This window comes from Furipterus horrens, unplaced genomic scaffold (assembly GCF_987537825.1).
Source record: "Furipterus horrens unplaced genomic scaffold, mFurHor1.1.pri manual_scaffold_3, whole genome shotgun sequence".
NCBI classification, from domain to species: Eukaryota; Metazoa; Chordata; class Mammalia; order Chiroptera; family Furipteridae; genus Furipterus; species Furipterus horrens.
Window position 1 is genome coordinate 62,657,048 of NW_028327173.1, and position 72,089 is coordinate 62,729,136.

At 39.8% G+C, this 72,089-nt stretch overlaps 2 long non-coding RNA genes across 3 annotated transcripts; one reads left to right on the forward strand and one right to left on the reverse strand.

The window, feature by feature from the left end:
- Positions 1–19,082: 19,082 nt before the first annotated feature.
- On the reverse strand, positions 19,083–49,683 carry LOC150015164 (uncharacterized). Of its 2 annotated transcripts, XR_016509965.1 has the most exons (5): positions 49,524–49,683; positions 45,052–45,205; positions 23,749–23,853; positions 20,931–21,001; positions 19,083–19,204 (listed from the first exon to the last, which is right to left on the reverse strand). It is a non-coding gene; the product is annotated as an uncharacterized LOC150015164 (long non-coding RNA). The 2 variants fall into 2 exon arrangements; XR_016509966.1 differs by lacking the exons at positions 19,083–19,204; positions 20,931–21,001; positions 23,749–23,853 and adding an exon at positions 42,064–42,715.
- LOC150015165 (uncharacterized) lies at positions 49,392–53,054 on the forward strand. The gene is made up of 4 exons (XR_016509967.1): positions 49,392–50,064; positions 50,826–50,886; positions 51,268–51,371; positions 52,335–53,054. It is a non-coding gene; the product is annotated as an uncharacterized LOC150015165 (long non-coding RNA).
- Positions 53,055–72,089: the final 19,035 nt, after the last annotated feature.

A 72,089-nucleotide genomic window follows, 5' to 3' on the forward strand; every position in this document is an offset into this window, starting at 1 on the left:
CCTGCATTTTAGAAAATGTTTTGAGCTTCAGATAGAATTTAGTTAGAGACTAGCTCTGGTCTCTTGGATAGAGGTCTACATCTCTGAAATAAATGAAAAGAACAAGAATGTGGACCTCTGTGCATGTTGCAGTGAGTTTGATTGGAGAACCAAGACCACCTACATGATTTGTCACACCTAGGACAGAATGAAAATGTAGGGCCCCTTGTTCAAAATTTAATAAGAATTTCAAGTTGGTGACAGCAGAGCATTCATCCAAGCATGGGATCCTTCTAAGGATTATGTCCTGTGCAACTGCACATGTGACATGCCGAGGAAGCCAGTCTGTAGAGAGCTTTATCTGGTGATTGCTGCTGGCAGTCACGATGGGAAAATGCAGAAATAGCCAGAGTGGTCTGCTGATGAGTGACTGTCTCAAAGTGTAGACAAGTCACAAGCTGCAGTGGTGACTGAGTTTAAGTGCTATTAGAGATAAAAGAGTATAGACATGAAAGGTGAAGAAAAGAAAGAAGATTAACAATGTGACTTTACACTTTGCCAGCCAACATTCAGCCCGGAGTCATACCCGGAGACCACAGAGTGTCAATTTTTATGTAGTAGCATTTCTTTCTTTTTAATAGCCACAGTTGCTGACCTACAGTTAGCAGCAAGAACTTCCTTAAATATTAGTAGGTATGCTCTATGAATGATGGTGTGATAGAGCCTTAGAAATTCAAAAGAAAAATAAAACATCATGGCTATCAAAGATTTCTTTGGCTTTCAGTTAAGCATAATTCCCTTCTAGTTTAGCCTATTAACTGGTTGAGCAAAGAAAATAATATGCCTTATAATCCTGTCTAACCTCCCTCAGAGGGCCATTGTGAGGATCACTTGCAGTAAGACATGCACTAGGACCTGAAAAACTCTAACCTCCACTACAACTGGAGGCAGTGCTGTTCAACAGAGAACATTCTGAACCCACAATATAAAGACCTGAATACACTACCAGTTTCATAACCTACTACCTTTGACCTTGAAACAACTCTGATCCCCTCTGAGCCTGTTTCCTCTCCCGTAAAATAGAGATAATACTGTTCTATTTAACTCAAAGTAGCATAATGTGCATTGAGATTTTATTAAACTGTTAAGTGTTGCACAAATTTAAGACATTATCATAAAAAGTGCTTGGCCTTGTATAAAGGTCACCTCTGAAGCTAAGGAATTGAAACTCAGAGCCACAAAACTCCAGTCTCTCGGAGATTAACAACAGAAGATGAAGCTGTATTTCAAGCCTATGTAAGAAAAGATGTATGCCCATGATTACAGAGGTAATGGCAACATAAATAAAGCATTTCCTTTGGTGTTTTTGTTTATCGTCCTGTTTGATCCATATGGTCATCTACACTTTATCTGCAGTAGTACAGGCAAAAGGGAAAGGAAACCGTACATGGGAAAGCCAGCCAAGCAACCAGTGATTTTCCCATGGTGCCTCACCTAGGTTAGATCTTGTCAAGTAGAATATGAAGTTTTTTTCTGCTCCCTGGCAAATAAGCTGGACTGCAATCCCCCAGAAGTGTTTTTAGATGTAATATTTACCCTCAATGATACTTTAAGGCCTCTCTTCACATTCCACCCACCGAAGCCTCACTCCCTCTGCAGTGTAACTCTCATCAACCCTCCCTCTGTACCCACACTCAGTCACTCACAAGGAGCAGCTATGATACAGACTGAGAACAAAATAGCCAGAGTGTAAGGGGCTGGAAATTTAATGGGAAGAACAAAGAAGCTTCAAATCAACAGAAAAGATGTGATAAGATACTTATGAAACTGGTTTCAGTTTTTCAAGAAGGGTTCACAATAAAGGAAGTTTGGGATTATCTGTTCATCTCTGCTTTCAGCCTTAGATGAAAAAGAAGAGAATGATTAACAGCTGCCTAATTCATGGGATAAGAAACCAGGCCAAATGTGGTGGCAAGGTCTTTGCTATAGATTCATGTATTTTTACCAGAGTGGCATCTGGATGTGTATCTCTCTTAAGAACATGGTTGAGTCTGTGGATTTAAATTTTGGTTATCACCTTTTAGAAAAACAAGACTACTGGTATCAGCCAAAAAGATCATTTCAAGTTTAAGTTCTAAACCTTTTAAGGAACAAAATGATACCTACAACCAGATCTGCGTCTATTGCCTGGAGAATTCCAGGCCTGCTGGCTGTGCTGGTCTTTACCACAGAGAAGGTGGAGTTGAAATTTCAGAAGTCATTAAAGAGGAAGCCCTGACATTCTTTTGACAATGAACAAAGCCTGTCACTTGACAGCAGCCAGAGAAAATGTACACTTACATTTGAAAATCTATGATCAGTGGGAAATACCTGACTTGGCAGCAATCAAACCTCTGCTTGGTACGCTTCATCTGCAGCTCCGTGGTCAGTCACGGACCTCTCACTCCTGTACCCGAAGCAGAGGCCTGCCCCTGTGTGTTCACCCAACATTGCAGTTGTTTGTTTTCGTGGCTGGTGGTCTATTCCAGGTTCTCCAAGGGCAAGAGCTGATTCTGGCTCATTACTGTCTTTCCAGGGAAACGGCTGATGCATAGGAGATCTAAACAATGTTAAGCAAAAGAGAGCTGGAATGGCCAGGAGACCTCATCAAAGGAAGTACAGATACCAAATTATAGGTCTGGTGCTGTTGTTCTGTCTATGAGAGAACATGGAGTGTCACGTTCAGTCTTGGATACCATATTTTAGAGCCTTGGGAAACTACAATTTGTTCACTGCTGGTGATCAAGACAGGCAGTGGAGAGAGAAAATGCATGGCAGAATCTGAAAACCATGGCAAATAAGGAACAAATGAAAGAACTGGGAATGATTAACTTGACTAAAAGAAGATGAAGGGAAGAAGACCTGGTTCCTCTCCTTAAATATTTGAAAAGCTGTCAAGTGGAAAATGTAGTTAGATTTGTTCTGTATTACCCCACAGGGAAAATTAAGGTCAATAATTAAAATGTAGGTTTTTAGCTCACCAATAGAAAGAGCATTCTTAAACTATATATGTACAGAACTCATCAACAATAATGGACAAAGAGTAGATTTTCTACCTTTGAAGTTTTGAAAGGAAAATGGTATATTTAGGGCACGAGGATCCCTTCCAAGGCAGAGTTTCTAATTCTCTACACAGTAAATGCAAATACTGCTGGATCCGTAGATGTGAATTGCACTAGGGAATGTGTGATGTTAGCTTCTTTCCTGGGCACTGGCTTTAACAGGTGGAAGAGTGCAGGAGACAGCATGGAGCTCCTGAGGCAGGAGCCAAAGAAGATTAGCAGTTTTAAAGATGAATTTTCATGGCACTGTTTTGATTCCTCCTTCTCTTAGTCATAGAAGTAAGGAGGGCAGTTATTTTTGTTGTTGTTGTTTCTGTTTTAAAAAGGACCAAAAAGTTATTTGGAATCTGAGGGAAATGCACATCTTGAAAGTTAATATTCAAAAAAGCTGCAATCACACATCTGCTTTCTTGTTTGGTTTACAATTGAGGGAATGGGAACAGAGGACCCCATGAAATTGAATGACACTTCACATTGATAAGCATTTCGAAACAATATGGTTGCAATTTGAGGAACACATTATACTCTCAAGCTGCATAAAGAAAGAGCAAAGAATATACCCTTTAATGTTTAACTTTAATAATGATCCTACTCGTTAGAAATACAGCATTTCACACTGAAAGCCTGAGTTTCAGTCCAGTAATATAAGACACGGTTTGTAAAAATGAGAATTGAGTTTAACTATGTCCTTGTTTTATTTCCCATTTATCATGTGAGTTCCTTCTAAATATGACTGTCTTACTTCAGTAATTTGCATAGTTACTGAAATATTGAATGGGAACCCAAATAACAAATTCCTGATAATATCATTTCAGCTTTGCTGTGACATTATTTTGAAAGCGACAAAAATTGATACTTAATTAAGAATAAAAGAATATAAGCTAATTATGTTGCCTTTGAGTCTTCAAAATATAAAAAGGTTTATTTTGAGCAGAACAATGGATTTTTGTGCTCAGATGCCGAACAGCTTGAAAACCAAAGAAACAACTGGTTAGTTCTATAACATCTTAGAGTAACAATAAGTCTGGTTTTGACAGAGGAGGAGCCAGGTGAAGTTTTGTTTTTGTTTTTTAATTGAATCAAGATCCTTGAAGAGAGATGAGAGAGCTCTTCTATGAAGATCTAAAAATACCTGTACAGATGTATTTCGATTTTTCAAACAGCACCCTATCAAATTAGCTTGACAGTCTCTGGTCCCAGTCAGGAAATCCTGATGCCTTGTTTGAGTTCAGAGCTTCGGCAAGTGCAAACATTTCACTCAGCTCAATCTTCAAAAACATGGGTGAGATAGAAAATGTGGATATGGATAAAAAGCTACAAGCTATTATTCGGCTATCGGACATTGTTCAAAGAGCCAAGTCGTAAATGCTCCTCTTTGAAATGGAGGCTGCTGAAAGACAACAAGGCTTATTGACAAAATAAATCCCATAGTCTGTCTTGGGTGAACAGATAAACAGGGGTCTGACTGATTAAGTGTCTTTCCTAACATTGCAGAGAAGACAGCAGAACAATAGCAGAGGCAAAGACTACACCTTTTTCTCCTGCTTCTGTCATCTTCTTATTAATCATTTTCGACTGAAAGCTTGGTAACAGCAACCCTGCCTAAAATATTGCTTCTTTCTCTAAGATGACATCCTAGAAACTGAGAAGTGGCTAGTTATCATTCTGCTGGCTCTTTATTTTAGTTGTTATTTGAATAAATCTGTGACTTTCACAAGAAAGGAACGTCATGGCTGAAGAATGAAACATAAAATATAAAGTTTTATATTTCAGCCCTCGCCAGGTAGCTCAACTAGTTAGAGCACTGTCCTGTACACCAAAAGGTTTCGGGTTTGATCCTTGTCCAGGGTACATACCTAGGTTGCGTGTTTGATCCTTGGAAGACCATCTCTCTCTCTCTCTTTCTCTCCTCTCCCTTTCTCTCTCTCTCTCACACACATACACACACAACAATAAAATCATATCCTCAAGTGAGGATTTTTTAAAAGTTTTGTATTTCACATAGAATCTTGGCAGAATGTTATTTTTTTCTAGTAATTAACCAAGTTACATTGATTCTCTGAGAAGAAAGATGTCAGTGTTGTTTCACACACTGGCCCCACTCCCCTCCCAGATGAAGCATCTTATTTGTCTGTTGTTGGATCAAAAGATGTTCCCCACAGCCGTTAGGAATCTTTTGCCCGGGTAAAAGAATAAGGCATATTTCATGGGAGCTATTAATATGGGCTGTAAGCCTGTCGTGAGGCACAAGGCCAACAGCTGGATGGAGACGGCAGATTCTGGGCCAGCTGAAACTCTGCTTTCAAGTTTTGCATGTTTGCACACACGCATAAACACATACACACGTGCGAGCACACACACACAACCAGCTTGGGAATGTTAAAAAGCTCCAGATTTAGTTTTTAATATAAACTAAAATGTTTAATGTGGCCTAAAGGTTTGGCAGAACCCAGCGAGCCTGTTCCCTCTTACCACAGGCTGGAGGCATCTGGCCCAGGCCTAAAAGTCGCCGGCCCTCCACGGGCATGAGGGGCTGGGGAGAACATGCCTTGCTCCTCAGCTGGCTGATGGAGAAAGGAAACGACTTAGGCCATTACAGCCTCTGAGTAATTATCTATTCAAACACAGAATTTTTAAGAAAAAGAAAAAAAAAGCCCAGAGCACATAGTGAATCAAAGACAAAACCAAGATCAAGACCTATATATCCTAATCAGGGCCAGATGAAGGTCATCAGAAATTCTAGTAAACTGTAAAAAGATTATGGTGACAGCCACATATGTGATTCAATATAAAAACAGTAAGGAAACTATAATGAAGCACTGTGATGTTCTTATTTTTCCCATGAAGATTAATCTGGAGTCTTTTTCTGGAAATATTTTCTATCAATTGCCTTCAGAAATGTTTTTTCTTGTCATTAGATTCCCCTGCCTTGCTGATACTCTGAGCCTACTATCCTGCTTATAGGGAACCCAGCTCCTCTCCGACTCCAGGCCTGAGCATTTCCACACTGCTCCCACCCTCCTCATCCATCACCCTTGAGTCATGGACCACTGGGCTGGCAGGGCCTGTCCTCTAGCCTGTATCCATGGGATGCCCAGTTTTGCCTTGAAAGCTCCAGTGAGAACAACACATTATCTCCCAGGATACTCTGTTTTATTTCTGGATAATGGCTTTGATTATTGGAAAATTCTCTCCAGTTTTAATTTGAAATCTATCTTGCTATATATCCTCTACTTAGTATCACTGGACCTTGAGGTTCATGTATAGAACTTTATATTCATCTTATTGAATTTTGTTTACTTTTAAAATCACAAAGATAGTTGTAAATATTACCATATTTATTATCCACCCCAAGTTTGATTCAGCCACCAGTACTATAACTAATCAAGAGTCACTAGATTTTATTTAATAAGACAGATAATACACATTTTAAAATTTGAGTTCATATGGTCACTGAAGCAACAACTCAGTTCTGCCCTTGTGATGCAAAAGCAGTCATAGACAATATGAAAAAGGGATGGGCAAGTGGCTTTGTTCCCATACAACTTTATTTATAAGAATAGACAGCGGGAAGGATTTGGAAAACAGGCCTTAATTTGCTGACCCCTGATATATTCAATTCTACTGTGAATATTTATCCCGTTGAGATAGGTGGAAGCAATATAAGAGCTGTTGAATTTTGCTTTTCCTTTGTTATCTATCAACATTTTACTCTTTTCCCATCTCTTCTCTTCTTCACTTTTTGCATTTCCTCATTTCTTCTCACAGTTATTTTGGTTCCTATGTAGTTAGTCCATCATTCCTTTTCAATACTAACACTTATTCCCTATGGACCATATTGCTGTTCATCATCAAATGAGATGTTCATTTGAATTGTCAAAAATATATACCTTATACATAGCAATTTGTTAACACTTGCCTTTCTTTTTAACTGAGCAAGACACCACTGGCGTCCTTCCTTTTGGTTGTAAAGATCTATCCAGACTCCCTTTCTTGACATGGCCATAACACCTCCTTTGTGGCCTTTGTGGACTATCAAAGACATTTACATGACTGTGATCTATGAACAGGAAACGTATTTAGCACAAATACGTGAGCTCTGTCCACAGATAACACTCCATGGTTCTCTCCTGTTTCATTATGTCTTATGAGCAGAGGTATTAATGGCTTTTTGGTTGGACTATCCAAGGATTTTTTGTACTGATAATGTCTCTGTTGAGGGCAAAATTTGCATAGGGTAGATCTGTTCATAGCATAGACTATTATAAAGGATTAGGGTTTCCCAAGCTCAGTAACATAACACACTGTGTGTAGAGGTGTCACTTAGCTCTTGTCATATCACACTATGGCAAATAGAGCTTAGGAACCAGGATAAATGCTAATACTTTGGCTACTGCTATTTCTGTAAGCAATAAACTGTTCTTTCACTCTGACGCAGGGGTCTAATGTCTCCTACTAGTATCCATGAAACTGTGGCACGCTAACTTGGTAGCTTTCAAACAAGGTAGAATCTCAGAGCCTTCACTGTTCTTGACATATTACACCTCCCTGAGAAGGGACAAATACGGGAAGTAAGATTAACTAGAAATTAATGTATGATATAGCAGAGCAGAGCTATGCAAGATTACCTTGAAAGACAATGGCTAATCTCAAGCTGTAACTTCACCACTTTCTAACCACTCAAGAATGAAAGTGGTAAGGGTGGTACTATAAGAATAACTTTGAATTTTCTCTACTTAAAAAAGAAAGGCAAATCATTTTCACATTTCAGTGCTATAACTATTGTATTATTAGTAACAATTTACTTGCAATATTGTCCTGGCTGGTTTGGCTCAGTGGATTGAGCGTCGGCCTGCGAGCTAAGTGTCGCTGGTTCGATCTTCCAGTCAGGGCACATCAGAGAAGGAAAACTCTGACTCCAAAAAACCTCCGCTGCCTTGCGGCATACCTCTTCAGGGGAAAGGCTAAGGGAGTAAACCCCGACAGAAAATCCGGAGCCGGAGTCCCTAAGGCGGTTTGACGTTGTAGTCAACACCGGCAACTCCTGCGGCGCACCTGAAGCCAAGCTGTATTGACTCCGTCTTTCCCTTGGACCCTTCAGCTGCGAAGAGAGGGGGGGTCTGCTGCATGGGCAACAGCAGACCCTCCATATCACCCTGCCCAGGCTCTGTAGCTTCAGCTTCACTGGAGAGGACACTCCAGCGTCATCGCAAGATGTCGATTTAACACGGGAGGAGACAGATACCGTGTCGCACCCGAGTCGGACTGCACAGCCATTCTCGGCGGTGCAGATAGACTCTTAAGAAGCTACACCATCGTCTCTCGAGACAGACGGCTGCCGACTTGCAATATACCTTTCAACCATGTCACAGCTCCAAGGCCAAGAAGAATTGACATAGAATATATTTGGCTGAGTATGGGTAGTTTTAACAGGCACTGAATCAACACAGAGAGAAAATTCTGTGTATTCTAAAGCAATAGGATATAAATAAGATGAGGCAACTTGCTCCCACCCCTTCTGTTATTCTCTCAATAGATATTGAACTACTCTCTGTGTAAAGAACAACTGTGTTTAGCACGAGAATGGGAAGTGGGGAGAAATGATAAGAAAAACTCTATTAAGGAGTTCATCATTAGAGAACCAAAAAGCACATAATAGTATTAGGGAGTGGAATAAACCCAAAGTGCTGTTAGTTTGACTTGATTCATTCATGTGTACAAGCAGAGGATCTAGGGAAAGATTTCAGCATGAGAAAAAGGCAGGTGAGAGTTACATGGGGTTAAAAGGAAATGGTTCTAGATGAACTGAGTTTCTGAAGCAGTGTTCTGAAACGATGGAAAGACATAAATTTTAAAAGGAAAGCAAATGAAATTTTAGCAGCACGATTTTTGACTGGTGGCAGACAGGTGAAAGTGAGAGTCAGAAAGCAGCACAGTCTGAGCAAAAGACAACTAAGTGAAGGATAAGGTGGCCTGGGCCTAAGTCCAGTTCTGTTAGTAGCTAACTGTCTGACTCAGTCCATCTCAGCCTATCTTTATCTGAAAATAAGGGAGGGGATTTAAGAGGTCTTTCCAAAAACACTCTGTAATTTTGTAATTCGCTTTTTGGGAAGTAAGAAGCCAGTTAATTTGACAACCCAGAGTCCTAATGCTGACTTATAATGAAAATTATATTGAAAAGATGGGCTAAGCAATTGGCAGTAGGTGAAGATACTCATATTGAACTTAAGGATCAATAGGGAGACACTGATGGTCCTTGAACAAAAATGACAAGATTAAAGAATCTGTGGGATGCAATCAAAGAAAATTGTGCAAGGGGGCTCTGAAAATAACTACAGTCAATCCTAGACTATTATTTCAAAAGACATGTATAAGTTACATTTCCATCTACCTAAATGAGTGTGGTGGTAATTAAAATATCAATTAAATTATTTCTCCTATAACTGCTGAAAAATTTAATGCATTCATTGCTTGCAAAGAACAATAGAAGTGTTTCAAACACAAAATTATTAAGATATGAAATAGACAATCCTTTTGTATTATTTAGGGTGGTTTTTAATCTGGGGGGGTACTTAAATGTAACTGGTTTTATATATTTCTTGACAGTGACTGGTTGGTATTGCTCTTATTATAGTTTACAAGCCAGAATTTGGTCCTTACCTAATGCTTTGAATAGACGCAGATAGGACTGAATGATGCCCTAATCTAACTGCACTTATACCTAACGAGTCTAGAACTTCCTGGAAATGCAGAGCAGGCCTTGCTACACACAGACAGTCATATGAGGCTGTCATGCAAAGCCCAATATCCTTCTTAAAGATTCTTTGGAAGCAAAGACAATGTCCAGACTCCTGAAATTCATTTGTGGTATATTTACAGCTAGGGTAAGCAAACATTTACTAAGTGACTTCAGTGAGCCAGGTTCTTTCACAAAATTATCATTTTTATTGAGATATAACTGGAACATTTAACACTATATTTGTTTCAGGTGTACAACATCATAATTCAATATTATATATATTGCAAAATGATTCTCCCAATAAATCTAGTTAACATTCATCTCTTTTTTCTTATGGTGACAACTTTAAAGATCTACTCTCATAGCAACTTTCAAATATGCAATGCAAGTTGTTCTTTACAATTCATATCCCTGATTCTATAACCCATAATCTATAGTTGACCTGTGGGTAGAGAGGTTTGGTGTTCTAACAACTGTTGGAAAGCCTTACCCTGATATAAAATTCCCATTCTTGCAAGGAGCACTGAATTGAATGGTGGAAGTTCATAGTCAAGTTTCTGCTTAGCAATAGGCTCAGTCACATGTAGAATTAACACCATCTGTCTGGCCACAGCTTGCTCAGCTTCAAAATGAGGAGGTGATAGGAGATAACCTCTGAGATGCTTCCAGCAGACTTCTAGTGCATGTTCTGTCTTTTAGCTCACTTCTTGATACTAAGTTTTGCAGCTAATGGGACTATTATTTGATTTCCTAGCATAATATAAAATTCTCTTGAATTGGTAACACTTCTTTGATTGGCCATAAAGCTTTCACCAGCCCATAGGAACCCTGCAATCTTATCTCTTTCACTCCCCCCTTGGCTCTTTCCTAAAAAGTCTTTAAATTCTGTCTTTAGCTCACCACACTCAATAATTTCTTTCCTCTTTTTCCTCATCATTGTACATCTTTCTTCACCTGTGGTTTCTCTTTTGGGCTCATCCAGTGCCCTCCCTTAAGGAACCATGATTTGTTTTGATCAAAGATGGCAGAAAAGTAGGTGAAAGCTACACTAACCTCTTCCCAGGACCAAACTAGAATTAAAATTAAATTGTAGAGAAATCGCCCTGAATAACCAACTATAGACTAGCTGGAGAAAAGCCTTATAACCAAGGATATACAGTAGAAAGTACAGAGGCGCAAGAGGCCTGGCCTGGCTCCCACAGGTGACAATTAAAGTTCCAGAGGGATATTTCAGTGGCCGGGGGATCCTCCTGAGAAGTGTGAGGTCTAAACCCCAAGCTGGTCACCCCCGTCTGGAGCACCAGAACCAGGAAAGGAATCCAAGTAGTAACTAGCTGTGAAAAGCAGTGGAGTTTCAGTCTGCCAGGCAAGATAGCTAGCGATGTAGAGGGCCTCTTAAAGGGCCAACACACAAAAATTAATTTGTAGCCACTTACCCTGGTTGCTGGCAGAGAGAGGACAGAGTGGACTAGAGACACATGAGGATAGTTTGGAGTTCGTGGCTCTGGGGAGAGAACTGAATGGTCAGCCACCAGTATCCCTGTCCTGAGTCATTCCCCACACTGCAGAAGCCATCTTTCTCAGATAGAGCAGTCCCCTCCACTCCACATGGTATCAGCCTGAGGGAAAGCAATAGCCTTCAGGAATCCCTCTCACATCACCCTGTGGAGCTTAAGCTAGGCTGCTGTAGAGTACAATTGGGGCTATTTCAGAGACAAAACCTAACAAAAACCTGCAGACCTTGGCCATTATCTGGGGGCTCTGAAACTTCAGCTGACCCTGCCTTGGACCCAGCACTGGTAACTGCCAGCCTTAGTGTACAGCATGGTTCTGTCTGCACACATCCAGACCCAGCAGAGGGAGCCATAAGCTTTGGATCACTGATAGTTGCAAACAGGTTGCCCAGTGCCAGTCACAAGAAATATCTGATACATGTCTGAACAAGAGTCTTCGCAGATATACCTAATACATAGAAACAAACACAAAGAGGCAGCCAAAATGGGAAGACAAAAAAACTGGCCCCAGATGAAAGAACATGAGAATTCTCTAGAAGAATAACTAAATGAAATGGAAGTAAGTGATTTATCAGATATAGAATTAAGAGTAATGATTATAAAAATACTCAACAGCATGTAAAAAGACCTAGAAACCATTAAAAAAATCATTCAGAAATAAAAACTGCAGTATCTGAAATAAATAATACAGTGGAAGGAATAAAGAGTAGATTAGTTAAAAAAGAACAAATCAGTGATTTGGAAGACAAGGTAAACAAAAATACCCAAGCAGAGCAGCAAAAAGAGATAAGTTTTTTTTTTTTTTTTTTTTTTTTTTTCGTGAGGAGAGTTTAAGAAACTGTTGGGACAGCATGAAGTATAACATCACCCACATCATGAGAACACCAGAAGGAGAAGAGAGTGGGCAAGGAGTTGAGACCCTATTTGAAGACATGATAGCCAAAATCTTCCCTAACCTGGTGAAAGAGAAAGACACACAAGTCCAGGAAGCATAGAGAGTCCCAAGCAAGATGAACCCAAAGAGACCCACACCAAGACTCATCATAATTAAAATCGTAAAACTTAAATAAAAGAAGAGAATCTTAAAAGCTCCAAGAGAAAAGCAGTTAGTTACCTACAAGGGATCTTGCATTAGACTGTCATCTGATTTCTAACCACAGGGAATGGCATGAAATATTCAAGGTGAGGAAAAGCAACGACTACAATCAAGGCTACTTTACCTAGCAAGGCTATCATTTAAAATTGAAGGAGAAATAAAGAGCTTCCCAGACAAGGAAAAGCTAAAGGAGATTGTTAACACCAAATCAGAATTGCAATGAATGTTAAAGGGCTTGCTTGAAGAAGAAAAAGAAGAAGGAGAAGGAGAAGGAGAAGAGGAAGAGGAAGAAGAAGAAGAAGAAGAAGAAGAAGAAGAAGAAGAAGAAGAAGAAGAAGAAGGAGGAGGAGGAGGAGGAGGAGGAGGAGGAGGAGGAGGAGGAGGAGGAGGAGGAGGAGGAGGAGGAGGAGGAGGAGGAGGAGGAGGAGGAGGAGGAGGAGGAGGAGGAGGAGGAGGAGGAGGAGGAGGAGAAGAAGAAGAAGGAGGAGAAGAAGAAGAAGAAGAAGAAGAAGAAGAAGAAGAAGAAGAAGAAGAAGAAGAAGAAGAAGAAGAAGAAGAAGAAGAAGAAGAAGAAGAAGAAGAAGGAGAAGAAGAAGAAGAAGAAGGAGAAGAAGAAGAAGAAGAAGAAGAAGAAGAAGAAGAAGAAGAAGAAGAAGAAGAAGAAGAAGAAGAAGAAGAAGAAAACAGTTTAAAAATAAAATGGCAATAAATATATATCTATCAATAATCACTTTAAATGCAAATAGTTTAAGTGCTCCAATCAAAAGTCATATGGTGGGTGAATGGATAAGAAAACAAGACCTATATATGCTGTCTCCAAGAGACCCACCAAAAAGTGAAAGATACACACAGACTAAAAATTAAGGGATGGAAAAAATATTTTGTGCAAATGAAAAGGAAAAACATTGGGGTAGCAATACTTATATCTTACAAAATAGACTTTAGAACCAAGGCTAGAGTTAGAGACAATAAAGGATACTACATAATGATAAAAGGTAACAATGCAACAAGAGGATATAACCCTAGTAAACATTTATGCACCCAACACAGGAGCACCTAAATATGTAAAGCAAATCTTGATGTACATAAAGGGAAAGATCAACAGAAATACAGTCATACAGTCATAGTAGTGCATTTTAACACTCCATTGACTTTAATGGATAGATCTTCCAAACAAAAAATCATCAAGAAGACAGTGGCCTTAAGTGACATACTAGATCAAATGAACTTAACTGATATTTACAGAGCACTTCATCCCAAAGCAGCAGAATATACATTCTCTTCAAGTGCACATGGAAAGTTTTCTAGGATAGACCATATGTCAGGACACAAAATAAGTCTCAATAAATTTAAGAAGATTGAAATCACATCAAGCACCTCCTCTGACCACAATGCTATGAAACTAGGAATCAACCACAAGAAGAACACTGAAAAACATGGAAAGATATGGAAGCTAAATTATATGTTATTAAACAATGAATGGGTCAACAATAAGATCAAGGAAGAAATAAAAAGAAACCTTGAAACAAATGAAAATTAGAACACAACAACTCAAAATCATTAGAACACAGGGAAACCAATCCTAAGAGAGATATTCAAGAAACAGCAAAAGCTCAAATAAACAATCTAAATTTACATGTAAAAGAAGTTGAAAAAGAACAATAATGAAAGCCCAAAGTAAGTAGAAAGAAGGAAATAAAAAAGATCAGAGCAGAAATAGAGTCTTAAAAAAAAAAAAATCAATGAATCCAAGAGCTGGTTCCTTGAAAAGATAAAATTGACAAACCTTTAACCAGGCTCACCAAGAAAAAAAAGAAGAGGATCCAAATAAATAAAATAAGAAATGAAAAAGGAGAAATAACAAATGACACCAAAGAACTACAGAGGAGTGTAAGAAAATACTATGAATAACTATATACCAACAAATTGGACAATCTGGATGAAATGGTTAATTCCTGGAAACATACAATCTTCTGAAACTAAATCAGGAAGAATCAAAGAATCTGAATAGAGATATTTCACCTAGTGAAATTGAAGCACTAATTAAAAAAAAAAAAAAAACCTCACAAAAAGCAAAAGCCCTGGACTGGATGGCTTCACATGTGAATTTTACCAAACACCTGAGATGAACTAATACCTCTACTTCTCAAACTATTTCAAGAAATTCAAAAGGAGGGAAGACTCCCAAGCTCATTTTATGAGGCCAGCATTATTCTAATTCCAAAACCATATTAAGGCACTACAAAAAAAAAGAAAAAAAGAAAAGAAAAGAAAATTATAGGGCAATATCACTAATGAACGTAGGTGCTAAAATTCTCTAATATTAGCAAACCAAATACAGCAATATATCAAAAAGATTATATACCATGATCAAGTAGGATTTATTCTGGGTATCAAAGTTGGTATAACATTTGCAAATCAATAAATGTGATACACCACATAAACAAAATGAAGGATAAAAACCACATGATCATATCAATAGGTGCAGAAAAAGCATTTGATAAAATCCATCACCCATTTATGATACAAACTATCAACAAAGTGAGAATAGAGGGAACATACCTAAACATAATAAAAGCCATATATGACAAACCCACAGCCAGCATCATACTCAATAGGAGAAAACTATAAGCATTCCCCTTGAGACTGGAAACCAGACAAAGATGTCCACTTTCACCTCTTTTATTCAACATAGTATACTGGAAGTCCTAGCCACAGCAATCAGACAAGAAAAAATAAAAGTCATCCAATTGGAATGACATGATACTGTGCATAGAGAATCCTAAAGCCTCCATCAAGAAACTACTATGACTAATACATGAATTCAGTAAAGTAGCAGGATACAAAATGAATATCCAGAAATTAGTTGTATTTTTATATGCCAATAATGAATTATCAGAAAGTGAAATTAGGTAAACAATCCATTCACAATTGCTCCAAAAAGAATAAAATACCTAGGATAAATCTACCCAAGGATGTAAAAGACCTGTGTTCTGAAAATTATAAGACACTAAAGAAGGAAATTGAGAAGATACAAATAAGTGGAAGCACAAACAGTGTTCGTGGATAGGAAAAATTAACATCATTAAAATGTTTATAATACCCAAAGTAATCTATAGATTCAATGCAATTCTTATCAAGATACCAATGATGTATTTCACAGAACTAGACCAAAAATTTATATGGAACCACCAAAGGCCCCAAATGGCAACGCAAACTTGAAAAAGAAGAAAAAGAAGTTGGAGGAATCATGCTCACTAATATCAAACTATCCTATAAGGCCATAGTAACCAATACAGCATGGTATTGGCAGAAAAATGGACACATAGATAAGTGAAACAGAAAAGAGAACCCAGAAATGAACCCACATCTTTATAGTCAATTAATATTTGACAGAGGAAGCAAGCGCATACAATGGACTAAATATAGTTTATTCAATAAATGGTGTTGGGAAAATTGAACAGATATGTGCAGAAAAATGAAATTAGACCACCTTCTTACCCCACATACAAGAATAAATTCAAAATGGATTAAAAATTTAAATGTTAGACTTGAAACCACAAAAACCCTAAAAGAAAATATAGGCAGTAAAATCCTAGACATTGCTCATAGCAATATTTTTCTAATATATCTCTTCAGGCAAGGGAAATAAAAGAGAAAATAAACAAATGAGCCTACATCAAACTAAAAAGTTTTTGTACAGCAAAGGAAACCATCAACAAAATAAAAAGACAACCCACAGAATGGAGAACATATTCACTGATATATCTGATAAGAAGTTAATATCCAAAATATAAAAAGAACTTTTGTAATCCAATTCAAAAAACAGATAAAGGACCTGAAGAGACACTTCTCCAAAGAGGACATACAGATGGCCAATAAGACATATGAAAAGATGCTCATCATCACTAATCATCAGAGAAACGTAAATTAAAACCACAATGAGATATTACCTCACATGGGTCAGAATGACTATCATCAATAAGTCAACAAAAAACAAGTGCTGGTGAGGTTGTGGAGAAAGGGGAACACTTCTGCACTGTTGGTGGGAATTCAGATTGGTACAGCTACTGTGGAAATCAGTATAGAGATACCTTAAAAATCTTTAAATGGATCTGCCTTATGACCCAGTATTCCACTTCTGGGAATTTATCCAAAGGATCCCAAAACACTAATTGGAAAAGACAGAAGCACCACTATGTTCATCGCAGCGTTATTACAATCCCCAAGATATGAAAGCTGCCCAACTGTCTATCGGTAGATGAATAGATAAAACAACTATGATACATTTACTAATGGAATACTACTTGGCCATTAAAAAAGAGAAAAATTTACCCTTTGTGACATCATGGATGGACCTGGAGAACATTATGCTAAGTGAAATAAACCAGTCAGAGAAAGACAAATACCATATGATTTCACTCATTTGTGGAATATATCAAGCAAAACAGTGACAGACTCACAGATAGAAAGCAGGCTGACAGCTCCGGGAAGGTGTGGTTAGGCAGTGGAGGGATGGAGGAAAAAGGAAAAAGGACTCATGAACACAAACAACAATGTGGTGATTGTGGGGAAAGGGGAGAAAAGGGGGGGTAAATGGTAATGGAAAAAATACAATAAAGAACGATTTTTCCCTCTTCCTTTATTTGTTATTCTTACCGCCACACATTATAAGAGTCCCGGAGAATGTGGTTGCTAATTCATGTAGTGCTATTGGGCCTTCCTTTTGAGAAAGGATGCCTAATATGTGAGGCAGCTGAAAATGTCCAGACCAACAGCCTGAGGAGTGGAATAGAATCCAAGTTCCTTTGCTTATTAGGTGGCTTCAAGACCTTGGAAAAATGACATAATGTCCTGGACCTAGAGCAGCAATTTTCAACTGGTGTGCTACATGAGGCACGCTGGTGTACTGAAAAAATGTTTAAAACTGCAAAACCTGACTGTTTAGTCAGGGGCACTGACCTCTTTTCCCTTAGGTCAGCGGTCCCCAACCTTTTTGGCACCAGGGACAAGTGTTGTGGAACATGGAGGAGGGTACGGGGGCAGGGTATGGGGGGTGTTGCTCTAGTGAGCTTTGCTCATTCACTATTGGGGGACGGGGAACAAGTGGCAGAGCTCAGCAAGCTTCACTCACGGCCCAGTGGCCCTGGGGTTGGAGACCCCTGTCTTAGATTGTCAAATTTAAAAAATGACAAAATGACAACTGCAAACACAAGAATAGCTGTCTGGTGTGAATAAATCAAAATTATACCTATTTTTTTTTGTCAGAATGGCAAAACCATATATTTTTGTATGCCATAGAATTTTAGTAATTAGTTTATAGGTGCCATGAGATGAAAAAGGTTGAAATGACTGACTTAAAGTATTCTTCTCTGGATATAATATCTACCGCAGTCATTATCCAACCACACCATTTGTGAGATAATGGTATATGGAAGAGTGTTAACTAAAATCTTTATTCTCTCCTTAACACATTACTTTGCAAGGGCCCTTCTATGCCAATCTGACCTCCTGTTCTTTGTAAATTATGTTAGCTGTAGTCAGGGCACATCAGAGAAGGAAAACTCTGATTCCAAAAAACCTCCGCTGCCTTGCGGCATACCTCTTCAGGGGAAAGGCTAAGGGAGTAAACCCCGACAGAAAATCCGGAGCCGGAGTCCCTAAGACGGTTTGACGTTGTAGTCAACACCGGCAACTCCTGCGGCGCACCTGAAGCCAAGCTGTATTGACTCCGTCTTTCCCTTGGACCCTTCAGCTGCGAAGAGAGGGGGGGTCTGCTGCATGGGCAACAGCAGACCCTCCATATCACCCTGCCCAGGCTCTGTAGCTTCAGCTTCACTGGAGGGGACACTCCAGCGTCATCGCAAGATGTCGATTCAACATGGGAGGAGACAGATACCATGTCACTCCCGAGTCGGACTGCACAGCCATTTTCGGCGGTGCAGATAGACTCTTAAGAAGCTACACCATCGCCTCTCGAGACGGATGGCTGCCGACGATGAGTCCACCATCCTTTGTGTCAACCTTTCCCCTTCCATTTTCTCTCCTCCCCTTCTTCTATAATTTTCCACCCAATATTTATTTAATTTTATTGTTTAAGAATCAACCCAGTATGTCTCTGAAAGTGTAGCCCTTTTGTTCTCCCACCCTCCGTGCAGGCTAAGTGGCCCTTCTCCCACACCCCCAGTCCTTTAGGGATGCCCATTCTTCGTGTGTGTGTGTGTGCGCGCGCGCGCATGTGTGTGTGTGTGTTGGTTTATTCATTAGTCTTCTGCACTCAACTCACTTCCTTGTGAGTATAGTCTGACTTATCTTAATGCTCTCAAAAACTAGACTAGCACACAGTAGGTCATCAGGAAATGCTAAAGGAAGAAAATAAGATTTTTTCAAGTTCACAATTTCAGCCTCTTTCCTTCTTCTTTACAGATTCTTTTTTGGCACTCGGGACCAAAATGGCAGGGCCTTTACACACTTATCCAAAGAAACACAGCAAGGAAGGATACGTATCATCACAGCATCTCATTAAGTACAAAATATCCTAGGGGGAACATAGGAGAGAAGGAACTGCATTATAAAGGCAGAAATAAGCTTTTGTTATTATTTTTATTATAATTAATGGAAAGGAATTATGCAAGATCCAAATTTAGGGGACATAGGAGTACCATAAGACCACTAGTAACACAGATCTTCACCTTCATTTCCATCGCTGTTCAGGCGGCCAATAAAAGTACATCAAATATATATAGGCACCATGAGGATGCGGGAAACCTGGAAGCTGGATAAAAGGCCAGTACATTAATTTTAAAATCAAGTAAAGAAGCAACACATCTTTCTTCTCTTCTTTTCCACAGAAGACAAAACATTCTCAGATCTCTGCATTTTTAATTATTCTTCCCTGGTGCTTGAAAAACAATGACTTTATTCAGAAGGAATTTTCAATGATGTGCACTCACAGGTATACCAGGCAGTCTCAGAATCACAATGTAACTTGAGGCCTCCATGCTGGAGGAGACTATGACTTTGCTGCAGGGTAGAAATGGGAACAAAATAATGTACAAGAGCCTGAGTTGGTTCACACACATCACAAAATTATTCCAGGTGGTCAGAAGACATGCTGGCTACCCTAAGAGGTTCCACAGCATGAGAAAGTGATCTCCTGTCCTAGGTAAAGGATGCCGAGTCTAGCCAAGTGAAACCAAGTTGTACAAAATAAACCTAGTGAAAGGAAAATGGCATTAAAACCTACTTCAGGGTCTAGATCAAAACACTTGAATTTCAACAGGTCAGAAGTTATTTGACTTTGGGTGAGTCTCACACCAGCCTCAGTGATCTCCTCTCGCACCCTCTCAGGTTCCAGCTCCCACAAACTGCTCGCAATCCTCCTCAAACACACTAAACCCATCCAAGATTCTGTTTCATCTGCCTGGTTTGTCTTTCCCTACTTTCTTCTTTTAGCTCAAACATCAGTCTCTGCTGACTCCCTTAGGCTCCTGTAGAATTCTCAGCACAATGGCAGTGTTTACCATTTTTATTGAAATTCTGTATTTATGAGCTTGCTTTTCTCACTAGTCACAGAGATCTTAGAACTGTGATCATGTTGTTTCATTTCTGTATCCTGGTGCTTAGCACTGTATATGAAATATAGGCTCTCATGAAATGTTTGCTGGATAAATGAATTTCACTTAATTATGCCTCTGTTTCTTCAATGTAAAATCTAGATGTGAGACTACCCAGTCTCTAGTCTTCTCCCATCCCTGATGGGCAATGACTCTAAAAAGCTGCCTCAAGAAATCACAGAGACGAAGAACCTAGGGTTTTAAACCAAAACAGACTTCTGTTAACTTGTGCTCCACATGTCTCTATTTCTTGTGACATTCTCATGAGGGAACATGACCTATGAATTCCTGGCTTCTCACAGGACCACATCTTGTTCATACAATATCTCAAATTAAGGACTGTCCTGTATTTGGCTGCAAGCCATCAGCTAGCTTATTTAAAAATAGTAGAGACAAGTGGGGCACGTCATGTGAAATTGGGCTTAGTAGGTATGTGGCCATTATATGGGCCATATCTCTATACCATGGTGGCATCATGGTATCACAGTGGTAGGAATGGGGGGTATGGAGAGACTCAGAGGGCAGAATGTCAGAGAAGAATTTTAGAGTCAAACCAATGAATTACATTTGGGTTTTGGTAAAATTGTTTTTAGTCTCTATACGAAGTCTTATTGGTAAAATGGATATAATAACTGTACCTCTTGAGGAAAATGCATAGCTTAAAAAGAAATGCACTGTATTTCTAGTCTCTTGTCTGCCACTGGATAGGCTCATGGTCTTGTGCAAGTCACTTGAATTCTCTGAACATCAACTTCCTTGACTATGGAATGAAGATGACAACACACGTCTGCTAGCACCACCCCAAAGATTTACTGAATGTCATGGTTGGCTGATCATGACCCCCCAAAATATTGGATCCTGATTCCTCGAACCTGTGATTGTTACCTCATTTGGAGAAAGGGTTCTTGCAGATGTGATTAAGTTAAGGTGGGTCCTCAATGCCATCACATGTATCCCTATAAGAGTAAGACACAGAGAGATTAGATATACACACACACACACAGAAGAGTGGATGATGTGAAGATGAAGACAGAGAGATCTGAAGATGTTGGCCTTAATAAGATTGAAGTGATGCAGTCACAAGCCAAAGAATGCTGGCAGACACTAGAAACTGGAAGAAGCAAGGAACATATTCTCCCTTACAGTCTTCAGAGAGAGTGTGACCTGATAACACCTTGATTTCAGCTTAGTGATACTGATATCAGACTTCTGACCTCCAGAACCGTGACACGACAGATTTCTATTGTTTTGTAGCCACCAAAGTTAAGGTAGTTTCTTACAGCAACCACAGGGAACTAATCCAAATACAAAATGACAAAGTCTCTGAAAGGTTTGGGTTTTTTTGTTTGTTTGTTCTTGTTTTGTTTTTGCAAATTATAAACAGATTGGGGGAGAGGGAGACACATGAGGGAAAACAAATACGATTCTTAAGACTTGTTTGTAGTACCAGATACTACATTTGACCTCTATGACAACAAATTCAGAATCACATCTGAGCTTCACTGGACACTACAAGGTATACTGAGCACTAAATACTAAGTAAAGTTCAGTCACATAGCAGATTTGCAGAATTGAAAAAAAGTGCTCCTCATACTCCTCATTTTGGGGAACTCTAAGTGTGGGGTCTCCCATGGTGACTCAATATTCCTCCCATTGTCCAGGCCAGACTCATAACTCTACCCAACTACAAGTTGGACAGAAAGTCATCCTTGTCTATGTCAAAAGAAAGGAAGATCAGGAAACAAAGAGCAGCACTAATGACATTCACTGTGAAGTCAACTGTAATCAACAGAAGTAGGAAACACATAGGCATGTAGTACTCATGAAATAGTCAGGCTTTGAGAATGTGGCTCTGATGAGTTACAAAGTCAGAGGAAGATGGTAGAGTAATTTCAGGTATTTATTTGCAAGGTGACCTTTTGTTCTGCTTTGCCAGGGTACTCCTGATTTATACTTGTACTCTCAGCATAACTGTTAACAGCACCCCTTTCCCTCTCCAAAGTTTGAGTGAAAAATATTATAGTCATCCCTACTTATGTATCATGCATATAATTGAAGCCCTGATATTTCTGAATGGCCCTAATACATGAATAAATGTGCATAAGAATCATCTGGGAAGCTTACTCAGAGGAAAGATCCCTGAGCTACATTCACTCAAGAGATTTTGCTTTATTAGCTAAAATAGGGCCCCTGAAATGGGCACCCAAAGTGATTTTGGACATAGTTGGGACACAGATTACTCTTTAAGGAATGCTGCTAAATCTTCCTTCACATTTAGTCAAAGCTAATCAGATTTTTAGGCACAGGTGCTTCTATAAATGGGTGTTTTCCAGGGGTTGTAGATCATAACATTCATCATGGTGAACACACAAACACAAGGTCATTGATGACTCTACTTCAGTTTTATTAATTATTTAAAATTGTAAACGACTGGTTGCATTCCAAGATTCATGAACTGTAGCTCTTGGATATTTACTTTTTTTTTTCCTTTGGTAAAATTTATGCAGGCACTCATGCCAAGTAACACCTCATGTTTTAAGTCTCAGAATTACTACAAATATCAGAAGGAGGTTTAAGAAATATGGGGTAAGGAAATTTCTGGAAGCAGTCTTGACATCCCAGCAGCTTCCCAAACTCATATTTTAAAGAAATGTCTCCTCTTACAATGATATTCATTTGGACCAACTCTGGGGATGGTTGTTTGAGGTCTCATTCACACCTTCATGTGAATTTCTCAGCTATTCAGCCATACTTAAAGAATGGCACATGTATCAGAGCAGGCAGGCAGAAATAGTAAAAATTTCAGCAGCCGAGAGAGCAGTCCTTGAAAGAGATCGAGAGTCCCTCTGACTTTTCAAGTATTGAAACAAGGAGGGAACAAGAAAAGGGTATATATACATCAAGGAATAAACAAGAATAAATGTTCCTGCTTCGCAACTGTGTCTAGGATTCTAGAGGTTGCCCGAAAGCTACTGAGCTCTGAGTTGGTATCAGTGGCATACATCTGTGCTAGCCTTGAAGGCTCAGATAATAAAAAGCAATCACTGTATACACAGATATTTATAGTAACATTATTCATAATAGCCAAAGGGTAGAAACAACTCAAATGTCTATCAACAGACAAATGGATAAACAAAATGTGGCATATCCACACAATGAAATATTATTCAGCCATAAAAAAAAAAGGAATGAAGTACGGATACATACTACAACAACAATAAACCATGAAAACATTATGTTTGGTGAAAGAAGCCAGTTACAAAAGACTACACAGATTCCATTCATATGAATTTCAGAACAGGGAAATCTGTAGCGACAGCAGACAGATTAGTGGTTCCTTAGAGTGGGAGAGGAATAGGGACAAAGAAGTGGTAGCTAAAGAATAATGGGTTTCTTCCTGAGGTAATGAAAATGTTATAAAATTGAATGTAGCATACATCCGTGTGTATGATAAAAACCATTGAATTGTACACTTTAAATGTAATAATTGTATAGCATACAAATTAAATATTAATGAAGCTATTTTAAACAAATAAATAAAACCAACAGTCACTGTCTTCAGGGAACTCCCTCAGCCTCCCTTATACTAGGCAGTGAGTCACAACTACCTGATTGTACTCTAGGTCTTTCCCAACAAAGCCCTGATTTTCCCTGAAAAAGAATAGAAAGGGGGATGGGAGGCTTGAGGGAGTGATGCCTTTACCTGTCACTGCCAACCCAGCTTGTTATTTTTATTTTTTGCCACATAGATTCTCACAGGAACTGTCCGAACATATTCCTCATGAATGCTGAAAGGCCACATGTGTATCTGTTGTCAAAATAAAAGAGTACCATCAGAAAGTAAGCTTTTTATGAGTTTTGAATGCCATTTCATCTACATAGACAGGTGAGTTTGTCTATCCCAGTTATTTCACAGGGATGGTGCATTTTGGAAAATACTAGAAGATGAAGAAAGTTGATTCCTGATACTTCAAACTCAACATGTCCAGAAATGAACTCATCATTATCAGCAACTGGCTCAGTGAGTGGCCCAAGCCAGAAGCAGCCATTATCCTGGATTCTATTCTCTCTCTCACCATCCTCATCCAAACAATCACCATGTCATGTCAGCTACATCCTGTCAGCCATCAATCCTGTGCATTGTTGTCCATTCTCTTTGCCACTGCTGATCCTCCAGGTGAGGCCACGAGCATCTTTCACCTGAAATGCTGCAAAGTCTCCTAGCTCCCATTGATTTCCCCGCCAGCAGCTAGATGGTCCTTTTAAAACACAGATGGGACCATGTGACTTTCTCTTTACTTCCCTTCAATTTGTCCTCAGAGTCAAGTCCAGTCATCTGAACATGGCTTAATAGGATCTTCATGATTTTTCTAGCCTCAGCTCAATCACTTAGCATTCTAGGGTCAACCCTTTCTATTTCCCATCATCCTCGCTCCCACCTTCCTGACTGTCCTTGAGTTTGCCCAATACCCCATGCTCTCTCTAGCCTCTAGGAATTCTCAGATACTATTCACTTTGTCCAGGACATGCATGTCTCCTCCCCTCTACCCTACTCATTTCAATTCACAACTGTTGGTTAACTCCAAGTTATCCTTCTCTCAACTTAATGTCACTTTCTCCTACAAGAATTCTCAAACCGTCTCCTCACCCTTGCCCCAGGTTATATTTGGTGACCCTGTTATGTTTCTGAAAATATCAAAACACTTATTACACATATTATAATTGATTGTTCATTTGTCTATCTTCGCCTATAATGTGTGATCTAAGGCAAGGGAGCAATTTGTCTTGTTCTTCATTGTTTCCTCACAGCCTAGCAAAAGCTTAGCACATAGTGGGCACTCCGTAAACACACGATGTTATCAAAAGTCTTGATTAAGTTAGGCTGGTGCTTGTTTATTCAAAGCTATGAAAAGCAGAGCATCTATTATTGGCTGTGTTTATAATTGCCACTTATACAGTGATTTGATAACACAAAGTATTTTGTATAGAGAGAACCAGTGTATTTTAATCTAATTTTTAATTATATGTATGTGATTATAAGCCTCACACAAAAATGCATTTTCTGAATGTACTCAATTTAATTTTAATTTTACAACAAAAGCTTCCAGGGCTGTTAAATAGTCCCATAGAGTTTTGCCTTGATAATATCATTGAGACTGTGTAGCAAACATCAAGGAAGAAAAATCCTCTCATTGATTTCTTTTATGTGTTTATTTTAAAATTCAGGACTAACTGACACCAGGGGGAGTGCATTAACATTTTTGGTGGACAATAAGGGATCTTTCATGGACACAGTACCAAGTTACTTATTGCTGTATTGAGTTTCCAAGCACATTGCTCCTTAGTGATTTCTGGTTCTTAATATATTGACTTTCTGCTTGGGCCAGAGCTTACAGACTTCCATTTCACCTAGCACCATACCAGGTTACCCCACTTTATACAATTCTATATTTTATAATATTTCCAGTGAAGAGACAACCCAAGCAATGTGCATCTTCTTGTCAGACACTCTCTCCTAAACAGTGTATTCTTTGGGAAGTACAAAAAGCATATGCTGACATCCAGTCATTGTAAAATCTATGTTAAATGAATGATGGAGCACATTTTCTGAAAAATGAGCTAGTTTGATATGGCTAGCAGGCAGGAGAAGTAGGGGAAGAAGCCAGCCTGTTAGTTGAATAGATGTGTGAGTTCAAATTCTGTCTCTGTTACTGCTTAGCTGTTTGAACTTGAGTGTCAGTTTCCTTGTCTCCAAAATGACTATAACTATAAAAATATTTACCATTGGTGATTTAAAAAAATAAAAATATAGCCTATGTAAAAGTATCTATCAAGAGTGGGAGGCTAGTGGTACTTCTAAAAAGTTATTCATATGCATCCCCCAACCACTCAAATATGGGGAAATTTAATTAATTAAAATATGCTGTATGCATGAATCATAAAGGTGCTTAATGGCTTTCTGCCCTTCATGCTCTTTCCTCACCTCCCAGCTTATGCAGTACTAGAGTGAACAAGTCAAATTCCCTAACACCACAGATGTGACCACCACTGCCCAATGTGTTAAACAGCAATTTAAAATGCTCTCCCACCTCTGATAAGTTGCAGGTGATGAAAGGAGCATTCATATCAGGCTTGGCTTAATGTCAACAAAAGTTGATGCAGACAGAACTTATAAACAGCTGTCAATTCAAAGAAAAATTTATAAGATCAGGAAAATGAACCATAGGAAATCACTCTAAAATATTAAATGTCTGTGAGGTACAATTATTAAAATCACTCAGAAAGGAAAAAAGTAAACCATACATATCATACATTTCATCACTTTAATACATACATTTCAGCCCTCAAATTTTTTAAAACCAGAATAAATTTTGCCTTTGTTTGAGTAATTCACACATAAACGCCAGTGAATCAACAGGAAAGTAATAAAGGCAGTTTTATGTTCATCTTTTTAATTTTGCTTCACATGTTGGAATCAAGTTACCACAGTTGGATACCTGAAGTTGCTAATTTTTTAAATCAGTGGTACTTTCCTTGGCAGCTTGCCTTAGTATTACTGTTCAGGTTTTACTCCTATCAATGGGCATCTAATTTGCCCCTGTTTTTTTTTTTTTTTGTCCTTTGTGTTATTTGTGGAGTTAATATTTATTTAATAGAATTTTCCCTGTAGTCCTGGCAAGTTAAACTATTGCTTTAAGCAACTATCAATGCTGTTGGACTTTTCTTTCAGTGTGGCAATGTTAAATATGTCTGTATCTTTTACAAAAATGTAATTCTTTGTTTTTAAGTTAAAAAATCTGGTCATATCAAAGACTTTGGAATCAACCAGAGTCTCCCACTGACCAATGAAGGAATGATACACATAGAGATTTTAGATTTAGATTTTATAATTGCTTAAAAAAAAACTATGTCATGGTCATTGAAGGTGGCTAAATAGGGAATTTAATAATAATAATAATATCCACTCCATGATCTTTTTTTTTTTTTTAATTTTTTTATTTTGGTTTTTCAATTACAGTTGTCCCCTTTTCCCCCAATTTCTCTCCCCCACCCAACCCACCCCCTCTCCCGCAATCATATCCCTCCCCGTTGTCCATGTCCATGAGTCTTTCATACAGGCTCTTTAATTAAACCCTTCCCTTACTTATCCCCCTTCTCTCCCTCTCCCCTCCCCCCTATTGCCTGCTATTCTGCTCTTTGTTCTATTTAGTTCCTTTGTTTGTGTTGTTCTTTAGTTTCCTGTATTAGGTGATATCATATGGTATTTTTCTTTCTTTGCCTGGCTTATTTCACTAAGCATAATTCTCTCTAGTTCCATCCATGTTGTTGCAAATGGCAGGAGTTCCTTCTTTCTTTCTGCTACATAGTATTCCATTGTGTAAATGTACCACAGTTTTTTGATCCACTCATCTACAGATGGGCACTTAGGTTGTTTCCAGCACTTAGCTATTGTAAACAGTGCTGCAATGAACATAGGGGTGCATAAGTTCTTTTGAATTGGGGTTTCAAGATTCTTCGGGTATAATCCTAGTAGTGGAGTCGCTGGTTCAAAAGGCAGTTCCATTTTTAATCTTTTGAGGTAATTCCATACTGTTCTCCATAGTGGCTGCACCAGTCTGCATTCCCACCAACAGTGCAGTAGGGTTCCCGTTTCTCCACATCCTCGCCAGCACTTGTTGCTTGTTGATTTGTTGATGATGGCCATTCTGACTGGTGTAAAATGGTATCTCATTGTGGTTTTTATTTGCATCTCCCTGATGGCTAATGATGTTGAGCATTTTTTCATGTGTCTATGGACCTTCTGTATGTCCTCTTCGGAGAAGTGTTTGTTCAGGTCCCTTGCCCATTTTTTAATTGGGTTGTTTGTTTTCTTGATGTTGAGTCGTATCAGCTCTTTATATATTTTGGAAATCAGTCCCCTGTCTGTGATGTCATTGGCAAATATGTTTTCCCATATGGTTGGTTTCCTTTTCATCTTGCTGATGTTTTCTTTTGCTGAGCAGAAACTCTTCAGTTTGATGTAATCCCATTTATTTATTTTTTCCTTTATTTCTCTTGCTTTAGGAGATGTATCCGTGAAGAGATTGTTACGTGAGATATCTGATATTTTCTAGCCTATGTTTTCCTCTAGGACTTTTATGGTGTCACGGCTTACATTTAAGTCTTTGATCCATCTTGAGTTTATTCTCGTGTGTGGTGTAAGTTGGTGGTCTAGTTTCATTTTTTTGCAGGTCCCTATCCAATTCTCCCAGCACCATTTGTTAAAGAGGCTCTTCTCACTCCATTTTATGTTCCTTCCTCCTTTATCAAAGATTAGTTGACCATAGAGGCCTGGGTTTATTTCTGGACTCTCTATTCTGTTCCACTGATCTATGTCTGTTCTTATGCCAGTACCATACTGTTTTGATTACAGTGGCTTTGTAGTATTGTTTGATATCTTGTGTTGTGATTCCTCCTGCTGTGTTCTTCTGTCTCAAGATTGCTTTTGCTATTCGGGGTCTTTTTTGGTTCCATATGAATTTATGGAGTATTTGTTCTAGGTCTGTGAAATATGTCATTGGTATTTTAATAGGGATTGCATTGAATTTGTAAATTGCTTTGGGTAGTATGGCCATTTTGATGATGTTGATTCTTCCCATCCAAGAACATGGTATTTGCTTCCATTTATTTGTTTCTTCCTTAATTTCTTTCTTCAATGTTATGTAATTTTCAGAGTACAGGTCTTTTATCTCTTTGGTTAAGTTTACTCCTAGGTACTTTATTTTTCTTGTTGCTATAGTAAATGGTATTTTCTTTTTTGTCTCTGTCTCTGCTATTTTATTGTTAGTGTACAGAAATGCTTTAGATTTCTGTATATTTATTTTGTACCCTGCGATTTTGCCAAATTCACTTATTATATTGAGTAGTCTTTTAGTGGAGTTTATAGGATTTTCTAGGTATACTATCATGTCATCTGCATATAATGAAAATTTCACTTCCTCTTTCCCAATTTGGATGCCTTTTATTGCTTTTTCTTGTCTGATTACTGTGGCTAGGACTTCCAACACTATGTTGAAAAGGAGTGGAGAGAGTGGACAACCTTGTCTAGTTCCTGAGTTCAGGGGGAATGCTTTCAGTTTTTGTCCATTGAGTATGATGTTGGCCTCAGGTTTCTCATATATAGCCTTAATTATGTTAAGATATGCTCCCTTTATTCCCATTTTGCTGAGTGTTTTCATCATAAATGGGTGTTGAACTTTATCAAATGCTTTTTCTGCATCTATTGATATGATCATATGATTTTTGTCTTTCATTCTGTTTAGGTGATGTATTATATTTATTGATTTGCGAATATTAAACCATCCTTGCATCCCTGGAATGAAGCCCACTTGATCATGATGTATGATCTTTTTGATGTATTGCTGGATCCTGTTTGCCAATATTTTATTGAGGATTTTAGCATCGATGTTCATCAGTGATATTGACCTGTAGTTTTCTTTCTTTGTTGTGTCTTGACCTGGTTTGGGGATTAGGATAATACTGGCTTCATAGAAAGAGTTTGGGATTTTCCCCTCTTCTTGGATTTTTTGGAACAGTTTGAGGAGGATAGGAGTTAGTTCTTCCCTGAATGTTTTGTAGAATTCGCCTGTGAAGCCATCCGGTCCAGGGCTTTTGTGTGCCGGGAGATTTTGGATTACTGTTTCAATTTCCTTTTTTGTTATTGGTTTGTTGAGACTTTCCACTTCTTCTTGATTTAGTTTTGGAAGGTTGTATGTTTCTAGAAATTTGTCCATTTCTTCTAGATTGTCAAATTTCTTGTGATACAGTTGTCTGAAGTAATTTCTAACTATCATTTGTATTTCTGAGGTATCAGTCGTGATTTCTCCTCTTTCATTTCTGATTTTGTTTATTTGTGTCTTCTCTCTTTTTTTCTTGATTAGACTGGCTAGGGGCTTGTCGATTTTGTTAATTTTTTCGAAGAACCAGCTCCTAGTTTTGTTGATCTTTTGGATTGTTTGTTTAGTCTCTATGTCATTTAGTTCTGCTCTGATCTTGATGATTTCATTCCTTCTTCTTGCCCTAGGCTTTGTTTGTTGTTGTTGTTCTAGTTCTTGTAGCATTGTGGTTAGGTTTTTTATTTGAGATTCTTCTAGCCTTTTCAGATATGCCTGTATTGCTATAAACTTCCCTCTCAGGACTGCTTTTGCTGTGTCCCACAGGTTTTGGGTTGTTGTGTGCTCATTATCATTAGTTTCTAGAAATTTCTTGATTTCTTCTTTGATGTCATTGTTAACCCATTCATTATTTAATAGCATGTTATTCAATCTCCATGAGTTTGGGTGTCTTTGATTTTTTTCTCTGAGGTTGATTTCTAGTTTCAGGGCATTGTGATCTGAAAAGATGCTTGATATGATTTCAATTTTCTTGAATTTGTTGAGGCTTGTTTTGTGACCTATCATGTGGTCTATCTTTGAAAATGTCCCATGTGCACTTGAAAAGAATGTATATTTTGCTTCTTTGGGGTGAAAAGTTCTATATATATCAGTTAGATCCATGTGGTTTAGTGTGTTGTTCAATGCCTGTATATCCTTGGTGTTTCTTTGCTTTGATGATCTGTCTATTGTTGATAATGGAGTGTTGAAGTCCCCTACTATGAGTGTGTTGTTGTTGATATCCTTTTTGTGGTCTTCTAGTATTTGCTTTATGTATTTGGGTGCTCCTATGTTGGGTGCATATATGTTTATCAAAGTCATATCTTCTTGATGGATTGTTCCTTTAAGTATTATGAAGTGTCCTACTTTGTCTCTTTTTATTGTCCTTGCTTTGAAATCCATTTTGTCTGATATGAGAACTGCTACCCCGGCTTTTTTTTCCCGGTCCGTTTGCTTGGAATATTTTTTTATATCCCTTTACTTTCAGTCTGTGTAAATCTTTTGTTTTGAGGTGTGTTTCTTGTAGACAGCAAATATGTGGGTCCTGTTTTCTTATCCATTCCGTTACCCTATGTCTTTTAATTGGAGCATTTAATCCATTTACATTTAAGGTTATTATTGACGTGTATTTATTCATTTCCCTTTGTACCTCTGTTCCTCTCCTCTCTTGTTTCTTTCTTCTTTTTTTCTTAGAACAGTCCCTTTAGCATCTCTTGCAATGCTGGTTTGGTGGAGATGTATTCTTTCAGTCTTCCTTTGTCTGAGAAACTCCTTATTTCACCTTCTATTTTGAATGAGAGCCTTGCTGGGTAGAGTATTCTTGGTTGTAGGCCTTTGTTTTTCATTGCTTGAAATATTTTTGACCATTCCCTTCTGGCTTGTAATGTTTCTGTTGAGAAATCAGTTGATAGCTTTATCGGAGCTCCCTTGTATGTTATTTGCTGCTTTTCTCTTGCTGCTTTTAGGATTCTCTCTTTGTCTTGGAATGTTGCCATTTTAACTATGATGTGCCTTGGAGTGGGTTTTTGGGGGTTCCTCTTGATTGGAACTCTCAGTGCTTCTTGGACTTGCATAGCTTTTCCTCTCATCAGGTTCAGAAAATTTTCTGTCACTATTTCTCCTATCAGATTTTCAATTCCATGTTCCTTATCTTCTCCCTCTCGTATTCCGATGATCCTTAAATTATTTTTCCTTATGCTATCCTGTAATTCCCTTACATCTTGTTCATATTTTTTCAATCGTTTTTCATTTTGCTGTATTGTCTGGGAGTTTTTCTCTACATTATCTTCTAACTCACTAATCCGATCCTCTGCTTCGTTAAGTCTGCTTTTGACTGATTCTACTGTGTTTTTCAGTTCAGAGATTGTATTCTTAAGTTCTTCCTGGTTCCTGTTAACAATTTCTATGTCTTTTTTTATGCCGGTGTAGTTCTCTGCCAGTTCCCTGTAATTTTCTTGGAGCTGCTGGTAACTTCCTTGAAGGTTGTCATAGTTGATTTTAAGGATGTCGAGTATATTGAGCTTCTTTACCACCATTGTTTTGAATTCCATGTCTGACATTTGGGCTATGTCTATTTCGTCTATCTCTCTTTCTGAGGATTCCTCTTTTCTTTTCATTGAGGGGTTATTTTTGCGTCTTACCATGTTGGATTCTTTTTGTTTTTATTTATTTATTTATTTATTTTGGGGGGGGTAGTCTGCTTTGACTTCCCTCCTTTGTGGTGTAATATTCTTTATCGAAGGTCTGGGAATTTCAGTGGTGCAGTCTCTTTGATATCCTGAGCCTGATGGTCTTGAGTTACCCTTTATGTTGTTTGTTTATGCTGTTCGGTTATATTTCAAATGTTCTTTGATAGGATCTTCCTTCTCGCTACTTGGTTGAGAGTCACTCTATCTGCTTTGTCTTGAGTTCTTTTGTGGATATGCTGTTAAAGACATAAACACACAGCCCAGGCAGGAGACCCACACCCTCAGAAAGTATCCCCCACTCTATCCTGCTATCGTTAGCCAACTAGCCCGTATTAATATAAATGTAAAGAGATTTGAGCTTTTATACTATAAGAAGAATAGATACGAGTTGTTTTTGGGGAGGAAAAATATAATTTTTGATAGAGGGGTTGATAGATTAATAATAGTTGAGACTGTGCAAGCCAGTTAGTAATATTTACATTGTATGTTAATAAAAATAGAAGAAAAGGATAGAAAAATACATAATATAGTAAGAAAGTGGGATTGTATTGTATTTGGGTTTATATAGTAATTATATTATATTATTTAGAGTGATGGGGGGCTAAGCTAGACACACAAACGAATAAACCACGATTAAAGAGAAAGGATGAGAAGGAGAGGTTATATGCAACACGTTAGAGATAAAGTTTGTTATTATTGGAAGAGGTGAAGGAAAAACACCCCCCCCAAAAAATCCCCAAGAAAATAGAAGAAAGAAAAGAAGAGAGAAAGAGAAGAAAATAAAAAATTTACCACAAAACCCCCCCTAAAAAAATCCCCAAAAGGGAAGAAAGAAAGGAACAAAGAAAGATAGAAAAGAAAGAAGAAAGAAGAAAGAAAGAAAGAAAAAAGAGAGAAAAAAATTAAAATATATATATATATACCCCCCCAAAAAAACCCCAAAAAAACCCAGGAAAAGAATAAAGAAAGAAGGAAAGAAAAGAAATAATTAAGAAGAAAGAAAGAACAAGGGAGAAAAAATTTGGGAGAAAAAATTTGGAAAAAAAAAATCGATGTTTTTACTCCGTTTTAGCCTTGGTGTGTTGCCTTCTTTTTCTGGGTCCGCAGCTGGTCTAGTGTGGCAGGTCAGAGGTTCTTGTTTTTTGCAGGACTGGTGTGCGCCCCCGGTTGCCGCTATGGTGCGCGCCCGCGGTTGCCGGCACGGCGCGCTCCCTTGCTGCCCGCTGGAGCCAGTTGAGGTGCCCTTGCGCACAAGCCCCTGCGCTCTCGGGCGGCCCGAGAGTTTGCCCCGCGGTTGGAGCCCACTTCTGCCGGGCCGCGGCGGTTCCCAGTTCGCGCCGAGGTGTCCCTGCCCGCGCGGGCGGCCCGAGCTCTTTCCCTGGGATTGGCTCCTGCTTTCGCTGGGCCGGGGCGGTTCCCCGTTCGCGCCGAGGTGTCCCTGCCCGCGCGGGCGGCCCGAGCGCTTTCCCCGGGATTGGCTCCTGCTTTCTCTGGGCCGCGGCGGTTCCCCGTTCGCGCCGAGGTGTCCCTGCCCGCGCGGGCGGCCCGAGAGCTTTCCCCGGGATTGGCGCCAACTGACCCCTGGCTGAGGTGCTTTTGCGCTCGCGCGCCGCCCCGTGCCCTCAGTTCCGCTGAGCCGAGCTCCGGGAGTTGGTTTCTCGCCTCTTAGGGCAGGGCCAGGGACACTTGTGCTCAGTGGAATCGAGCATCCGTGGGTCGCCGCCTCCCGCTGTTCCCGTGCTGCAGCTGCCCGCCTTCCCTCACCCGTCTGGGCGGGCACGAACAGAGCTGGCGCTAGTGGTCTGCTTTCCGGCCTGGGGCCCTGCGCCCACGGGAGCTGTCTAGGGGTGTCTGTGCACAGTCCTCTGCGTGTTCAGTGGGCCCTCCCTGTGCCCGTTGGGGCACTGATCTTATGTCCGTTGGGGAGTGTCCGAGGGACGCCTGGACTCACGACCCGCGCACCTGGGCCAGTGAGTGAGAGCACTTCCCTATGCGCGCCCCCGCAACCCAATGGTAGGGTTGAGGAGTAGATGAGCGGGCCTCTGCGCCTGGGCTCCTCCAGAACGGCCTACCACCCCCAAACTTTCCTCCCGTCTCCACCGTCCACTAGAGAAAAATATAAAGGAGAATTATGTTCTCACTTGCCCGGCAGCACGCTGTCTCCTGTCCTTCAGCGCCAATGCCACTTGGTCTAGTCCCGTCTCTGCCAGCGGGCAGAGATCCGCTCTCCGCCTGACTCCTCTCTGGGGTAGCCTGTGGTCCCCAAAAATCCTTTGTGTGCTTCCCGCCACAGCTCGGGCAGCCGCCCCAGTCAGGAATCCCGTTTCGTCCCCTTTTTCTCCGCTATCCTCACTAAACAGGTTGTTCCCAGATGGATTTTCTCTAATCCAGCATTGCCTTGGCTCAACTCCCGCCAATGTCCAGCTGCTCACTGAGATGTTCTGTTTGCAATTAGACCAAACTGCAGACGGGTCTCCGGAGCCTAAAACCGCAACCTCTCCTCACTCCTCCGCCATCTTACCTCCTTCCCACTCCTCGATCTTACCATTACCCAAAGAGAAGCAGGAGACAGCTGTGCCTCCTGATGTCATACAAAAGGACACTCCCATACCATCTATGAAATATTCCTGCCAAAAAAATCAAACCTGAATCTGATTAAACTTCTAAATCAATAGTTTACAGAAAATATAGGTTATAAAGAGGGAAAGCAGAGATACATATTATATTATAAGATTCAATCAGCACATCAAGAATATGAGAAGCTCTGCAGAACAAATGATCTAGTTCCTTTAACATATAAACTGCGAGGTTAAAAAAGTAAGGGGTTAGATGTAAAGGAACTTAAGAAATAACAGCTATATTATTGTTTGAACTTTGTTTGGATTCTGATTTGAACAAATGATACAATCAAGGAAATCTGAGTATTGACTGGCTACTTAATGACATTAAGGAACTGTGTTTTAGGTATAATAATGATGCTTAATTAAGTTATAAAAAGAGCACTTATCTTTTAGGGATATATATATTGAAGAATTTTTAGATGACATGGTATCCAGGATTAGCTTCTAAATCCAAATGCATTTGGGAGTAATAAGGGTATAGATGAAACAAGTTTGTCCTTTTGTTGATCAGTGCTGAAGCTAGTGATGGGTACACGTAGGTGCATTATATTATTTTCTCTATTTTCCTATATGTTTAAATTTTTCCACAAAGTAAAAATGTAAACGACAAAATTTTAAAAGCCAGTACCTAGGAATCTAGGAAATAGTTGGCCATCATTCTGTCTCTCCCACAAGTTATACCAAATCTCCAGACCCAAACACCCACATAATTAATTATACTGCATGTATTGGTTAAAATCACTAAGACAGACCTAAGATGAAACTGGAGTCCTAGACATTTGCAGAAATATTTCTTGTTGTCTAGTGCTCCCCTCCAGTATTTTCCTTGTATTCCATAAGGAGATAAGTGGGTCATACATAAGATGTCAAAAGAAATCGCCTTCCTTTGCAATCACTTTTAACTTCCACTCAGTGCAGAAATACAAGTGAGTGCTAAAAGGGAACTGTCTTGTGACAAGGTCAAACTAGACAGATGAGAAATATGGCTTGTGATGAAAAACTAACAGGTGTATGTTTTAATTGGCATGATAAACGTAGAAAAACCAGATGTGGATTCCCATATAATATTAAACTGAACGATTTGAAGTATATATTTTTCCCAAAGAAGCTTTTTTCCCCCAGTTCCTATTCTTGTTATTCTCATTGCAACTTCAGAAAGCCTATTAGGGACCAGGAGAAAAGAGTTCATGGAGATTCTAGTTTTACAGGAAATGTGTAGAATCCTGCATCATAACCCTTGATCAAGTGAGCAAGCCTGTTTGTTCCTTGTGAGTGGAGAGGCAAAGGTGGGACAGGCACCAACCAAGGTTTCCCTGAAGGATTAATGAGTTATTACCAACTTGCAAGCACAGTGCTAGAGCCGACACAAAGTGTCTCCACCTCACCAGAAATACAGAAAGGAACTGAAAGCAACGTAAGCGAGGTTGCAGGGCTTTTCTCTTAGCTTGCTTGTTTGCTTCTTTGTTTTGTTTTTGCAATGCAGTCTTGCTCTCACTTCCAGGAAAGTCCTGAGTAACATGAGTAGACTAAATGTATGAAGTGTCTATTAGTCTCATTTGCAAAGCTACAATGCAGAGCTATGAATAGACCATGAGAACCTCTCAGGTAAACAAGGTGTTCAGCAACCTCTGTGTCCCCCATTGCTAGCAGTGTGCCTAGACCATTGCTGCTCAGTAGATGGAGAGAATAAGTGAACTAAGGAGGAAGGTGGAGAAGATGCTAGATGTCAAGAGCATATGCTTGTGGTATAGTCTTTCCTATAAATCAGCCTTCAGTCCCTGCTTGTATCATCTGATCGAGCCTTAAGAACTGATAGCACTGAGCCAACTGTACAACTTAGGTGCCACCAGCATGAAGAAATAACAGGGTCCATGCTATTCACTTGGACTTTATTAATGCAGGTTCACTCAGCATTTATTAAAGCATACCTAATCCAAATCTATCTAACCTAATAACAATACTAATCACTCAGAAACGATCAATAATGACATCACATGAAATAATTGAAGAATAACAAACCCAAGTCCCAGACTCTCAGTCTGCAGGCCAAGGAGACAGAAAGATGAGCAAGGAAGACATCAGTGTCTTGCAAGAAAGAATCTCTGGAGCCAGGTGGGAAGCGGGGCAGATGAAGTCCTCAGTCCAGTAGGGCAGAGCCTCTGGAAGCTGATGCCAAGGGAGATTAGCATGGTGTGGAGCAGCACTCTGGTGGGTGGAGCTCAGCTGTCTCAGCAGTGGTCTAGAGCCTGCCTCCGTTATACCTTAAAAGTGGTGTACTCCACCCTTCTGGGTCTTTTGATAAGTGTCTTAGCACCCCTGATGGCAAGTGGGGTGTTTCCCCAGGAGCTTATCTGTGGGTGGTTATGCTCTGCAGACATGGCTCTTTTGATCATGTGTGTAGATATCTTAGGTGTAACTCCCTGTCAGATGTGTCTAATATGACTTAGATAGTTTCTCTCATGAACCAAAGTGTCATGACTGCCTGGCAGTCATCTTGGTTGACATGAGTGACTCCATTTTGTTTTATGTACTTTATGCTATCTTGACCAGAACAATGTCATTTTATTGGTCTTGCTCTCCACACTAGATCATCTCTATGGATAAGTTGACGGGAAAATATCTGTTTTAAGTATCCATACCCAGATGTTAGATTGCACTCTCTCACAATTTTCATGCAATTGCTCAACAAGTCCACACAGTTAAATCTTGGTATAATTCTTCCTCTTCTTCTGCTTAGAGGATAAAATTTCATTGGCTCCTGTGATACTTAACTTCTTTGTGTCACCATGGCAAAGCTGTGGTACCTAGTTATTTGGCTAAACACCAATCTAGATGTTGTTGTGAAGGTATTTTTTAGATGAAATTGGTATTTAAATTAGTATACTTTGAGTGAAGCATATTACCTCTTCAAGGTGAATAGACCTCATTTGATCAGTTAAAGGTCTCAAGAGAAAAAAAGACTAAGTTTCCCCAAAGAAAACAGAATTCTACATTTGGACTGGAGCTGCAACATCGGTTCTTCCTTGGGTCTCCAGTCTGCCAGTCTATCTTTCTTGCTCACACACACATACATGTCCTAGTTAACCTACTTTTCTGTAGAACCCTGAGTAATACAGTAGCTAACTTCTCTCCTACCTCCAGGCCCCCTTCCTCATTATTCCTATCTACTCTATCATCTGTACAACCCAGGATGATTTCTAAAATCCAATCTGATAGCATCGTTGCCCCATGAAGGACCAGTCAGTGGTCCTCCATTACCTCTGTAGGCAAACTAAGCATCATTGTTTTTTTCTGAAATCTCTAAACAGATCCTACATGAATCAAGTACAACACTCATCACCCAGGATTGTTATGTTGCAGTTGTTTACTTGAGTATCCCTCTGCTTGGCACATGTCCATATGGTATGAATGATCTCTGCCAACTGAGGCTTATGAGAAAAACTGAGAGGGTTGATTTAAATATGTACTAAGATTTTTCTTTAGCCATGAGTACAATACAAATGCCACTAGTGTTTGAAAATATTAGATTTTTATCTTTAAAAAGAAAAAAGAAAATTGGGTTGACTGTAGTAATATTGGGGAAATCCTGCAATATTAAATTTTAAAGAGATCCTGCAAGGAGTCATTTTAATCAAAACTTACCAAAAATGTGTTAAAGCTTGAGTACTTGTCCTATTTGTCAGTACTGATAAATTTAGAAACTATCAGCTAGTAATGAGCCTGGATGCTCTGAGCAGCTCATCAAGACACTGATACTTGATGCTGTCTCGGCATTTACTGACGAAGTCCGTGGCGCAGTCACATTTCAGGCAGAGACAGGCTCACTCTGGTGTGCTGTCCAGGAATGGAAACATTCAGAGAGTGGTGACCCAAGGCACAGCCTTTCACTGGAGCCAGGCAGGGCTCAGCAGACAGAGCAGGCCCCAAATGGTCCCAACTGGTGATAAAGGGAAGATAGAAAAGGTTAGGAATGAGCCAGCACGATATTGTCACTACTCTCTAATACAACGAAACTCAAAATCTCCAGAGTCCCCTTACTCTAATCCTTTCTACAAATTGTCATGGAGAAACTACCTATTGTGACAAGTTACTTATCTACTTATATACCCTTAACATGTTACTGCTAATTACAAAATAAAGCTTCATAGTTCTCAGTCTGATTTTAAAGACCATGCACTTTCTCTTCTCACCAGATTTATCCAATTTTATTTCCTCACCCCAGAACATATCACTTCTTCAAAATCTACCACTTGTCCATGAAGCTCTTCAAATATTGCAGCCAGTGCTACTTTATTTTTGAAACTGTCACATTTGTTTTTCAATCGGCACATAATTACACACTGTCAAGGAGTGTTTAAGGAGTTAGTGTGTGTATGCAGGTCTTAAATACCATCTAAACCATAAACTCTTTGAGGAGACCACATTAAAAACCAGCCTTGCCCAACTCTGTCACTCATGGTTCTATATCCTTGGATAATTTACTTATCTACTCTGAAACCTATGTTAGATTTCATATTTCAATATCATGCATATCCCAACACCACCTCAAAATTACTGAAGATCAATTTAGTTTTTAAAATGTGCTAAAGTACCTTACCAATCAAAAAAAATACCATACACTCTTGTGAGATATTCGTATTAGTAATACATGCATACATATATGTGTATATACACTTATGTATAGATATATACTTATATACAATATATCAGTATTAGTATACAGCAAACTACTGAAAAGTTTATGTTACAATTAGTCACATGTTCTATTTTTTTCAGCTTCATAGCATGAGAACACTATCAGCTAAAAGGTAAGTTTCAGAAGATCAGAAGTGCATACCTTACTTGACAGAGAAGATTCTTGATAATTGTTTTATAATTAAAGGAATTCAAATGATGAAGAATTTAGTTTATCACAGTTTTCTGCAGTGTTATGAAGCCATAAATCCCACAGACAAACTGGCAAATTCTAAACCAGGTTGCAGACCCTGTCAAAAGCCATGGCCTAATTATCTAAGAAACTAACATCATGTAGCACTTAGCACTAAAGAAACCCAATATCACTGTTAGAAATAGAAAATTGAAATGGCCACTGTTCTCAATTTCTTGAGAGAACAATGACAGATTTTGAGTTACATTCAAAGAAAATTGTATCAATAGGGAAGGGTGTCCTTTGGGAGGAGGCTGACAAAGCATAGCGTCAATATGGCTTCATCTCCATACTCAGATTAAAGGTCAACTGCATAGAAATTGTGTTCAGCGTTGTCTAGGGAAGTGGGACTGGATGCTGCCACACATGACATATATAGCTTTTTAACGATCTCGTCACAATCTCCCCTTGTGCCATAATTCACTTCAAATATAAAGTTGAAAATGACAGCAATATGGCCCTAGAGTCAACACAGTCTGATCCCATTTAAGTCACTGCAATGAGAAATGAGACCCATTGTCCTAGACATATGCAAAATGATGAACGAGCACAGGAGGACCTCAAATAGTTCTAAAGAGCAAGCTGAGAGAAGGCAGAAGTCCTGGTGACTCCTGAATAGAACCTCCAAGTTAAACAAGTGCATGCCGAGTGCTGTCTGATGAGAACATATGAACATACTTTTCTCCTCCACTCCTTTCCTATGGGTTGCTTTACTGTTAGTATTTTCTTTACTGTTAGTATTCTGTCCACATGGCTGACCTTCAGTCTCCAGGCCCTCCAGTAGTCAGACTGATGTCCCTTTCCTTCAGAGGTTGAAACTAATGCCACATTACCCAAGGTCCTCATCATAAGTCATATATCACACTGTGAGGCTGTCTGGTGGCCAAAGACCCCAGGCCAACAAAATCACTCCTGTCAGGCAGAACACTGCAGCCACCTAGAGATCCCCACCTAGCAGCCAAGGACAGAGGTCAGACCTCTCTTTGCAAAAGATAAATTCTTCTCTCTACACCTTGTTATGATCATGGTGACAGACCTGGCAAGCATGATGCCCAGACTGGAGCAGATGTAGAGATGGTTCTAGAAGAAAAGACGCTGAGGAAAGGGATGACTTTATACAATGGATAGTACATCATTGACTCTGGAAGAACTCAGAAGTATGATAAAGGCAGAAAATTCAAGAAGAAATATGCTAAAGAGGACAAAAAAGTATATTTAAAAAGACTGAAATATGACCACTGTTATATTACTTAACAGTAAATAAACACATAGACATACAGTCATGCTCCGCTTAATGATGAGGCTTTGTTCTGAGAAATACACCCTTAGGTAATTTGGTCACTGTGCAAACTCTGTGGAGTGTACTTTCACCAACCTAGATGGCAGAGTCTATTGCTATAATTGTGTGTGCTATACCCTTGTGCTTTCATGCACCTGACAGAGCAGTAGGGTTGTTTAGAGCAGTATCACCACAAACATGTAAGTAATGAATTGTGCTACAACATTATGATTGCAACATCACTAGGCAATAGAATTGTCTGGCTCATTATAATCGTATGGAACCACTGTCATATATGTGGTCAATTGCTGACCAAAATGTCATTTTGTGATGCATGACTGTAATAGCACATGCTACCAATTGATCTTCAACATACAGAGTTATCTTATAGATTAAACAGAGGATTAATTTTTGGTTATAGGACAGAATGTAAATGTTATCAACTTTGATAACATAAAAATAAAAGTATAAGATTTGAGTGAAAGGGAGAAGACAGACAAAGAAAAGTGTAGAGGCGCTAATATCTTTACCTTATGAACTAGATAGCTGAGAAATTATCTATACTTAATAGAACAAGAAATAGAGCTGCAAAGGTAATCAACAGAGGAACTAAAGAGCAATGTATTTATTCAGAAGAAGTGAGGAAAGGTAGTTGTGGATATATGTGAGCAGGAAGACAATGGGAAATGTCTAAATTAGATACAATGTCAAGAAATGTGGGCAAAACCATAAATTTAAACATGTAGAAGAGGTTGGTAGAAAACAAACACAGAAAGTGGAAGCGTCTAGGTAGGTACAGGTACCATGTAATTTGACATCCAAATCAAGATACTTCGGAGTAAATAATAATAATACTCTATACAGAGGATAGGATACAAGGCAGGACTATTCAGAATGTGTAGTCCCCCTAGTTAAAGGGGAATATTTTCAAGAGCTCATTACTTAGTAAGAATCAATAGGAGTATCAAGGGAAAACCCATGGCATAGAGGGGCTAGAAACTTTCTAAACACTTAATATTTTTAATGATATATATGTAATATTTTTTTAAATACACAAACTACTTTAGAAAACAAAAGCAGACTTAGGCTAAAGTGTCAAGAGCTTCCTACAACATCTTCTCTAGAAATGTGGCATTTTAATAGGATCTTCAGTAAGACACAAGATCTTAAACAGTAACCATGCTGTGTCCAAGTTAAGCTTTGGCCTGTTGGGACTACACACTGATCACAAAGTAAACATAGACATTAACAGATAAATTTTACTCAAAAACAGAAGAAAATTATTGTCATAGTAAAGCATATATATGAGCACATATATGTAAATGCATAAGAATTTTTGAAATAAAACACTTGGTTCTGGAGAAAAAGTCTTAATTGTGGCAACCACTGAAGGTAAGTACATTCTCCTGTACTTTTAGGTTTACTTTCATGGGAAAGTTTGGAAAGCCCTAGGTGAACAGATTGGAATACCTGTGGCAAGATGGCAGAAACAAATTTTATGACAGGAGAATAGGGCAGGTAATCACTTTATGCCTCTTAGATGCCACCATGAAGTTTCCTGTTATGTCCATTCCTCAATTCACAGAATGGGGCTGTCGAACACAAATGAAGGTAATGCTTTCTGGAAGGCTCCACATGCCGAGTTTCCCATTTGCTGTTGGACCCTTTATGGATAGGATACTGCACCAGTCCAGAGGTTACTACTGAAGCAACAGAACTTCCTTTGCCCAGTATGTGGGGAACCTAAATCACAAAGAAAATTTTTTTTTGTGGAAGTTAAGAACCAAGAGGTTAGTGTGAAAAGGATTTAGCAGCTTGGGAAGAAGGCCCCCAGAGAACTGCTGTCAGGTTGGACACGGGATAGCACCCAGCAGAATCAGGAGCCACGAGAGTATAGTGGGCAATTCTGCTGGGGCCTTTCCTCCCCTGCTGGGCAGTTCTCAGCTTCCTGCTCCTTTCTCTGCCTGGTCCTCCCTGACCCTCCAACCATCTCCAACCATCCCTCACTTCTGCTTCCCTGTATGTTCCGCTTACTGTTGAGAGACTTTCTCCACATGGTAGAGAATATGATTGGAAGCAATCCTGGGATTATAATATTTCAGTGTCATAACCTTAGCCAAGAGTATTGTTTAAAAAGGTGAAAGATTGCTCAACTTAGACAAAATATCCAATTTTAGACTGATCCCCAAGATGGAGAGGGTTAAATTACTATGATTGTGGAGCTTGTAACACTGACAGTATTGTGAGCTGGAAGCCACTTCAGTTTAAGCATATTTTTATTTTTAGTTTTAAGTTCTGTATTTCATGATATCCATACTTTTATGGGTAGGTCAAATGCAAATCCCTTTCAGCTAGTAAGCTCTAAAAAGAAAATCTACTACAGCAATACTCAGCTTATCTGGGAATTGAATAACAGCACTCACAGCAACCAAATTCACATGCTTCACAAAACTTAACTCACTCTCGATATGAATTCTGAATTCCTGGAGAAGAAACCCATTCTTGGTCCAGTAACCTACATGGTTACAACTTGAGGAAGTCAGCAATGAAGTAAAGGCTGAATGCCTAATGGTCATTTATCTTCTTTCAAGTATTTTCAATGACTGAGAGGAAGCTCATGACTTCACAGAGCAATTCAACCCATTATTTGACAATCCTCTTGTTAGAAATTTCCAGCTTAGTGATCAGGAACAAGGGCACGGGAAGTAATTCTGAACTTCTATCTTGAATGATCTGAAGAGCTTGGGTTGAACAATCTTTCTCTTTTACACTTCATCTGGTTCCACTACTGCAGTCACCAGTGTGGTTACTATGACCTTTGACAAGTTCTTTAATTTCTCTGAGACTCAGTTTCCTGACCTACAAAATAGGGTTAATATGAGTAACTGTCACCATGAGGTTGTTGTAATGAGCAGATGAGATGTACTAATTTAAACACAAAGTTCAGTGCTGAACACAAAATGTTCAAGAAATAGCTATGATTAGTATTTCAATTACTATTAGTTATGATAGATTATGCCTCTCTTGAAATTCTAGTTACTGAGCAACACAGGCTAGGTCTGCTTCCTCTGCATAGGAGCCTTTTCAAGATTTAAACCCAGATTTCCTTTCTGTTTATGATATGTTCCAGATGAAAGATAATATGGAAGTCAAGAGAACAGCCTTGGGCTAGGGGCTTAAGATCTGCTCTTTAATAAGATCACCAGTTATAGACCCTCAGATCAGTGCTTCCATTCTTTGAAATTAAGATTTCTCAACTGGATACTGAAAATAATTAAACACATCCCATGATGTTATGGGAAGAGCAGAATCAGATAATACTGGTACCATTCTAGTATTAGAATAAGTCCTTAAGAAATAACAAATATTTTTCTGTTTTTGCCAGGAGCAAAAGGGCCATGATTCAGTGTTTGTGGTGAACGGTGATTACTGGACGTATTATGAATCTGATGAAAATAGAGAGCATTAGTATTCTCTTATTCTACAAAATTTGCCCATCCTATATCCATTCCTTCAGGGCTCTGCTCTCTGTTGAGAACACTCTCATGATGGCTAATGAGTTTGATGTGTCATTAATCCAATTAGCATCATTGTATTTTACCCAGGATATACGATGGTAGCTATTGCCAGGACAGGAACAGGATATTGGGGACGGTGGGGAGAAGAAGGCAAAGGGCAAAAAGAAACAAATACATTCTGTGTAAATCCGTGGTTTGCAAACATTATTCTGCATCAGAATCACCTGACCCAGTAGGTAGGGCTAGAGTCATCCTCAATGGTTGTGATGAAAACCAAAATATGAAAGTCAGTGTTGGAGGTCAGTGGTTCTCAAATTCAGTTGTCCATTAAAGTGGTCTGTGAAATTTTAAAACACTTCTGCCCAGGCCTCACCTGCAGAGATAGTGTCTGTCGTTGGGGGGAGACCTGAGCATAGATATTTTTTAAAGTTCCTTAGGAGATTCTAATGATCAGCCAAAATTACAAGTCACTGATGGGTGTAGCTTTCTTTATCCAGCCAGGCCAGGATTAATGATAGGTGGGGACAAAAAAGCACAATCCTCCTGAATAGCTGAACCCACCTGTCAAAGTTAAACTCCATTTTGAGAGAAGGTCCCACTTCTCTGTTGTAAGTGGCATATTTTCAGCCATTTTCTCTGCTCATTGCCAGGCCCAAGACATTGCTGAGTCCTGTGGAATAGTTGCTATGCTTGTCTCCATGTGGGTGAAATGATTCTGCAATATAATGTTCAGAGTACAATAAGTAAGAATGCATTATATATGTATAAACTAGTATCTTGTAATAATAATAATGAGGCTTCAGAAATCACTTACTAAAAATGGTTTGACTTTCAAAAGGCCAAAATAGTTTAATTTAAGGGTATATTACCTCTCTTGTCAAGATCTGCTTGTGTGACTTCCATTGATGATAATATTAGTTGTGAGATCTTATTCAGTAGACGTGGCAATCAAATACTAGATTTAAAGGGGTAATTAAATAGTGGTCTGCATATCATTTGGGCAGCATTTTGTTTCCAAGGGTTATTCACCTGAATTTAAATGTTAAAGTACTAAAATCAAGCCTTTGCTGATTTTTCTAAATTCAACTCAAGGATGTTTCCCCTTGTTCTTCTTTCTACTTTTGAAATTTCCAAGTGACCAAGGCAGAGGAATGATGTCTGTTTCCTTTGTAAGTTGAATGCACTGTATTACCTGGACTCATCAGGATGCCAGAAGCAAAAGCTCGAGGTATCTTAAGTGCTGTGGGTGAGATGGGAACGGAGCCTCGGGTATTTTCATCATAATTGGGCAAGAATCTCAGTAATTTGCCAGGTCTCAAAAGTTAAAATTAAAATAAAAAACATAGAATGTTGAACAAGCAGGTTGTCAGAAGAGAAACCATGTAGAGCTATTCTTGCTGAGCCAGGCAAGTTTGGAGACTGGACAGTTACTGAGGATCCACCTCCACTCTGCAAATCGAGTCATCTCTTCAGGCCTCCTCTTGGCAGTCAGTGTTCAGGAGCTCAGAAAGCTCAGCTGGAAGAACAGGTTCCCTCATACTATCTTCAGCAAAGGGGCAGAGAAGGATTGTCTGCCCAAGATATATGTGGACTGGGATGGAAAAGCCTTGTCAAAGGGAGGCTGCGTAGGAATCAGTTTTGCTTGTTCTCTTCCTCTTTCTCACAAATCTCTGCTTTTGTTTATTTTTTAAAGATTTTATTTATTTATTTTTAGAAAGAGGGGAAGGGAGAGAGAAAGAGAGAGGGAGAAACATGAATCTGTAGTTGCCTCTCACACATCTCCAGCTAGAGACCTGGGAATCAAACTGGACACCCTTTGGTTTGTAGGCTGGTACCCAATCCATTGAACCACATTGGCCTGGGCTCTGCTTTTTCTTCATGTCTGCTTTGTTCTCCTCTCATTACTGATGTGCCAACACAACCAAACATAAACTGGTCTGATTGATTTAGAGAATATTACTATTGGTTACTGTGGTGAGACCTTTATACCAGTGATCCCATGAATGACCTGCTAGCCTGAAGATTTTGTGACTCTCTCTGAACAAAGAATGGGGAAGTTGGGTATAGCAGGCTCCATGTGGAATCTCCATAAATCCATTAACATTCTTTTACTAATTCTACTGCTATTAACCAAAGAATGCTGTATTCTGTTCATGCTTTCTATTTCTTGTAAGACAGGCTACTACTGCCTTACTGGCCTTACTGTCTGCCTTCTTTTTCTCTAAGTTTTGCATATTTTCTTTCCTGTCTCTCAACTGACTTTTTCCATATTGGAAGTCCAAACTCTTGATAAAGAGGAGCTGGTTTGTTCAATTTGCAATTATTGGCCCTATTTGGCAAATGCCTCTTATAAGGCCACCCCTTAGGCTACTAGTCAATCAATCAATTTGCTCTTTGGGTCAGGTGCCTTCTACTGGTCCCATCAGCTGAGTCCAAGTTGGGGTGGGGTGTCACACCCGTCACCTATTTACACCTTAAGATTTTCTCATTTAGCTGGAACCCTGTAAAAGGAACACTCATAAAGGAACTCTAATAACCAGTGTTCTTATTTGTGGGAAACAAGATCTACCTAATTTAAGGTTAAAAAGTTTTTAGTGAATTTATTACATAGCTTTCAAAATCTCAGGTAGAACCAGAAAACCATGCTTAAATATTTATCATCAGGATTAGAACAGCTTGGAAAAATATCCAGTCACTGAGGACTATTCCAGAGAATCACCACTGCTGCCAAACCTGCTGCTTGGTGCCACTTGGTACTAACTCTAGAAATTCTTCCCTGGCTTCCTTAAAGGACCAGATGCTTCTGTCACTGTGCTTTCTGATGATCGGGCCTCCCCTCTGACATCTGCTGCTTCATAGAGCTCATCTTCACTTCCAAGCCTCACAAGAGGGCATCTGTTCAGCAGTAGTCAGACAGTGTGTAAAACTTTAGCTGTCAAGGATCTGGGGGAATGTAAGTTTTAATTGCCCAAATCTCTGGGATTTAACAATCAAGCTAGGCAACCATTTTGAGCTGGTTACTCAAAGAGCCAAAAGGAGTCCACCTCAAGGGGATTCTGAGATTTCAATGTTCCAGCATCTGTCATCCCTTGTTTAGAGGGCACTGTAAGATGTAAACAGTTGTCCTTATTTGGGTTATTTAGAGAAGTACTCTTGCTGGTCTCCTTCTAACAAATGGGGGTTCTCTTCATCAGCCAAGTCAAACTTCTGGTTCACTCATTTCTTTCTTCATGCCTTTGCTGAAATCTTTCTTCCATTCTTGCAAATTTCTACTGTTCTTTACCACAAATATGTGTGCAACCCCAGATTTCAAGAGACAGCTTATTCCTCCCTTTCCTAAGTAATACCATTATCTTGTAATCATTCCTTCATTGCAAAATTCTTAAATTTCCCCCTTGTAAAGGATATTGGATTTACAAGAATGTACTTTTTTTTCCATGGACTTGTTACATTGTTCTTGCAACATCACTCTCACAATGAAGTGCCGTATAGTACTCACAAAATAGGTGCTTATCAAATAAATACTGATCATTGCAAATACAAGTAAGAGGAAGAGGGAACTTCCTTTTGAAGTTTACAGGAAATGAGAACATTTCAATTGCCTGGAAATCAAAGTTATTCAGTCCAAAGGAAGTCTTTGCTATATTTTTAAAATTGGGGTGGGGCAGTAACAGGTTATCCATTTACAAATTGAAATAAATGAGAACTATACAGTAATCTGACCTGCCTTTTTAATAGGTTTCTGACAACATTTAGGAACTTGTCTGTGAAAGGGAAGGGGCCTGTTACGGGGATGAGAATGAGGTGTGGAGAAGGCGGCAGGATAGGATATGAGAGCTTGAGTAGATTTGGAAAATAGTCTCATTTGTGACAATACAACTGAATCATTAAATGTGACAGTAAAACTGAGAAATATCACTATGTTCAACCCTTTGTCAAACTTTCCAGGACACTCTTATTGCAGAAAAAAACAACATGTGTATGAAGAATCAAAGTGGGTAAATTCAACTGTGGGTAAGGATACTATCATCTATTAATACTCATATATCCTGCCCACATCCATACACACACACACACACACCAGGTGATCAGTGCATATCAATTAGGTCATGAACATACAATTTGTTATTTCCATTCAGAAATTAGAAAATGTTTTCCATAAACTAGACTGAGCAGTAGAAATTCACCCAATATGATCCTGTTCACACACCCCTCATACATATGCATCCTCACTAAACTCTTCCTGCTGTTACTGCTAAACCAAGCACCCTACTCCCACTCCACCTTCTCCAAACCACGCGCACCTGCTACCCTGGGCACTCACTGCTGCTGCCATTGCATGTCTTGCTGAGTAATACCATTGTCAACCTCCCTGCGTGGCGTGCATGCCATTCTCCTTCACTGGAGGAAGGAATGTTTAATTATTTTTAATCAGTGGACATGGCATCTTGCTAGACAGCAACACTTGGGGGATCCAACACCATCTGCCTTCCACCAGGCGCCAGCTGCTCTGGTGGATGTCGGCAGAATACCTTAGGACATGGCTTTCCACTGCCAGGAGCCTGCGAGCGGCTGCCACTGGGCACAGTCTCCACCGCAAAGCTGCCACTTGGACTCCTTCCCTGCCATAGTTCACCTCTCCCTCCTGCGGCCCTCCCAGGGAGGTGCTTCACAGCCCCCGGCTCCCAGAACATTTACCAGGCAAGCCAGAGGCCCGCCAGGAAAAACAGGGTGTCCAAATATAAATGTCACCCTGGCCACAGATCCTTCCACCCCCATTAGTCAACTTAATGGATCTGCTGACTTCAGTCCCACAGAGAACGGGCTACTGACTTCGCAGCAGCGGGTCAGCCCACGGAGAGCAAGGGTCGACCGGCTACGGAGTCTTTAAAACAGTGACGAGGAAAGGGAGAGAAATGCCTCCGGGAAAAATCCCCGAGCTGTCCAGGGAGTGCGGTTGCCCTAGTACGTGAGCTCATGACCCTTTATGCTCTGCGAGTTCTTGCCACAGACCTGTCCCTTCCACCTCTTACCCTTAAGGAGTTTCTGAAGCTCTCACAGCTGTGCCAGCACTTTTCACTTCGGCAAAGCACGTTTCGTTCGCTGCCCCTGTTTAGCGGCACAACGCGGCCCCTGTCGGGAGCACTCGCCACCTCCTTCCCGGTGAGCCGCTGCACTCCCTGCCCTGGGAGCCAAGCCCCCAAGGTTCTTTCCACCCCCCACTCCGGTCCCCAACTTTTGCTGAAGAGCCCAGTTAGGCAGCTCCAGCCTCAGCCTTATTTTCATGCAAAGTGAGGGAGATCAGGGCTGGGGGCTGGCTGAAGGGCAGATAAAAGCCCCAGCTGTGATTTCTCGGGGTGTCAGTTTCACCTCCAGCAGTAAAGCAAACTGTCCTTGCGCCTGAGGGAAATTACGGAGCCTCACACTTTCATTCAGAGGGACAAAGGGGAGGTCAGGTGCTGCATCTGACAGAAGTGGGGATGTGTGAAATGTGATTAACCCAGGAAGGAGCCAGACAGAGCCCGGCTGGGGCCTCCCCTGCCCGTGTGTGTTTCCCAGGGTCAGGAGCAGGAGGTGAGTAAACAAAAGCATTCAATAAATATTTTTCCCTTTAACCCATGTGTTAATACAGATTTTCACAGCACTGACCGAATCGATAACATTAGCATAAGTAATGAAGGAAGTAGTGTACTCAGTTAAATTCTCTGCATTTGTGAAAAGAAAAAAAAGGGGGGGGCGGGTGAGAGGGCGGCGGGGGTTGGGCGGTGAGAGAGCTTCCAGAAAGACCATGTAGTGACACTGTACCGCGTCCACCCGGAGCTTGGCAAAACCTTTCTGGGGCCCATCAAATAAGCTCGCCTAATGTTATTTCTCATGCGTAATACAAACCACCGGTGCCTGCAGAATTAAAGTCATCAATAGCGGAGCTCTCTGCATTTACAGGAAGACACAAATTAAATCCCTACTGATGTGCCCATCAGAGTAGGAAGTTCCCTGTCCCTTTGCAGACAGACTCCCTGTAAGAGCTCAGTGTGGTAAATGAAGCTACAAGTACATTTGTCTCTCTGTCTAAATAAGTAATGCCAATTTCATTTTCAAACAGTGTGCTTAGGCCGCATTCATTATTGCATTAGGGTATTTTCCACCCCCGCCTAACCAGCCTTCCCTGGTCCCTCAGCTTGGACAACATGTCTCTGGTTAAAGATGTGTGCTGAAAACAAAACAGATGCTGTCTCAAATTGACTGGAGATGTATTAAATAATTACAAGAGAAATTCCAGTAAAAATAGAGTCAATTATGACAAGATTAACACTTTTCTTTGTTCTGTTAAAAAGAAAAAAGGAGGGGAAGCAATTTTCAAGACAGGCACTGATGCTTTAAAAGAATTCTTCATAGGTGAGTTACTTAATCCTTTGTGACTAAGGAAATATTTGTGTGCACTGCGGGAGGGGGAGCAAAAAGGGAAAATGTACAATATTGAAAAGTCAAAATACAATATGTGACACACTGAGAACATGTAAGTTAGAAGGCCTGTCAGGCGGTTGATACCTGAATCAAATCCTGATTACTCTCCTATAGGAAGAATCTGCAGATATTTTCTCGAATATCCCTGAAGGATTAACATAATCAGCTATCAAGTGCCACTGTAGCTACTTCACAAAAATGTAGTTAAGGCAGCACTTATCTGGCAGTGGTAAACTCAGCTCTGAGAGAAGGCACTTCATATATTAAGACTTTAAATAGTTTTTTTTTTGTTTTTTTTTTTTTTTTTTTTAGGGCCCTCTTCACTAAGCAAGAGCTGCTCCAGAGGTTGGGAGGGGTCTGGTACCCACCAGTGTTATTCAGCAAGGCAGAGGCAGAGCAGTGGCAGCCAGGCATGGGTGAGTCCCAAGTGTCTAGACAGGACTGACAGGGCTGAGGAGCAGTCTGCCTCCAAATAAGCTCCACCCGATTCCCTGGAGGCTGGGAATGGAAGCACAGAAACGGGCTTCCAGAAAAAGCAACTCAAACAGGATTACCTTGGAGGACAGCTAGAGAGTCCCTAATATTGATCTTCACAATTGAGAAGTGCCTATGTCCCCAGGGAAACCTCCACAGACCCAAGCCAGATTGCTCCTGATCAATACCCTCTTTTTCTATATGACTCAAGTCCAGCCACGGAGACTTAAAGAGGGCTTTGCACTAGGTGGAGCTCTCTCAAGCAGGCAAATCAATTGGTTTGCTTTAGAAGAGGAGGCTGAAAGGGCTCATCACTATAAAGAAGGGTCTCTCAGAGGGGCTGACTGTCAACAGATGGGGCAGAAATGGCATAATCAGGGGGTTCAGTTGAGCCGGATTGGTTTGGCGTGAAAGGAAGCAGGCCCCAGGGAGCAGAGGCTTGTACTTGAACTAGCTCTAAAAGTTCGACTACTCTCACTCCTTCTACTTATTTTAAGAGCAATATATATTTTGAGTGATAGCCATACATATTCTATAATTTTTCACTTAGAAAAACAGCTTTTGCATTTCACACAGCTTCTAATTCCCAAATTAGTTCAACATCTAGCAGTGAATGTAGAAATATATACCACGCCTTTCAGAGATATACTTAGGGCTGGTATTGATTTATGCTATATCATGATTTTAGTCTTACTGGATAATCACCCTGTCAAGTCTATATTTATTGTTGTGGCTATTAAATCACATTAATTTTTTGGCAATTACACAGAGGTAAAGCATCCACAAACTGCAACAGTGACAGAACTGTTTTCCTCCCTAAATAAACTCCATACAAAGATAGCCATGTCCTAGTTTTTTAATGGCATTTCACCTTTTTTTTTTTTTTCTTTTTGCATATCTTACAGGAGCATTAAACTCAGAGTTGCAGCCCGCACTGTGCAATGGATTGGAACTCTGGTAGAGAAGTCCTTGAGGGAGAAGAAGCCCCTTGGAGACAAGTGCTAATGCTACACAGCACAAAAGCAAATTGCCCATCAAGTGGGACAACTTAGTGTCACAGAAGCATTTGCAGGGTGAGAAAAAAGGAAAAAGCAGAAATCATCCAATACTGGCAGCCCTTGATTTCGGTTACTTTCAGTGGATTCATATGAGAATGAGGATTCTCTCTGGTGCTCAGGGAGTTTGTGATAACACTGAATCAAATTCAGATTACTCTCCTATACCTTGCCTTAAAACTTCTGTGGTGTGTGAGCAGTGGAAAAGTGAGAAAATGAGAGCTGTGCAGGGGAAGGAGTGCTTACATTGGGATATGAGTTGATAGGATCATTTAGAAGATGTGCATGAGGCCCATGACAAATTTACACGGGATACAAAAGTTGATCTCACTGCTTGGGGCTGCAAGCCCAGCAGGTGGCCTACAGACCCTGCAGGTACTTTGTGCCCGGAGCAGGCCAGCCTCCTGAGGGAACACATCTCTGTTGCTTCCACTCAGGGCCCAGCTCTGTCATACCTACAAAGACCTGGTACCTGAGTGAGTATTCTGGCGCCCAACAAGAAATTGCTGGGTTGAAGGTTAATGACTCTCTCTGATCATTTACAAAGATACTGCTTGCTTTGTGTTTTTAATAAAGGGTCAAAAAGAATTTCATCCAAACTGGCTCACCCTCCTTTCTGCCTTGCACATTGATTTTGGTTGTTCGTTTGGAGCAGGCTTTCAGCTTGATTGAAGCCCACATCCATGACCAAAAGACTTATTTTATTTATATGCCTCTGATGTTCTTCATTATTATAAATGCCAAATACCTTTCATCTACAACCATATCTTAGTTGAAGTCTCCCAGCCAATGAGGAAAGAGAGAATAATGAGGAAGAGGAACAATGCACAATTGCTTGGGACTCTAATTGTTATTGGTTCATTTTGGACTAGTGAACTGGATCACGCTCAGTGATGCACTAAGTTTTGACGCCGGTAGAAATGATAATAAGCGAGTTATAAAATGTAGATGCCTCTACCGTAACAACATATTAAAACAGTCCTAGGAATGAAAAAAGCAAGGAAACAGAACAAAACGAAAATAAACCCCTCATTGGCCCATCATGGGTTTTATAAAAGAGAAAATGAATAGCTGGTACCTCATGCATCCAGCTCCTAATTTAAGTGGTTGCTCTTTAGTATTTCTCTTTTCTTTGAAAAACACGGAATACCTGAACTGCAGAATACATGCTTTTGTTCTGCCTTCTTTAACACTGAGGAAAGTAGCAGAACCATGTTTACTTGAAGAGGTGCGCATTTCCCATCTCGACGACAGTAAACAGTAAACTGCTTTTCCCTCCACAGTACCCAAAGGGCCCTCCACCACCCCCTGTCCCCCGCTAATCTGCTCTGTCCAGACATTTCCTCCAGGTCACCTTTCCATTTCCACTTCTCACCTCATCAGCCTTTCCACACACTTTTTTACAGTGTGCCCTAACAAAAAGGGCCTTTCTTCCCTCTATAAATTTCTAATGGATGTATTGCTGAGCTGTCTGAAGAGAAAAGCCCGAAAACAGACTTCACCAATATGCTTCCTAGAGTTGGTGTAACTTTTTATATTTATTTCTCTCACCTTTGTATCATATTAGGAAACTGCTTAGAAGCAATTTCCCCAGTGATGTACTCCTACCCCACGGCCCCAAACCCACTCTAAATTGTTGACTTTAGAGACAGTGGAAGATGTTTGTCAATAACCCTTTGTTTCACACTTGCCTAATCCCAGATCTGTCTCTGAAATCCAGCTTTTTTCCCTTAACCACCCATTTTCTTGTCCTGTGGGAGTGATACAGACAATCCTCTGGTTAATAACTTTTCCCCTCTGCGGCTGAAAGCAGGGTGTATGTAATGCACTGGCATGCTGTCTCTCTTCCTCTTTCTCTAATCCAGTTTTACATTTTTTGCTACCTGTTTTTCTTGGTACTCAAGTTTTCCAGGAATTCCATGAAACTTTCCCTCAAGCTGTTCAAGTGTGTATTCCTTCAGTCTGCCAAAACGCCCTCTCTAGGTGGCTTTTCCCCAAGTCCCCAAGTACTTTTGCTAACAAAACTGCTGAACGGGAGCTAATTTATCACTCTGTTATCACTGTATCACGGCATGAGAGAGCCATACCTAGAATGAATTATGGATCCATCCAGTGTCCCCTGCATCCTGTACATCAAGGTAAGCAAATGCTGCGTTGTGTTAACTGTCAGCCTGGGAAAGCGCTGACATTTGTTATTTTAATTAATAGTTTACTTTGCTGAAATAAGCTTCTGTGAGAAGCTATGACTTTTTATTAAATCTTCACTGCAGCATTGTTTTCCCCAGATTGGGAGACAAAAGCTAATTTTCAAAACTGCTTTATCCTGCAAGGTCACACTCAACAGCTTGTGTGCACATGTCAGGGAAACATCTGCTCCTGTGCCACAGATATAAGTAAAATTTGCTTTATTTTGAAATTTAAATGTACTTTTACTTGGAGAAAAATGATGAGTCAGTCATTAAAGAGCCATTAAATGATGTTGATTAGGAAAGACTTTTTAACCAGTCATTCATTTTGTCTCACAACTGATGCTGAAATTTCTCTGACCTCAGCATTCCGCTTAGACGTCGCAGGGAACTGTGGTCACTGGCACATCTGGATCCGGACCAACTTGTCTTTTCATTAATGCAAATCATTATTATGTAATTACTCAGCCTGCAATGTAGAGATCATTGATTGCTTTTGCCCAGTAGCAGTATTTTTTAAGTCACTGATGACAAAGAGAACTTTCAGGACAATCCAAACTACAAATTAGCTGCAGTTCAAGAAAGGCAAACCAACTTAAAATGTTCCAACACTAAATTCAGTTCCGATATTTTCTCTTTACTTGGAATAAATTAACCAAGGGGGCTCGGTTCCTTCATGTTGTTTTAATTACTTTTGCTAATGTATTTTGCTCATTGCATTTCCAAGACAATAACACATTAGAGCTGCTTCCCCAAATGGACTTCTGTTCTGTCCCAACACGTGTTCCAGAATCATAACCCAACTTTCAGGGGGATTCGTCACTTTTCTGAGAGTTCCAGTAACTCCTTCAGAAAGAGGTGTCCTGATGTCTCATATTCTTTTGATGTTTCTGGGTCTTGTTTCTTACAGCCCCGTAGAACGGAACTTTGGCCTAGGACTCCCTGGGCTAACATCAAAGACTGAACAGCCATTGTTCCTTCTTCAGGCTCCAGAGGAGGATTATCTTCTTTCCTTTTCCATATTCTAGAAGCTACTCTCTTCCTCCATTTTCAAAGTCAGCGAAGTCGGACCTGTCTGTCACACTGCCGTTTCTCTGGTTCTATGCAGCCTGAAAATGTTCTCTGTTGGGAAAGATTAACGGAATCAGATTGAGCCCACCTCCGTAATCCAGGATAATCTCATCTCAAGGTCTTTAACCTTAATTACATTTGTAAATCCCTTTGCTGAGTAAGGTAACATATTCATTCATATGTTCCAAAGATTAGTATGTGCACATCTTTGCAGACCGTTCTCCTGTCCACCTAGGTTCTCTGATCCTTCTTTTTTCTTATTTGACATTAATTCCTCACCTCTGCCCACAACTGAGAGTTTGGCTCGGGTTTTTGGAAGCCTTTTTATGTGCTTTGAAGGGGCATTGGGAAACAATGATCTGGTTCCTGTGATCTGGTTCCTGGTTGTGAAACTAACGTCGTGGGGACTCTATTCCAATCAATATATGTCCCTCGAGCCTCAGTTTTCTTACTTCTAAAATGGAAATCTTGATCCCTAAAGCTAAAGGCTTGCTCTAAAATATTAGGATTCTACGGAAAAGGTGTGAGGGGCTCCCTAATCACCATAAGGGAGGAGAGTGGGGGAGCGAAGGAGGCTGGTGATGACTGGGCACTGGCTCTAGCAGATGGATGTCAGCAGTGTGTTGGCCCCTCTCACCCAGGGTGCAGGCTGAGGGCTTTCTGTTCAAGTTTTCTCCATCCTCCTGAATGGCTTCTGAGTGGAGGGCAAACCACCACTCACCCATTCCTGCAGCGGAGGTAGGTAAGAGGCCCCTTCTCCTGTAAGGCTGTTTGCAGTTTTCAGTGGTGATGAGAAGTCTTTTGAGAGTGAAATCCTGTTCTCCAGGGTTCGTGAGTGAAATTAAAAAACCTCCTCAGAGGCCCTTCTTGCAAGAGAAGGTCTCAGAGAAAAGGAGATAGAATGGAGTGAAGGGAGGTCTGCTGGCTTAGCCAGATTCTCTCTCTCTCAATTTTTTTTTTTTTTTTTTTTTTTTTTTAAAGAAAGAACCAGCAGCACAAACATAACTAATTCCATGCATGATTTTGGGACTCATTCCAAAACTCAGTACTACTTTTTCTTTGCTTTGAGACCAGGTGATTTCTCTAAGTTTTATGAGAAGCACACTTTTATCTTTGGGCCTTTTGAAGAATTGCTTGGTCACGGAATTTGGTGAGGGCAATCCAAAAGCAACAATGTAACTCGCACATTGTTGGATTCCTGGGAGCAGGCAAAACCTGAAGCTCTCGTAAGGCCTTCCTACCAGGGCTTTCTTGTCCATTGAAAAGCACCTCAGCAGCGGGTTCTTTGCAGGTTATGTTCCTATATCCCTTGAGTGCATGTGGATGTTGAGGAAGTAAGTACTAGAAGAAAAAGAAAAGCTTGCTTTACTCCCTGATCTATGATACGTTTTACACATATTTTCTATGAGTTAGGGACTTATATTTTTAAGGCTTCATTTCAGAAGGCACTGAGGTTGGCTCCGTGATCATTTATTTGTATGGAAGAAGGAGGTTATTGGTTTCTCCTCATTTATATGTAGGGCCCCTCACAGAGAAATATTTTCAGAAGCACTTTTATTTCTCTTCATATTTTTTTCCTAGTTACGATGTATTTGCTTGTGTTTGCGGCCAGCTGCCTGTATCCCTTGGTGTGTAAAATTAGAAAAGAAATATTAAACAATTGAAGCTTCATGATCCCTATCGCAAGATCATGTTCACAGGTCTCATCTGATTAATAATGGAGGGGTCCAAGCTTCTTTCTGAGGTGGTATGGCTTTCACAGATGTGGAAGCTGAACAGTGATGCTGGGAGGCCCCGCATTCCTCGCTGCGCTTTTCTACCCTCACACATGCGCGGATGAACTGCACTGTTGACAGGTCTGATTTTCTTTCTGCCACAGTCAGCTCTGTTATCCTGCCTCAGGCTTGAACCTGCAGCAGCTGAATCTTGTATTTGCTCTGCCCGAGGCCTTAACCTGCTGCTCTTCCCTTCATCCTTTATTTGTTCCTTCCTGTGCCACCTGTTTGTCTCATCTGGCACTGTAAGAAGACATTCCTGCATCTTCTTATTCTGCCCCTAGTATAAAAAATAAAAAAAATAAAAAATAAAAAACCCAGGTGGCTTTCTTTCACCTTGTGTGTGTGCTCGAATCTGCCCCAGCAGCTGTCGAGTCAGACACATGAATTCCAAAGCCGATTTCCATTTGTTTTAAGAGAACAGACCTCACTGCAAGATGTCAGAAAGGCACATGAGTACTCTGTACACACTTGAAAGAAAAATTAACAAACAGAAATGGTGATGTGTCCAACACCAATGACACTAAAAGCCAAAGGCCATAGTAAAATCTCTTTAAGTAGAGACTTGAAGTACATCTTTTATGGAGGCCAACAGATACTACTATCCTGCCATTTTCTAGAAGTACAGCTTGTTATAAAATTGTGTCCTATAATCTGGTTGCCCTTGCTACGTGAGACTATGAAGCACTTGAAGTGTGGATTGTCCAAGCTGAAATGTGCTGTAATTATGCAAGCACGCCAGATTTTTCAAGACTTACCAGAGGAATGTGAATTATCTCACTGATCAATTCTTACATGATTACATATGAAATAAAAACATGTTGGATAGATTGAGTTCAATAGAATATGCGACTTAAAATGAATTTTACCAGTTTCTTTTGACTTTTTTCAACACGGTTAACAGAGAATTTAAAATTACATGGCTCCTATTACATTTCTATTGGACATTGCTGTTCTAGAACTTGGTTAAGGAATGACACTTGAGATTTTTGTTTTTCTACCACTTTGAAACACTGAAATTGAGGACTATATCATTCATTAGTTTTTCTTTAAAATATTTGACATGACACTGGGTCACTGGAAGCAGTTTTTATAAAATTTAGACACATTTTTAATGAACTTAGGTAATCTCTTTTTTGAAAAACTACTTTCTATTTTTATAGACTGGCTTTTCCTTAAGAAAGTCTGGTTTCTCTTCTTTATACACTGCCTTTCCATCCACCAAGCTCAATCTGTTTTGAGATTAGTTTAACGTTTATGAGGTGCTCCCAGTTTGTACAAGAACTTATAAAATAATATACTCCCTGCCCTCAAGGAGAACATACTCCTAATGAACAAAAACTTGGAAAGCCGAACTTCCTCTGTATGTAGAACTTTAAGAGATGAAGTTTTAAGAACCAAAAGGAAGAAAGGGATGTGTGGTATGGATTATATTTTCACCATATTTTGTGTATGCTTTTGGGGAGTGATTTTTATAACAAAGTTTAACCAAAAGGAACACAGTGGCTTCACTGCTGAGGATTAAAGCCTATAGACACAAATCACACATTTGTGAGGTCCCCAAAGATATTTTCCAGGATTTGAAAAATATTAATAATGAGCATTTATATAGCACTCACTATGTACTACTAAACTCTTCACACATGAGAGCTCATATAACACTGAAATGAATTCTATGTTGCAGAAACAGTACTTATGTCACATATGGGAAAACTGAGTGATAGAGAGGTTGAGTAAACTGTCCGAGGTCACACAGTTAATGACCATGTAAGGAGTCATAATCAAGCAGTCTGTCTGCAAAGCCTGGTTTTTAGCCCTGCCCCGGACGGTGTCATTGGCATGATATAGACAATTCATCATGACAAGTCCATCCTTGTTTTGTCTGCTAAACTTTGACATCCACCTGAAATTTGAGGGACTATCTCTCAAACTGTTGCTTTGCCCTTGATTAGATCCCATCACATCTTCTACCAGAAATCACGTGACAAAATTATTCATCTTAGTTTCACCCTATTTTCCTTGCATCAGTACTATGGTTGCCAAAGGAAAAAGGATTCTTGGGGGTGGGTTGGGTGGGGGAGAGAAATTAGGGGAAAAGGGGACAACTGTAATTGAAAAACCAAAATAAAAAAAAAAGATTAAAAAAAAAAAAAAGGATTCTTCCCCAATATTGCAGGAAAAGCATTTCAGAGATACATTCATGGATTTGAGGTAGAATGGCCAGATTTATTGGAGTGAAAACAAAGGACTGCCCCCAGGTACACCATACCTAAGTCTCATCTACAAGCAGGTGGCTCAGCTTCTTTTCACTGCAAAAGAAATGTAGCCTTGGGGCCATAGGCCCACACTTGTCACCATCAAGCGTAGGAGGAAGGCCAGGCCCCAGAGCGGCTGGGCCAGAAGCCAAGCATCCGCGACTCCATGGTCTAGCACAGTCTGTTCACGGCCAGCCAGCAATTGGCGCCATGCTTTGGCCAGCGCCACTGCTAAAAGGAGAAAGTGCACCAGACCCAGGCCTCTGTGAAACTTTCATTCTGTTTCCATGAGCTTGAGAAGTAGCACACTTTTTATTTCAAACTATCCAATCCCTTTCTTGGATCTTCCAGAGTTTTGTGCTCTTATCCTAGTCAGTCATTTTCCAAGATTGTCCCAGGCTAAAATCTTCCCCCTCTTTTTTTTGGTGAGATTTTTATTTATTTATTATTTGTTTGTTTGTTTACTTATAGAGGGCAGGGAAGGGAGGAGAAAGAAAGGGGGAGAAACATCAAAATATGGTTGCCTCTTGCATGCCCCCAACTGGGGACCTGGCCCTCAACCCAGCATGTGCCCTGACTGGGAATTGAACCAGTGACCCTTCGGTTCGCAGGCTGGCACTCAACCCAATGAGCCACATCAGACAGGGCTAAAATTTTCCCCTTTATGGTCACCATTTTGGCTCATATTGTGCATGCCTCATAGTAGGACATCCCCCTGTACCATCTTGGTTTCTACTGCACATGCCTCTGAAGAGGAATATCCCCCTCACTGTTTATCCACCACTTGATCCCTCCCTTATCCAGGCAAATGGGCCAGTTGTTCCCCAGGGAAATTGGAAAAACAGACTTTCCTTCCTACTTGGGGAGTAACATCCCTTTCACCCCTTTGCAGAGGATACAGCTGTTCCCTAGGGTGTCTGGGAAGCTGTAGCTTTCTGACTTAATCAAGCTTAGCCAGCTTTCTCCTTTCTCTCTTGTTAACAACTAACTAGCTGCCTACACTCACATTAACTAACTCTAAAATAACTGAAACACAAGAAACAGTAGTACAAAAATACGGCCTGGATAGTCCATCAAGTATCTAGAACTTCCTACTAGTACTTCCTCTGCAGCTCTTTAGTGAACACAAGCCAAATCTCACCCTTGCTCCTGGGTTTCTATGGAAAACCCATTTGCATATATGAAGAGAGAATGTGCCTTTTAATGATCTTAATGGAAACTAGAAATATATCATTTTCCTGATAAGTTGTCATTTTGGATTTTCATCTTTCTGGCACCAGAATACAAGCATGTAAATCTATGAACTGCTGCCTGTCATTAAAGAAACTAATGTGACATTCCTAGGCTTTGTACTACACGCTGGTTGGAGTTCATTTTTCCCCTCTGGTTTTTTGTTCTTAAAAGCTAATTTCCAATGTCAGTCCATAATGATTCATGTAACTCTCAACACGAAAGTACATTTTTTATAGATTACACTCCCTGGTTGACCCAGGGATTCTTTCCAAACAAGTCTCTGAACTACCTTTCAAAATCTTTAGCAATATTCCTAGAACCTTCTGACATTATGCTTAATTAAGATTTACATATTAATATTGAACAATAAAATGAAGATGGCATCGTGATGCAAAAAAGATAGAACCAAAGTAATTAGCAGTGATGATAGTTGTTCATTGAATTGTATCATTGCACATATGTGTCCTTGCCAATTTATAATTTTTTCAAGGTATTAATTATAGCTGAATTAATTAATTAATTAAGCAGTATCTTTAAAATACCTCAGAAACTATCTCCTAAACATCCCTAGATTTCATGAAAAGCTTGTGATTATTGCCTCAAGTAGCAACAGAGATGCCTCCCAACCTTAGAGAAATCAGTTAATCTCTAATTTCTTGTCTATGAACAGGTAACTATTATTTCTCACATCTTTCCTAAAGTTCATCACCAATAATGTAACTTTGCTTTGTTTACATATTCCTTACAACTCAGGTGGAATTTTACCTTGTCTCCAGTTTGCTTCCTTCCTTCCTTTCTTTCTTTCTATTTTTTAAAGAAAAGAATACTAACATCTTTTATGGTTGAAAACTTAGAAAAAAAATAACAGATATATTAAAAATAGGAAAGTTGTTTTAAAATGTGCTAGCAAGTGGGGGGAAAATCCAAGGTATGTGAGAGACATAAAAATTACTCTACACATGTCCTTCAAAAAAGTTTAATACATAGTCAGGTCACATTACTGCACATCAAATTCTCTAGGTCTCTGGCTGCCAGTAGCAATTATCTGTAAAAGAACGTGTTTTCCCTGGTGACTTGCTATCAGGAATTTTCAAGTATACCTAAGCATAGCCTTGAGCAAAACTCCTACGGGGCATATTTGGAATACAGGATTTCATTTGGATGCAATATCAAGGTTTCAGTGCAATATGTCTATCTATGTATTTTTACACCTGTTTTAACATATTGATGTGTTTATCTGTTGGCTTTAATTACATGATATAAGTATATATAAATATAAATAGGACTCCTGAGTTTCCACTCAACTTTTGTCATGAGGTATACAAATATATTTCCCTTGATGCCTGGATGATTTTATATTATAATGATGTCTCCTGAATTTTTATGATTACTTTGCTAAAAAGGTGTTGAATATTTGTAGATAGCTGAGGCATCAGCTCTCGTTCTATCTGACCAGGTCACATTTCATTCGTTTCCAATATTCACTGGGGTCGCAACTAATAAAATCTTTTGTGTCCATCCCAGACTTGTTCCAATTAATAATAATGTTACTTTTTAAAGGCAGCTAAAGTATGAGTGCAATGTTTTTTTCAATAATAAGTTGGTGTGCAATTTTGCAGAGCCATTTCAAAAAATAATAATAAATGTTTTCAATTGATAATCATTAAGGCCTCATAAAGCAAGTTCAAACACTCAAGGGCTTAAATGTAATACTGCTGTCTGGGAGTTTCAGGCATCCATCGTCCATGCTATGGCTTTGGTCAGGATGCTCCCGTGATGAGATAGTAGTCCCCAGAACTGTGTTTTTCTAATACATGAGCATCGGATGTTTGGGTGCCAATGAGTTAGGATTTAGAAAGGAATAAAAGGTATCATTGGGGTGTGGGAGGGGTCTAAAGAGGCAGGCAACAAAAGAAATAAAAAGCTTAGTCTAAAAATTAATGATCTGCCTACCTCTTAGCAAGCTTTTGAGTAGCGAGTGGCAAGCCTTCCTCTACATTTCAGGAACTGAGATAACCAAATGAAATCATTCGTTTTTATATCTGTATTCACAATGAGACTATGAGCCCTTCTGGAGTCCCCAGCTCACTGTCCCCCAGGAGCAGCACTAAGTATGTTGTCTGTTGGGTTAGTAAGGCACTCCGTTTGCAAATGGAACACAGTAGGACCCTCACATTGGTGAGTGTGGGCTTGCTCACATGGACAGGCAGGGTAGAGAGAATTGCTCTAATATTTGGAGTCAGGCCACATATCCACCTAACTTAGGTGATGGGAAATTGTAAATAGATCTAACCGATCAACTCTTCACCATGGGGATGTTCTCAGGAGATTTTCAAAGGGTGAGAATCTGGCAGATATGTTTATAGGTAACCTGGGATTTATCAAGAATACAGCATCTGAGGGTTTCAAGTGATATTTTCTCTAAGAAAAAAATGTAGAGCTCAAATGTTTTCTGTAAGTCCACATTAGTTGGGGAAAGCTGGAGAACATTTGTTTTTACCTTAATACATTAGGTTTAATATTTGCTAGGGCCACGTAAACCATCCAAAATTTTTATAGAGCCATATGCACTTTTATTACTGCAAAAGACAACACTGTTGCAGTCATAATAAATAAAATTATTTGCAGGTCTTGGCAGCTTGGGCAATCCAGGGGTAGTGCATCTTAACTTCTGTGGCCACAAAATGTAAATGAAGTTGAAGCAGCAGAAATTTTCATCTTTTCTACTTGTGGTAATTCTCGCAGAATCATGAATGCCTTTCTTCCTCCTTCCTGGATCTCTCCAAATAGATCCCATTTATCTGATTGGATTTCTGTCCCATCTTTCTACATATTACAGCTAATTAGTACCCCCTGATGAGAAACAGTCCACTGATGGAAAAAGCAGTTAGATAAGATCTGCATTAACAAATGTAGTTCATTTAATATCATTTGTGCTGCTGCATTATTAATAATACATAATTACCCTGCACAGGCTGGAAGGAAAGAATAAAACTCTTCTTTAATTTCTTGGCCTTTGCTGAGAAACAGTATATTAGAGAGAATAAAACAGTATTGGACTATTGGTTGCCATCCATCACAGAGCTTTATGTGTCACACAATTTTATTAACTTTGGGTCCAGCTAGAATTTCTATATTTCAACACAATTGCAGGCTACCCAGAGACAATTATTGGGTGCAATTTTGAACACCCAACTTCTTGTTTCAGAATGTTAACTTGCGATGCCTAACAAATGGCTATCAGAAAGTTGAGGTTTTTCAGCCTGTTATTGAGAGTATTTTACTGCAGTAAATAATGAACATCATTGTGATCAACAACTAATCCTCCTGAAATTTGATTTAACACAGTGGAAGAAGTTGACTTTGTTCTCCCCATTCTCTGGAGTCAGAGTGTACTGATTAGCTCGGGACTCTGGCAGTAAGCCTGTGTTAAAATAGTAAAACAAGCAGTGGTGACAGTCTCAGAAGAAGCATGGCCAGCATTGATTGAATGCCTGTTTCATGCCAAGTTTTATGCTAAACCTTTTACATGTATTCATTCTCATAACAACCCCATGCTGGAGTCACTATTTTTAGGGTAGAGGTCATCCAAATCTAGGACGACCTCACACACTATCTTGAAGAAAAATTTCCAGAAAAGAGGCCACGTTCCCTGCCTTTTTTCCCCCCCTGTTGTGTCCTACTTTGTGAAACCAAGCCTCTTGAACATGGTTTGCCAGATGGGGCAGTATGTGGAGCCGCTGCGAGTGTCTTTGAGAAGGTGAGGCAGGCCAGGGATGCAGGCCCAGCTGCTGGCTCATGAAACTGCAGATCCCCTTTTCCCAGGTCAGCTACCCAGAGAAAAGGAAAGGGCAGACACAGGCTGAACATTAGAGGCATGTTCCTTTTCTGCAATTAAAGCTGCCTGTAAACCATCCTATTTCATTCATTAACTCACTCATTTATTCGTGAGATATTTCCTGAGCTCCTACTATACCAGACATTGGAAAGGGGGAAACATTCCTCAAAATACGAATTTGAAATCTTCAAGGTAGAATAAGGACATTTTTGTCATAATCAGATGGTTCACATGCTTATTGTGAAAACAGACACAAAAATAAATTATAATTCAATGTGGTCCAGGAACAATGAGGGCACTAAGTAGGGAACACTCAACTTGGCTCAAGTGACTTAGAGATGGTTTGACAAAGAGATGATAAATTGATTCTTACAGAGTGAATGCTGTTAACCAGGTAGACTGGAAGAAACTTGCCTTCTCTCTTAGTAGTAGAATTATTATCATTTTAAAAAACAAGCTACAAATACTTTGCCACCTAAGAGTTGAGTACATGGAAAGTCTGTTGCTTAGTAGAACAAGGCACCTTTCTTCTGAGCATCATGGCTATCTCTCAACATTTCAATATCCCTTTGAAATGCTTTTAAACCAGAAGTATACAGGAATGGCTACTTATGCCTGAAATGACCATAAATGGTTATTTATGCCTGAAATCCTGACAAAGAGAGAAGAGGATGGGTATGATGTGGTTTGGAAATAGGATATATAGCATAACTAGTAAAATATTGGTATAGGATCTTTATGCACAGAGAATGTTTTCCTACCAGATTCACAGATGTGTCACATTTTTGAAATACAAATTACTGTGTTTTTCCTCTCCAAAGATTTTATTGTCTACAAGATGCAAGACAGAATGAAAGTCCTCTGAAAGTTGAGATAACATCTGTACCATTATAGCAATTAGTTCAGGTTTTAGTGCATCAAAGTCATTTTATCCAACTATGATTTCCATCTACTTCCCCAGCTAAAAAGAAGACATTTGGCTCTCCATTTCAGACCACAGTCACTGCTACAAGCTCCCTCAGGCATTGTCAAGAGACAGCCATAGTTTGGTGAAGACTGCCAAGCAGTCACCAAAACTTGCTCCTCCTGGGTATGCAGCAGGATGACAGTTCCAGTCTTCCCTGAAGTTGCGTAGGTCATGTGACTAAAATCTAGCCAAAGAGATGTGAGCATCATGGTGTGCTTCACTGCAAGGCCCAGCCCATAAAACCTCCGAGGGGCCTGCTCCATTCTCATCCTTGTCTTCAGCCTAGGAAAGAGCAGAGGCTCGATATGGACAGAGCCTGGGTACTGATCACTACAGAAACAAAGTGAATCCAGAAGAGCTCCAAACAAGGAGCACCAATTTCTGATTGTGGCGTAAACCAGAAATCACCCTTTATTGTGAAATTTTAGCTTGTTGCTTGCTTTAGCAGTTGGCCAACACTAAGACACATAAGCTCTTCACTTAGATCGCCAAAATAAGTAGGCCTTGATGACCTGTAGGGCAGAAAATTTCTGAAGACTTTGCGTGGAACACCACTACTCTGGTGCAAACGGGAGGCAGGGGTGGGTGACGTTACTTCCCACTACCATACAGGGTGGTGGGTAGTATGGTGTGAATCACCACCATCACGCAGGGTGACTGGAGATTTCTCAGTTTAAATGTCACTTTTTCTTGCGAGCCTTTCCTAATCCCACTGTTCAAGTCAAGTCTCCTGTTATATGTTTCCTTACAATACTAGAGTTTTCCTCCATAGCACTTTATACACATAATTAAATTATTGCTTTTTGTTGTTATTGTTGTTGATGTTGAATAAGTGTGTTCTTCCCTATACCATAAACATTCCTAAGGACTGGGACCACTTCATTCCTCATCACATATGTCCCTTGTAAAGAATTGTGTCTGATAAATAGTTGGTGCTCATCAAATATCCATTCATTGATTAGTGTGCAACTTTTGGTTATTTATTTCAGCTCCTAACAAACAAAAGATTTCTATTTTAGGAGATCATGTTCAATAAGCTATAAAGCCTTCTCTAGTTATAAGAGATTATGACTTCAAGTCTTTGTCCCACTCATGGACCCAAGGAAAACAAACATATACACATAAACTGCCACCACCATAGATTCACACAGATATTCCAGAAAAACATTATTCTAGACCTCACCAACAGCCAACCATCTACCACGTGGACAGCCACAGACATGCATTCAAAGACACACTCAAAACAGCCACAGAGACCCCAAGACATGAATTTATCTCCAAAGACACAGCCCTCCTCTATGACATGCTCAGACAACTGCATGCACAATGCTAAAATCACTGAAAACCTGTCATTTTGGTGACATTTATTTTATGCTTTCCTTCCTAACCCAGTAAAAGAGAAATGCATAAATCCAGAATTAAAATAACATTCTCACCTCTATTATCTATTCTGTTTTTGGAGCTACTTTCCTTAAATCAGTGTCCTCTGTGGAAAGAAGTACACGAGGCATAGAGAGAAACAAATGTCTCTCCCAAAGTCTTCCATTATTCAGTCATTTACATTGCAAATGTCATCAAAAATGCAAATATATGTGACATCTCTAATTGTTTTAGATCTTATGCTACAATAAACATTGGCTTGGTTAAGCCATATTCCCAAGAATAAAAGAGTTGAAGGCTTTGTTGTTGCTGTTCTCTATATTTAGAGATTCTTTGAGCGGTAAACAAGTAGAATAACATTGTTTTTAAAAGTTACCCATCCAAAATAGTATATTCAGCACTCAAGTGATATGATATTTTGGAATAAAGAAAGTGACGGGTAATGTCACCAGTCAGTTGGTGATATATAACAATTATCCATAAATATTTAGCCTTATGCTTGGGAAGGAAGGAATAGGAAGATATAAAAAATAAATAATAATAAACAAGTCACTTTGAGTTACCCTCCAAGAGACCTCAGGATAAACCATCAGTTCTGGTTTTCTCTTTTTATCTGGAGGTTTACTGACATGGCTACCGCACTCAGAGTGGAAATTATTGCTCTCTCCATGTCTCTGATCTGACCCTGATGCCCAGTCCACAGACAGAATATTATTTAAGAAATTGTGGTCAATCACTTTCAGATGTTGAGTAGGCAGCTCTTGGCAACATAAGGACTAGCAGCCAATGAGGCCAGGTCTTTTGACCCAGATGAAGCCCCTTTCTTTTTTTCCCAAAGAGTCTGATTCATGAACACTATAAAGTTGCTAGGATGTAGGCCAGAATCAGCCTGAACAGGACAGGAAGTGAATCATACTGTTTTTCTTTTCACCGTTGTTGCAAATCAATACACAAATCCACCCTTTTTTCTGTAGAGAGACCAGGCTACAATGAGCATTGAGGGTGGCATTCAAGCAGGTAGCACGTGAAAACAGGTGGTAATCCTACCCTTTTGGTGGTTAGAGTAGGTCTATACACATGACTCAGTACTCTATTTGAGCATCAATTTCTAGAGCCACTTTCTCCCATCTTTTATGTTTCTCCATTACTGCTCAGCAATCTTGTTTTCTTAGAATTGTGCCCTCCAGTGGACCTGGGAAAATACATATTTAGAGCAATGGAAATGTTGAAATGAAGTTATCTGCAAACACTCAAGGAAAAAGCAGCTCTTCACTGACAGAGCTTTTATGAGAATCTGATGAAAGCTACAGATCCTCTCCAGGAAAAAAGATGCACATATCAACACACAGCATTGTTTTGCATTAAATTTCAGAGTGCTCTTTTTATCTTCCTTTCATAGATTCCAGAACACATGTCTCTGGAATCTCTGTCAACCTGCTGCAATAGCCAAGCTTATGATTACACCATGTGGAAAGGGTATGGGCCTCGGAGAGAGGCCCAGATCTACTGCTTACTGACTCCATGAAATTAATTGGGTTGCTTAACTTCCTCAACACTTTCATTCCTTCATTCTATAAATAAAGATAATAATAACACCAAATAGAGCTATTGTTCTTTGAGAATGTCTTTTCACCGCTATCTTCCTGGTACCTTATAAACCACATGGGATGTATAAGAGGCTCAATGAGTCAATGAATATATGCGAACCCAAGCACGGTGCATGACACTGAAGAGGTATTCACTTAATATTATTTTCCAATTTTTATTTCAGAAGCAGGAAATAAATCCTGATTCCCAGATGTTCTGTGATTATAAAATTCATTCCTCTCCTTATTCAGCCACTCTATGGCACATTTCCCAAGTGATGATCTAGTAGCTACAAAGAAGGTGTAAGGGGAATTCTTTAATGGCATCATTCTCAATTGTGCCAGTATATTCTAAACAAAAAAATAATAACACTTCAATATATATCTTCACCTCCCATATATTCCATTGTGTTGTGAATCCCCCTCATTAAATTAATGATACTTACCTATTTGAGGATCATCATTTCAAAGTTGACTTCTGTTTTGAATCAAAAGGCTGAAAGTAGACGAGAATCAAATTTATATGGAGAGAAAAAGGAATCATAATTTAAGTTTCCGTTAACAAACAGAATCAGACATGAACAACTTGATAATACTTTTACTTAAGGGAAGTACCTTCTAGAAAGAAAGTGAAGAAGAGAGCTTATCCCATTGGTCGGGACTGAAAGAAAATAAGAGAAAAAATGGAAGCTAGCCACGAGAAAGGCATGACTACAGGCTGACATCTGGGAGGGGAGCAGCCTGACACCAGATTGAGGGGGAAGCTAAATTCAGGCAGAGAAGGGACTTTTGTTCCACTCTCAAAAACTGCCCCAGCCATCCACTAGGTCAGCTGCAGCATGGGAGGCAGAATGAATCTGAGTTGGCATTCCCAGCTGCCCTGGGCTCGCCTGTGGCCTCGGAACAAAATAATGCTGATGATAAGGATTTATTTTGTACCAAATTGTATTCTAATTCCTTTACATATTAAGTTCTTTAATTTTTATAAGAAACCTATGAAGGCTTTTTGTTTTGTTTTTTTAATCTTCATCCAAGGACATGTTTATTGATTTGAGAGAGAGAGGGGCATTGATGTGAAAAAGAAACATCAATGAGTTGCCTCCCATATGTACCCTGACCAGGAATTGAACCTATAATCTTTTGATGTAAAGACAATGCTCCAACCAACTGAGCACCCAGCTATGGTAGGAGTTATTATTATGATTTTTTTAACATATGAAATACTTAAACATGGAGAGATTAAACAACTTGCCACATTCTATTTTCTAGTTTTTTACTAGCTAATACTTAACAACCACCTACCCTGTACTTACCAAGCACAATTCTAAGCCCTTTACATGCATTAACTCATGTAACCCACCCAAGGATGCTACCTAGAAGGTTGGCATTACTTTTAACCTCGTTTTATAGATGAGCAAATGCAGGCACATTTATCTTAAGTAGCTTGTCTGAAGTCACTCAGCATTGCACATCAGACCCAAGGAGGCTGCCTCCAGAATTCGTGCTCTTAATCAGAAGTTTCTTCAGTTTCCCCAGTAGAAGATCTAGAACTCAGGAGAAAATCTGGGTGAGGATTGAGCAACAGGTATACAGCGACCCTGTGGTCAAAGGGTATAGACTGGACCTCCGAGGCTGAGACCCAATGGGAATCAGAGCTAAATTTTAGAGTGTCCATAGAACCAGGGTGGAACAAAGTGGGCTAAAGTCAGCATGGGAAGAGATTGAGCTCTCTGGGAGACCCAACTATGCAGGAGAACAGACATCGAGTTGCATCAACCATAAACATCAGTGTGGACAGCAACAGAGGATGAGGATAGAATACTACACTTCAGCAGACAGCCACCAGGGCACACTTATTGACCCAAGCACCCACCAATGCTACCGTAGTGGGGACCAGCCCAAAGACCAGGTTAATAGGGTTCACACTCCCACCCAACCCCGCACCGTCTAGCAGCACAAGTCCACAAAGTCACTTAAGCTACCCAAGTGCTGTCTAGATGAAAATCCCAGAAGGAAAGCAAATCTGAAAAATTGAACATTTACCCCCACCCCAGACAGAATTAAAAACAAAACTATATTAATTCACCAAAAATGAGACATTTTTAACTGGAAAGTTTAAAATAAAGCTATTTTTACCTGCAACACACTGGGGTGGGACGCTCATGAGGAAGATTAGATCAGTCATTAGAAATAACCTACATTTTCTTTGAACATCTGAGTGTTGTGTGAATACACGTGAGCTTACAACTCCAAAGGACTCCAAGAGCCTGGCTAATGAAACACCTGCAATATATTTATTAACAATTAGGATGAGGAAATGGACAACATACTGATCAGATTTGTAGTTGATGCAAAGCTGAGTATTATAGTCAATACATTAGGTAGCAGAATTAAGATCTGAAAAGCTAGCCACTAGCTGGCTCAGTAAGACACCTCTACCCAGAACAGATTTAATCTGGTTAAACTTAATTAAATTAAAGCTCAAAGAACCAATTGTACAGAACACTGGCTGAGTAAATGTACAAATATTTAAATGTTTACTCTACGGAAGATGTATATTAAATTATGAGGTCCAAAGGAAGAAGAGTAATAACAATTTTTGAGTCCTTACTATGTCAGGCATGTGTACCATATCATTTAATCATATGAAGTGTGTAGTACAATTTCTATTCAATTGGGATTCAGTGCTCAAGGTCACACAGCTAGTAAGTGGCAGAACCACTGTTCGAACTCAATGTCTGTCTGACTATACTAAACTACCTCCCCAACATATGGCAATCAGATTGAGGGGAACCTTCCTCTGAAATTTAGCTCATCTCCCAATATTGTGGCCTACTCCAAGGTAGGATGGTAGAGATAAAGAAATCAGATGCCATCAGCAGGACTCCTTCCTATTCTGAGGTTTTATGTTTCCATCTCCAGAAACTGGAGGAAACCATGGGCCCTGTATTAGATGGCTTTTTCCACCAAAAAATACAACCTAAAATCTCAGTGCCTTACAATAACAAACCTTTCATTTTTCACTCATGACCAGTCATGGTTGAATGCCAGGTCAGTGTCCAGTCAGCCTCGCTTTGCTTTTCATTCTGGGACACAAGTTCAGGGAGTTGCCACCTAGCTGGGTGTATTATTCACACATAAGGGCAGAAGCTCAAAACCTGTGTGAAGCCTCTGTTCAGACGTGAGCATCATCGTATTTGCTCACACTCTGCTCTCTGGCCCAGAGGACTCTGTGCCTGCTCAGTAGGCTACATTTGAACTGCAGCAGATCTCAACCATACCCCTGTTAGGAGAGAAAATCAGTTCTTAAGACT